Source organism: Lolium rigidum, chromosome 1 (assembly GCF_022539505.1).
Source record: "Lolium rigidum isolate FL_2022 chromosome 1, APGP_CSIRO_Lrig_0.1, whole genome shotgun sequence".
NCBI classification, from domain to species: domain Eukaryota; kingdom Viridiplantae; phylum Streptophyta; class Magnoliopsida; order Poales; family Poaceae; genus Lolium; species Lolium rigidum.
Window position 1 is genome coordinate 198,789,507 of NC_061508.1, and position 72,089 is coordinate 198,861,595.

The 72,089-nt window shown below is 46.3% G+C and overlaps 1 protein-coding gene across 1 annotated transcript; it reads right to left on the reverse strand.

Moving 5' to 3' along the window:
- Positions 1–47,557: 47,557 nt before the first annotated feature.
- On the reverse strand, positions 47,558–53,725 carry LOC124654215 (alpha/beta hydrolase domain-containing protein 17C-like). The gene is made up of 5 exons (XM_047193236.1): positions 53,418–53,725; positions 52,638–52,674; positions 51,610–51,846; positions 51,469–51,516; positions 47,558–48,001 (listed from the first exon to the last, which is right to left on the reverse strand). The coding sequence occupies exons 1-5, from the start codon at positions 53,723–53,725 to the stop codon at positions 47,558–47,560; spliced, it is 1,074 nt and encodes a 357-aa protein (XP_047049192.1).
- Between the last annotated feature and the right edge of the window lie 18,364 nt (positions 53,726–72,089).

The window sequence follows — 72,089 nt, forward strand, 5'->3', positions numbered from 1 at the left end:
AGCGAGCAGCTAACTAAAGCTCCCAGACATATTAAAGATCCGTTTCCCTAGCTGAACGAACCAAACATGATTGATCGGGGAGCAACTGACTACCGATCGAGTTGATCCACCACCACCACCAACCTCGAGTGGTATATATCTTGAGGCAGTATGCATGGCCCGTTTGGTTAAGTACCGGCCGGTCAGTCAGATCAAGCAGACTAGAGCCAGCTCCATCGTTGCAATCCACCCGAACGTTTCACTCTTTCAGAGATCCATGTATATATAGCCGTAGCTAGCTACTGGTGACGGAACGCAAAATCGCAGAACTAGCAGCTACTAACAATCAATCCGCGATCGATCGATTGACCGGTACATACGTCTACCTCGTTAGTTCGTTACCCAGATCCCTCTAGCTTAGTGGCACCTTTCCTTCATGGCCACCAATGTCGTCGATCATTACCCAGATCGAGATGTATGCCGCGACGTGTATATGGTCGATGGAGATTCATAAGCTACTCTATGATAGCTAGCGAGGTTCATCCTAGTACGTATGTATGGTCCCTCCATCGCGCGCCCATATGCCATAGCATTGCACGTACGCTTCGAATAGAAAGATACTATACGCGTACAAGTGCCATGCATATATATATACTGCGCGCGTGGATCGACCGGACACGGCGCATGCATGCGTTCCGGACCAAATATTGTAATGTTGCAGCTAGGCTAGCTTGGGAGTGCGGAAATGATTAGTTGGTCCACCAAAGATATTCGCTTGCTTGTCCGAGAACGTAGCTCGCTATCGCTAGCTAGCATTCGGCACAACAGATACTACAACGACTCCTATATAGTCCTACTATCAATATGCATGCATGGCCGTGAGTCGGTCGGTGTCAGTTGATTTGGGATAGAGAAACCAGTCGATTTTTAGGAAACGAGGCGCACTAGGTACGTACTGATGGCACTACAAGTGGCACACTTTAGATGCATGATTGCAGTTTAAAAACGTCCACTTTTTGACCATCGTCGACAGTCTGATGTAGAAATTTAAGCTGTACCTTATTCAGCACTGTCACTGTGAGTCCTTCGTTGACGAGTCATCCCGATGGCCGACGGCCAAAACTTAAACGGTTTTGATAAAATTTGGACTAATTTCATCAAAATTTATTTGAAAGATCTCTGGCGGTACTTTAACCGCTATTTCCAAGAATTCTTATACGGAGTAATACATGTGCCCACCGAAAAAAATTAGGAACGAGAAAGAAAACCCTTGGTTGTTGGAGCTAGCGTTGCTGTGGCAGCAGATCCTGTTCGGGCCGGCCAATACCCAATGCACGCTGCTCGCAGAGTTTAAACGGGTGTCGGTGCGTGCACATGCTCTGACCGCGTGGGCCGGCCGATGCAGCGAGCGAGGCACCAGCTACACGCCTACACCGAACATAAGAGCATCTCCCCTCGTTTTCCCTCCCCACGCCCGAAATCCGGGGAAATTTACCTCCGGATTGGATGTAAATTTGGTGTGGGGAGGAGTAATTTCCCAGCCGCGTGCTCAGGCGAAGATGACGATCTAAATTTGAAAAACGGAAACTTGACAAACTACGGCTTAAAACGGGCGAATTTAGACTAAATTTAATGATATTTACTATATAGAGGGCGAAGTTCATACATAGAGGCCGAATTCGACTATATTTCGAATTCGGCTAGGGGAATACAACTGTAAATTTTAAAACACGGCGCTCTACATGCCCAAATGGCGGTAGAACACCGTGTAGTTGCCGCCGTCGTCGCCATCGTCGTCGGAGCCGTCGTCGTCGAACTGCGGTGGCGCGGCCCGGCTGCTGCCACGGCCGGCGTCTCCCGCCGGCCGGCCGGTGCGAGGCGGGGATGGCGATGGCTTGTACCATTCGTCGTTGGAGGCTTCGAGGTCGACGACGGGGACGGCGACGCCGGATGGAGGTGTCGCAGGCCGGCGGTAGCGAGCGACGTCGTCGGCGGCGGTTGGAGCGGCGGTGCGAGCAGCGAGTTGACGCGCGGCGGCCAGGTCCATCAGCCGCCGCTGCTGCTCCGCCTCCTCGCGCTCCCAGTCGCGCCTCGAGCACTCCAGGGCGGCGTCCTCGGGAGGGCCTTGTCGGCGGGCACCAGGTCCTTGAGCGACCTGGCGATCGCCTCCGCCACGGCGGCATCCTCCGCGCGCTTCGCCTCCTCCTGGGCGAGCCTGTTTGCGGCGACGTTGGTGGCGGCCGCGGCGTCCTCCTTCTTCGCCGACTTCCTCTTCCGCCCACGCTGCCGGGAGGAGGGTTGGTCGCGGATGACGAGGGTGCCGCTGCTGCGCCCTCTGGTCGGTGGTGGAGACGACGGCTCCTTCTTGACGCGCGCCGGCGTCGACGGAGACGTCGCCTCCTTTTTCACCGGCGCCAAGGATGGCCTCGGCGCCGATCCGGAAGACGACGAGCTGGCAGCCATGCGCCGTGGCTGCCAGATGTTTCCCCGGCGGCGGCTGGCAGATGCCCTCGATGGAGGGGGCATCGTCAGCAACGGGAAGTTTCCGCCCTCGATGTGCTCGAGGACGTTCGCCAACGTCCTATCCGGCGCGCTCCACCAACGTCGGCGGCCCGCGGCGTTGTTGCGCGGAGGCGGAGGCGGCGGGCCGTCGTAGGAGGCGAGCTCCTGCTCCCACCGCCGCAGGAAGTAGGAGTTCCACGCCGTGTAGTTGTCGGGGTGGTGGCGTGGCTCGGCGCGCTCCTTGTCCGACATCGTCAGTCGAGCCTCCTCGATGGCAACGACGAGGGCGTGGCCCCGGGGTGGCGGCGGGATTGGTACGCCGCCAGCACTTAGCCGCCACCCGCCGCCTGGAGGCCTCGTGTCCGGCGGGCAGGGGTACCCCGCCTGGTGGAGGAGGTGCCCCTCCCACGCGTGGAACGACCAGCGGGGGAAGCCGTTGTTGGCTGCGCCGTCGTCGTCGTAGAACGCCATCGGGAGAGCGGAGGGAGAGTGGAGGGAGAGGGGAGTAGGGATACGCGTCGCGGCGAGCGGAGCGGCCTATATAGGCACGGCTGGCGCCGGGGATTAATGGCGCGTGGAATGCGACGCGTCCGCGGCGAGCTGACCGGCGGCAGCCTTTACTGCGCGCGGAAGACGATGCGTGCGCGGAAGACGGTGCGCGTGTCGCTGACCGGTCGGGGGCCACCTCCGCAGCGAAGACGAAACGAAAGCACGGGAGAGATTTCTCGCCGTTTCGCGCGCTTTCGCTTCGTCCGGAGTCCCCGAGCGCTCCCCGGTAGGCCGGGGTTGGCGTGGGCTCGCCGGATGGATAAACTCCCAAATCCGGTGAAAAACGAGGAACCGGGAGCGCGGCTGGACCATTTTTCATCGTCCGGATAAAAAAATGGCCTGCCGAAGATAGTACCCGGGGTTTATTGAAGGCCCACTACTCGAAGAATAAGGAGATTCGGAAGCCCAAGATGTTATTAAGGAAAGTTAGAGTTGTAATAGGAAGTCTTATTTGTAATCTTACGGGATGAGTTTGAAACCTTCCCGGACTTTGTAACTTGTACGAGCACGAATCCCTCGGCTCCGCCTCCTATATAAGGGGGAGTCGAGGGACGCGAAGATCATCGAATCATTGTCTACAAACCCTAGTTTTCATAATCGTCGAGTACTTTTCGGCTGAAACCTTCGAGATCTACTTGCCCTCTACTTCCAACTAAACCCTAGCCTACAATCCATAGGCATTGACAAGTTAATACCTTGTCAATTGGCGCCGTCTGTGGGAATTAGAGGCGACAAGGAGCTGATCTCAATGGCACGTTCAAGATCGTCGACTTCATCAGTAGCAAGCAACATCATGGACAGAGGTAAACAGATCGAAACTGGTCTTGTTGATTTTGTTCCTCACCCGCCCTCCCGTTTGGATGCATATGCGTATCTGGAGGAGCCAATGAAGATGACGTTTGGAAAATTCGATTTCTGCATCGAGAAAGAAGGAGTGTATCGTCTCGAAGTTCCGATCTCGTCGGGATTTTCGTCGGATGGTTCTGATCTCTCAAACTCAGTATCATCCGTCGAGTCAGCGATAAGGAGATTTCGTCGCCACGCTTCATCGACAACAGGGCAAGTGAAAAACTCGCCAGAAACTTCAGCGACATGTCCTTCGAATCATCGGCGGACTCTTATATAAGCGATGATTCAAGCGACAACGACAGACTTCGACTTCATCGACAAATCCACCTCTATTGGGAAGGTCTTCACCAAACTCTATGATGGTGTCACCGAACCAAGCAAAGTGAAAACTCCAAAATATCATCAAGTTTTTGCCATTGGAGATGCAAGCCGCGATCAAGAGGAAACATCGGAGGCTTTCGACGATTTGGGCAATCCCTATGTCGATCCCTCAGATCTAAGGAGAGGTATGGGCACTAAATATGTCGGGCCCACACCACGCGTCGAGTTCAACTTCCACAAACAGCACTGGGATAGAGCTGCAAAAGCTTTAGATGGTTCGGAGCCAATGACGACAAGCTCGCTACGGTCCAAGAGCCGCAAGCTTATCAATATAGACTCGCCGGAGCTGGAAGAGAACTGGAAAAACGAGACGAAGCTTTAAACGGAAGAAAGGAGGCAGCTTCCGCGTCAAGCGGACGGAGGGCGAGCTAAGTCGACAATCGGGAACCTCGGGAGATAGCCATAGAGAAGCTCGGAACGAGCAAGGTCCAGATTGCAACACATACACGAAGGAGAAAGAGAGTACCTGGTTCAAAATCTCGACATGTCTTTTATGTCGATAGACACAAGAGGGAATATTATCCCTAAGACACCGGAAGCTGGGTATATGGCGACACAAGCCTTTATCCTTGCATCCGGGCCACCTCCGGGAGATCCAAGGGAGGCTTTGTACAACATGGCGGTGGCGGGAGGCTGAAGCCATGGGAACGGCGTTTGTATCAACACCGCCAGAAGGAGCTGCAAGGCAAAATAGTCCACGACCTACGGCAGCAGCAGCAGCAAATGTCGAAGGAACAAGTGGAGCAAGAGATACGGCAGCACAAGCAAGGGTAGATAGAGCACGGCAAGGCAGAAGGGAACATCGGCATTCCCCAGAATTAAACGACGAGGATATGTGCGGTTTGCCGTGCTTCACAAGGAGAGTACGAAAAACTCGAGTCCCTTCGGGATTTAAGTTGCACGATCATTTCAAAAAATTCGACGGCCTGCAAGATCCAGAGGATTGGCTAGTTGATTACCTCGAGACGGTGAAGCTAACTGGAGGGACTAGGGCAACAGCCATGCAAAGTATTCAGGTGCACTTAAGTGGAGCTGCACGATCTTGGATCAAAAAGCTTCCGCTAGGGTCTATCGACAGCTGGGATAGCTTTGAGAACATATTCGTCAAGAATTTCCGATCCACCTGCAAGAAGCCCGCGTCTCTAGAGGAGTTACGGACGTGTCGACAGAAGCCAGACGAGCCAATGATAAAATATATCCAAAGGTGGAACATCATAAAAAACTCGGCAGAAAATATATCTGATGAGAGGGCAATAGATGCATTTGTCGCAGGGATCAGGCGTGGAGATTTTGTCGAAGATTTGGGAAGAACCAATCCAAAGACAGTATTCGCATTAATGGAAATAGCAAATAGATGGGCGGATGGAGAAGATGCTGTCCACAACAAACGGCATAGGTCGCCGGAGGAGGACCGCGGTCGAAATTATCAATCAAGGCGACGATTTCCTCGGCGGTACTCGAATTATGATGCTCCGAGGTCAAATTTCGGCTGGTTTCCGAGCCGGTGCAGGAGGAAATAATCGAGATGACTACCGGAGAAGTAATGAGCAACGAAGTGACAACGAGAGGCAATTTCGACAAAATAGGCAAAACAGCGGGCCAAGGTTCCGAGAGGCCTTTTGTGTCTCCCGAAGAAATGATGAACGGGCCGTGTCGGATGCACTTTTTCCTCGACGACAACGGAAAAAGACAGTCGGGACATTTGCAGAAGGATTGTCGAAATTTCCAGGCAATGCTGAGATATGCAGGGCATGCTAATGCTCAGGCAGCGCAAAGAAACCCTCGAGAACCCAGAAGTGAGGTCCACCTACCACCTCCTCCCGCGATAACAGATGACAATCGACATCAGCTAAGAATAGCGGCGGCGCCTGCACCACCGCCTTATGTTGACCCCAATTCTAATGGAGCGGTCTCGATGATTCAGAAGGGAAGGCCGTCCAATAGAACTCAAAAAGTAATCTCGCGACATGTGTTCATGGCAGAGAAAATGCCTCCACCAACAGTTGAGTACCTCAATTGGTCAGGGCAAGACATCGGATTCACCATAGCAGATCATCCGCAGCAAGTTCCTCGACCAGGGCAGTCAGCACTCATACTACCAGCGGTCATCGCAGGATTTGACGTGTCTCGCGTGTTTATAGATGGCGGCAGCAGCTTGAACCTCATGTACGCAGATACATTAAGGAAGATGAACATCTCCCTAGCAAACCTGAAACCAACAGACACGAGATTCCACGGCATTACACCAGAGAAGCTAAGCTATCCGTTGGGGAAGATAAATCTCGACGTTCAGTTTGGGACCCGAGAAAATTACAGAATCAAGAAATTGGAGTTTGAAGTCGTAGATTTCCCGTCACAATACCACACTCTGTTGGGACGACCAGCATATGCTAGATTTATGGCAGTACCACACTACACGTACCTATTGTGGAGGATGCCCGGACCTAAGGGACCAATTACAATCAAAGGAAGCTTCGCCCTAGCCGATAAATGTGACAAGGATTTTCATCGATTATCAGAAACTTTCGGGATGCAAGCTGAGTATTTGGCATCAAGGCTCATGACGGACTACGACGTACTGCCAGATGTTGCAAGGCCAAATAAAGAATCAACTTTCAACACTGAGAAAAATTCTAAGGAGGTGCAGATTCACCCGACGGATCCAAAAAAGACGACATCCATTGCAAAGGACATGGACCTCGCATAGGAAAGCGCGCTCGTCAAGTTCCTCCGTGAGAACTGGAAAATCTTCGCATGGTGTCCAGCTGACATGCCAGGAGTACCCAGGGAACTTGCCGAGCACCACCTTAACTTGGATCCACTAGCGAGACCAATCAAACAACCTTTGCGACGTTTTTCGAAACCAAACCGCAAAGCTATGCTATCAGAAATTAGTCGACTCAGAGAAGCTGGTTTCATCAAAGAGATATCCACCGAGGCCACTTGGGTAGCTAACCCAGTGATGGTGCCAAAGAAAAACACTAAAGTCCTTCGCATGTGTGTCGACTTTACGTGTCTCAATAAACATTGTCCAAAGGATCACTTTCCCCTCCCAAGGATCGATCGGATTATCGACTCCACGACGGGATGTGAACGTCTTTCCTTTACGGACGCATACTCGGTTATAACCAGATCAGATTAAAGGAAGACGACGAAGCCAAAACAGCGTTCATCACACCGTACGGCGTATTTTGTTATAAAACAATGCCCTTCGGGTTGAAAAACGCGGGAGCAACGTATCAGAGGATGATGCAGAAGTGTTTGGCAACACAGATTGGAAAAAATGTACAAGTATACATTGATGACGTAGTCATAATGTCGAGAAAGGGGACGACGTTGATCGAAGATCTCAAGGAAACTTTTGATAACCTCGACAAATTCTGCATCAAGCTAAACCCGACGAAATGCTCTTTTGGCGTCCCAGCAGGAGAACTTCTTGGGTTCTTAGTTTCAGCAAGAGGGATTGAAGCAAACCCCGACAAAATACAAGCCATCGTAACGATGAGGATGCCAACCAAGTTAAAAGAAATACGAGCAATTAGCCGGGCGAGTCGCGGCTTTAAGTAGATTCGTCGCCGGTCGGGAGAAAAAGCACTACCGTTCTACGCTTTGATAAAGCAAGGGGAGAAATTCCAGTGGAACGAAGAAGCAGATAGAGCTTTCGAGGATCTGAAACGCAAAATCTCGACACCACCAGTCTTGGTGGCGCCGAAGGAAAAGGAACCTCTCCTGTTATCATTTTTTCGCCGCGTTTTCTTGGCCAGGCAATCAGCAACAATCTTCGTCAGGTCTAACTTTGGATGACAAATATTTATCATAATCATGGCGAACCTTGCTCCAGCAGAGAGTTGAGCTCGCACAAAATTATGAATGCGGGGAGCATCTCTGAATACCTCCGAGTAATTCGGGAAGAGTTTTGGGAACCTCATTTCGAGGAAATAAAGTCCTATAAACAAGGGTTAATGTTGTCGTGCAAAAGCGAGAAATTCGCGCACTTGGCAAGCACGATCTTGGAACCTAACAATTTGTTGGGTTCGTTCAGGAGTGGCCCAGAACAAACAGCCATGGTTAAGGGAAAGATTGACAAGAAAATTCGTTCTCTCGTTCACTCTTTGATCTTCGGCAGCAGCGTCAAGAACCGAGCCTATTAAGCGACAAGGCAAGAAATTTGAAGGAAGGTACAGCAAAATAAAGAGGAGGCATTATGAGGTCGGAAAAACGTACCTAACATATCTGTGCTAGCTTCCAGCATTAGCTCGAGCATACTATTTTCTCGGGTCGTGGCTTCCTTTGCTTCCAATACAGCAGCATCCTTGGCACCCGTAGCCTCTTTGGCTTGTTGGAGAGCAAGTTTTTCTTGCTCGGATGCTTTCCGAGATTGTTTCATCATTGCCAGAGTTTGTTTCTTCATGGATTGAAGTTGTTGTCGAAGTTCTTGCAAATCTTCCGACAAATGTTTGCTTGAAGAACCTTCGAGGGGATTATCATCGACTAGTACTTTCTTCGAGAAGGAAGATGCGGAGTGAAGCAACGGCGAGAACAAGGGTTGGTCGAATAATTATCAAATATTAACTGGAAAAGAAAGTTCCAGGATCAATGATAAGCACGAAGAGGAATTTCATTAATTTCTAGGAAATTTACACGGACATTACAAAAGAAGTTCTCGAGAGGGACTAACAGGATAATTGTTGCCAAGGCTAAAATGGCGACAACGGCAAAAGGAATAGAGAAAACAAAGGAAAGAAAAAGCGAAGGCATTCAACTAGACCTCCGGCCTTGATGAGCTAGGAGTTGAAGATGGCTTGATCCCGAGATAGGCCAGGATTTTCTTCGTGTTGGGCTTGGCTGCCTTGATCAATGACCTCCATCTTGATGGTTCTATCTGCTCGGTGTCGCCTACCTTCAACCAGTCAATAGTTTGTTGACTGTCAGCAACCAGGGCAATAGTGCTCTCGACAGCAACCTTCATGTTTTCCTGGCGCATCTTCAGTCCAAGATCCTCCGGCGGATTGAAGTCCTTGGCAAGAGCGAGGAAAGTCTTAGGCTCCTCTTTCTTCGGGAAGAAGTAGGGGAACAACTTCGACATTCCTGCGTCAGCATTCACCACGCCTTCGCGAATTTCTTGGCCGTGAAACTTCAGATAAGACAACGCGTCAAGCAGAGGATCATTGGTGGGATTCTCAAGATCAAAATATTTGCTCGTTTGACCTGCCAAAGAAATAACATATTAGTAGACAACAAGTAAAAATAAAGGAAAGCAAGTCTTACAAAAATAGAAGGGATCAACAAAATTACCGAGGAAGCGACGATTTTGTGTGTTCACGCGCTTGAGGATTCCCTTTTCACGAGCAGCTTGTGCGGCCTTGTGCTCATTTAGAGCAGCTTCAGCATCTTCAAGTTTCTTTTGCGGTTCTTCGACACTAGCAGCTTTTGCTTTGGCTTCATCGGCCTCCACTTTTGCTTGGCTAGCGTCAAGTTCGGCTTTACGGCGAGCCTTTTCACTTTGCTCCAATTTATGAGCAAGAGTGTCGGCAAGCTCTGTTGGCCTCTGCAAGTTTCTCTGCCAAAATAGAAAAGAACAATCAAAATTGCGACAAAAATAGAAGCAAGAAGATCGGAAGCAATGACGACACAAAGTTGTTACCTTCGGTCTTGCTTGGCATATTCACGGTACCCAATGAATTGGGACCCAATGCGAACAAGCTCTTTGATCATGGGCTGTCAAAGAAGAATAGAGAAAGAAAACTTCGGTAACGAGAAAAAAATGAAGGCACAAAAAGAAGTAAACGAGAGGAAATATAGATATTGGCGAGGCAAGTCAAAAACTTACATCATCTAAGAGCGCTCGAGAAAAGCTACCCAATTGAGGGGCGAGGCTCGACGATCGTCTCAACCCTCGTCCTTTTTGGTGAAGGAGCAAGGGGGCTTGAAGGAGGAGTGGTGGTGACGACGTTTTGTTGAGGAGGCGAAGATTCTTCTCCTTCAACTACCGTCTCCGACACAAGCAAAGTATGTGACGCGCTCGTCCGAGGAGCCACGTCACGAGTTGGTACTTCTTCCTCGTCATCACTGCGATTGAGGATCGATAGCATAAAAAGCAAGATAAGACAAAAAACTTCGACTACAAATATAAGGGGAAATCAAGGTGACTTACGAGGCGACGAGGGATGCGAGATATGGATCATAAGTTGCCTTCTGATGTGAAGGATCAACTTCTTCGGCTTTGGAAGTGCCGGAATCTTCGGCGTTACTCCTCTTCCTTTTCCCTTTTGGAGAAACAGCGGGAGGAGGAGATTGGGCCGACCCAGTGCCTTCGGAAGATCCCGCAGATTTTCGAGAATCCACGGGTTCATTCACAAAAGACGGAGCTTCTTGATTGTCATCGGTGATAATAGCCCTTTCTTCGACTTCTCCACCTTCAGGAAGAGGAGGAAGCGAGACAAGTTTTGGATGATCCTGTGCAAAATAAAGCAGGGAGAGATATCAGGAAAGAAGCAACAAAAAAGATAGCAAAGCAACAACAAGACAAATAGACAAAGATTACCTTGGGAAGTGGATTGGCGGCGCTGAACGGCGTCACACGGTAAGAAGAAGGGACAGCATCTCTTTTGCTAAGAGATGAAATTTTTCGGACTAGTTTTTCTAAATCCTTGACCTCCAAATTCACCGACAGCCGATCTACGTCTTCGTCGCCAGCATATTTCCAGAGAGGATATTTGCGAGCTTGAAGTGGCTGTACTCTAGTACTAAGAAAGTATGCAGTGATTTGGATACCCGATAATTCTTGGCCACGAGTATTTTGCAACTCGCGGATACGAGTCATCAAGGTTTACGTCGACGCCCTTTCTTCTTCGGTGGCCTCCGCGTCCCGAGAACGGCGGCGAAAGATTTTTTCGGCGCCGTCAAAAGGAGGAATGTTGTCCTCCGCAAATCCATGGTTTTCCTCCTGAATGTACAACCACTTCTTGCGCCATCCTTGAACTGAGTCAGGAAGCTTGACGTCGAAGTAGTCAACAGTGGGACGAACAGAAATTACAACGCCGCCTATATTATAGGCGACATTGGGCGAGCCATTACGGCGGCAGAAGAAAATGCGCTTCCATAGCGCCCAGTTAGGCTGGACGCCAAGGAAGGCCTCGCAAAGTGTGATAAAGATGGAGATATGAAGGATGGAGTTTGGCGTGAGGTGGTGGAGTTGCAAACCGTAGACAAAAAGCAATCCACGAAGAAAAGGATGAATGGGGGCGGACAGACCGCGGATGAGGTGATCGACAAAACATACCCGGTACCCCATTGGAGGGGTTGGGTAGCTCTCTTCATTGGGGAAGCATAGCGCCTTGGATTTCTTGCTGATCCCCAACTTCTTCAACATGTTGATGTCTTGCGAGGAAATTTTTGACCTTTCCCACTCCGCCGCTCCAAGATCCGCAGCGGCCATGGAGGATTCCGGTGTGCTGTGCCTCGTCAAACGGCGCGGCGGCATCAACAATGGCGCGAGGATTTGCGATGCGGGGGTGAGGAGCTCAAGAGGTTGTGAATCGCAGGAGGAAATTTGCAGATGAGAGAAGGAGGACGGCGTGAGCGGAAGTGTCCGAGGAGGAAGACGATGATCTTATATAGGGGTGCGGTGAAACGACGGACCGTTGGATAAGGAAAATGTATGACAGATGATAGCCATGTGGCAACAAGGGTAAAAAAGTAATTTAATGATGGAGAAGTTACGGTGCGTGCGCCAGAAAAAGCGGAGGACGTGTGTCCCCCACTTGCACGACGTGTCAAGATAGTGGATCAATTGGGCCCGCATGGCAGCGAGAAAAGACTTGTCGCAAATTTTTGACTAGCAATCGTGGCTATCGTCAGCAATAACGTCACCTTGACAGAAGAAAAATTCGGCTTAACAGCTGCATTAAAAGGCGACATGCAAAAGTATTCGAGAGCTTTTGATCAAATACAAGTTTTTGAACAAATGCTCGGGGGCTACTTTGGAAAAATGAAGAGTTCAATAAAGACAAGATAGAAATGGTGTGAGCCTATGATCAAATACAAATATTTGTTCATAGCCTCGGGGGCTACTCCCATCGGGAGCGCTGTTCGCGCACCCGAGACATTATAAAACTTCGGGAGAGAAAGAAAATATAGCGGCATATAGCGTGGAGCCTACAACCAAGCACAAGTCCTTGGTTGTAGCCTCGGGGGCTACTCCCATCGGGAACGCTGTTCGCGTGCCCGATGAAATTATAAAAAAGAAAGAAAGTCAGAATGAAAAGAAGAAACATAGAACAACAAGAGAGTATATTTCGAGTTATAAATAACTCTGCATATACTCCCATCGGGAGAGCAATATAAGTCATCCGTGACTCGATAAAATGTGCCATTCCATCAGCCGAATAAGCACTCGACAATATATTCTCAGAACGCCGAAGTTGCGATCAATTTCCGAATGCCGCAAAACTTTGCGAAGGTAAGACCCCAGATCAATTCTGTGAGGCGTGGCGCCGTCTCTGACGTCGGTTTGCTACTTTTATCCGTATCAACAGATACGAAGAAAAATCCTAACGGACGCGTTAGGTACCCGATAAATATGACTGGGACTTGACAGAATGGTAAGACCTTAAGCGGCACTCGTCGAAGTTTACACCGGTATCCCGAAATCATGTCCAGGGACGTGATTTTGAAGTAGGTTTTTGCGGATTGCCACTAGAGCAGTTAACTAGTACCTGATCCGTCAGATGAACTAGCCCCAACTACCATTATCCCTGTATAATATAGAAATTTATATAAAGAAATATAGAAAAGTTTAAGTTGTCGAGTAAAAATAAACGAGTGGAGATTTTCCACGACTCTACGATTCAAGCAAAATCTCGGGGGCTACTGACATAGGCATCCCTAATGGGCCTGCCGAAGATAGTACCCGGGGTTTATTGAAGGCCCACTACTTCAAGAATAAGGAGATTCGGAAGCCCAAGATGTTATTAAGGAAAGTTAGAGTTGTAGACAGGGAGTGGTGTTTTGGGACATGGGAGCATATGCTCCCTATATTTTGAAATGCATCTTATACATATTATAAATTTCAAAAAAATTGAAACAAAAAATTTGCACGTACATCTTCACGTGCTACGCGCTCACAAAGTCGTTTCATAAAAAATGAACTTATCATGTGACGTATGTAAAAAAGATAAAATTCAGTGCTGAAAACAATGCTTTTCACGGGATAAGTTTTCTCTTTTTTACATAGGCTACAACAAATATTATATTTCCGTGAAACTTGACGCACACACATATATTATGGATATGTACATGTAGAATTTTTTGTCAAAAATTTCCAAACTTCGAAATATGTTCTGTTGGTAGAGGGAGCATACGCACCCGGGAGCCGAATTGAATTTCTGAATAGGAAGTCTTATTTGTAATCTTACGGGATGAGTTTGAAACCTTCCCGGACTTTGTAACTTGTACAGCACGAATCCCTCGGCTCCGCCTCCTATATAAGGGGGAGTCGAGGGACGCAGAGATCATCGAATCATTGTCTACAAACCCTAGTTTTCATAATCGTCGAATACTTTTCGGCTGAAACCTTCGAGATCTACTTGCCCTCTACTTCCAACTAAACCCTAGCCTACAATCCATAGGCATTGACAAGTTAATACCTTGTCAACGAGTGCAACGCATGCGTCGCCCGCTCCCCGGCAGGAAGATCCGCCTCTCGCTAGCTGCAGCTTCGCCACAAACCAATTGGCGCGTTGCCCATGGATGGATGTCGAGTTGGAAAAGCAAAGCATGGAAAAAAGCTTTGCAAAGCATGAAAAGAAAAGCAAAGCTTGTCGAGGTGCCGATGCGGCGTCATTTGCATATATCATCAATTCATCATCATCAGTAATCAACGCCAGGCATCTTTCCACTTCACCTTTTTTTCCTCAACAGGGAATGAGAGAGACAAAACACAAGGAAAAAAGAAAAGCTAGCTATAGTTAGCAATGGAGAATCGCGTGTGGGCCGGAGATCCCGTGGCCTACACCAAATGCTAATACTGAGAAGCTACCGGTGTATGCGAGGCATATACTTTTTTTTACAATCAGTACCACATATATTCATAGCAACAAATAGTACATGGTAGAGATATATGAACTGACTCCAACAATTACAAAATAAAGTCTAAAAGATAGTAACAAATCTTCGAGGTCTTCAATTTCTTTCTTCTTCCAGAACATAATCTTATACTCTTCTGAAACCAGCCAAAGATAAATAACGAACCATAGACTTGTAGATACCGACGAAAGTTCTCCCATAATTTTTTGAGCCGCAATGCCAAGGCTGCTTGCACGCACGCAACCATTAAAGCAGTCATACAACATCGGCAAGAGTACCAACACTAGTATGTCAGGGAATAACAACCGACTAGCTTTGTCGTCGTCGATGGAGAGCCGAGAGTACGAATCACCATTATCGAGGACGAAGCAGCCGGGATAAAAAATGCGAGGATAATCCTCCTCGCGGCAACAACAACAAAAGATCCAAAATCGATCTGGCGAAGCAAGATCTGAAGGCCCATACATAGAAATTGTGATTGTTCAACACCACCATTGACACCGTGATGAAGATCAGGGAATCGGCATTCTTGAACTAATTCTAGAGCTTTGAATCTTTGAAAAAATGGCGCCGAACGAAAGGCCGATGATCACTTATTGCAGACGATGCCATCTCCATTGAGGGGAAATCAACAAGAAGGCGGCTAATAAAATCCTAACATAATCTAATAAAAACAATACTTTTATTCGAAACTCCACGCATAGATCGGGTTCCCCACTGCTTCCGACGCCAACGCAGCCAACCGAAGAAGGGAGAACCAATCTATGAAGAAAGATGAACTGAAGGCGGCTAGGGTTGAGACGGCGGCTGAGAGGAGACGGGAGCGGAGAAAAGCCCAACTTATGTGAGGCATATGCTACTCCTCCGCGAGCTTACGTTTTTCAACGTATCTTTGACCGGTTGAACCCGACGGGCCAACCAACCAGGCGGACCGCGCCGCATGTTTTTGACAAACAACAAATAGCCCAGCCAGAGGCAGTTGGTGAGGCGATCAGCTCCACTCCACCACGTCGCGACTGCCTCTACTCCGGCCTCGTGTCGGCCAGAGACCACCCAAAAGCGACTCCTCGCTGCTCAAGATATTGCAGCCTCGAAATGTACAGTTCGATCGATGGACCGCGTGTCCATTTAGCCGTGTGTCATACGGTATATATACGGGGTTACTACTATACTATGAAGCAAATTACAGCGACGTGCCGGAAGTTTCTTGTGCTCACACGGTCACACCTGACAGTCTCTTTCTTGAGGGGAGATGCTCACTGCTTCGTGTTCATACGTGCATGGCGCTGTGGTATAAACATACCACCACACGTATTTTTGGAACGAACGGAGAAGCTTTTTTTTTTGTGAGAAAGAGCTCTGATATATTAAACAGAAACCAAATTCAGTACAAGTTGGTTCATAATCAAGATTGGAGCTACCCCAAACCACTCACTACAACCTTTATTTTTGCAGCCTAATTTACCTAAAAATTTGTGCCACATCATTTGCGGAACATCGCCCGTACTCGGCGAAACCAACAAGCATAACCTTTATTTCCTCGGCCAAAGATACATTAGACGACATGTATCTTGATCAGCCCTGCACAGCTTCACCGCCACTCAATTAATGTTTGTTTCCAACACCAGTTTCTCAACCTGACAGTATTGCGCCAAAACCAAACATTAGCAATATGGAGGGAAGGGGGGCTTGGAATGGTTCACTCCACAGATAAACCATGTGTCCAATGTTTGGATTGGACGACCGACCGACGAATGGAGCGGGCCTGATCCGGAGGAGAAGGTGGCGGAGCAGAGGGCCATCCTCGCGTCCTTCAAGACGCTGAAGAAGGCCGGGGATGACGCCAACGAGACGCTACAACAACGGCTCCTGTAGGATGTGGCGCCCCACCGCGCTTTGGCGACCGTGCAGCGGAGGGAGCGGCCTTAATTTTTCTAAGTTATTCCTTAATTTTTCAGCATTGTGACTATGGGTCCTTGGTTGATGAGTCATCCCGATGGCCGACAGCCAAATTTACAATCAGTTGGAGTCATTTTCTTTTTCTTTGTCAGCTGTTATTTTTGAGATCTCGTCGAAAAATGGTTTTATCGATTGGTACCCACTAGTATAAGAAAATACCCAGTCCGTATTTAATTGTCTCAAAACCTAAATGATTTTGATGAGATTTGAATTAATTTTAAATATATTTGAAAGATCTCTGGGGGCACTTTGACCGGTATTTCCAATACTTTCGATAATAGTGGTGCCGGCTGAAAAAAAATTAGGAACGAGAAAGAAAACCCTTGGTTGGAGCGTTGCTCTGCCACGGACACAGCAACAGATCCTGGTCGTGCCGGCCAATCCACGCTGCTCGCAGAATTTAAACGGGTGTCGGTGCGCGCACATGCTCTGACCGCGTGGGCCAGCCGGTGCAGCGAGCGTCTGAGCGATGCACCAGCTTGATACGCCCACGTAGCTACGTGCGTCCAACGCGTCCGTCGCGCTCACCGCAAAAAGATCCGCCTCCCGCTTAGCTGCAGCTTCGCCACAAACCAAGAGCGGCCGCGTTGCCCATGGTTGGATGTCGAGTTGGAAAGAAAAGCATCGGAGAAGCTTGCCAACTCGATACACCTCGCACCGCAATCTACTTTTTTTTTTCTCTCGTAAGGGTCGTTTCATTATTTAAAATTTTAAGCCTTACATTTAATCTCCGCAAATATATAAAAAATTGCTAGTTCTCAGCTAGTTGAGAACTAAGTTTGTGCTTAGTTAAATCTTGCACTGTCTGATTGCACCGTGATTCATGCGTATAAGTTGCAATGAGTTGTTGCAACTGAGATTTAATGGCATCATGTGACTGGAAACGAAGTTAGTTCTCAGTCGACTGAGATAGTAACACCCATATAAAAAGGCACACCGAAAGTTATCCTCCACAAACTGCATCGGCTGCTAAGGCTATGGAGACCAATCCAAAGACAATGTTATCATTCATGTTGGATAAAATAAATATCTTCACCGTGAATACACCTTCGTAAACAGGTTGTGATTCTCCACCATAATAAGAAAACTCGTGCACCGGTAGATAATGCGCATGACAGAAAAAAATCAGTAATACCTTGCCATTTCTACATACCCATAGTGACTAGATAATGGCAAGCGCCCCCACCGTAATGATTATTTTAAACCTATTATACACACAATATAGCTAGTTGCCAAATATATTAGCACCGCTTTGTGGCGGATATAAGATATAAGGTAGAATCTATTTAGATGACTAACTATAAAGATCTAGAAAATTTACATTGGAAAAGTAGGTGTTAAATAATCTCATCGTGATGACATAATGCGCACTTCGGGCCATGCAACATAAAGCGCAGCATGGACCCCACCTGACCTCGTTCTGAAAACGCATGTTGATGGACCATTGGAAAAGTAGGTGTTTCTCGTTTTTTCAGATCATGCTCCATAAAGTGAATCCTACCATCGACGTATTGAAGGATAGATAATCCAGTATCCACAAGTTGTGAAACCACCCCTTCAATTTGTCCCTCATTTTCTGCATCCTCTATTAGTATAGCTATCATATCAGCCACTATATAAAATAGTATGAGTGATAATAGATCGTCTTGTCTTAACCCTTTTTTTTATGTATCTGCCAATATCATCATTGACAAACAACATGGCCAGCTACCGAATTAAGCCCAATAGTTACAGTTTTCGTGAATATTCTTAAGCTAACATTAAAAAGAATGATAGGTTTATATTGTTGAACCATCTTTGCTTCATTAACAGTTAGCAACAAAATTGTCTCACAAAAATTTAGGCGAAATAAGTCTAGTTATACAGGAAGAAGAACGTTGTGTTGAATATAAATACACTGCCTACTCTCTTTCCATCAGTTTGGACTTTTGGTTCAATTGGCTGGTGCAACAATCTTTCATGGTATTAGAGCCAAGAGCTCTCAAGTTCAAGACCCTGCTCACGCAGTTTTAAAAACAAAAATAAAAAGATTCCGCGGTCTGCACCGGACCCATGCTAAGGACTAAAATAACCTAGACGTGAGGGGAGTGTTGAATATAAATACATTCCCTAGTCTCTTTCCATCAGTTCAGACTTTTTGTTCAATTGGCTAGTGCAGCAATCTTTCACGTTGAACAAGTCTACCACTTCCGACTTGTTGACCTTCCATAAGTTCTGATTGAACTCAGCTCGAACATCTTCTCGTTCTAGGTCTTATTGTGCTCCATTTATCAAACCGCCTTTTTTACATCTTCATGTGTTTTCCTCATCACCAAACTTGCATAGATCATCATCATTAACTAACGCCGGGCACTGCAATCCGCAATAATTTGCCCCTCTTGATGTTCTTCGGACAGTTGCTTCTGTCCATCAACCGAGAGCATGATCCCTTGACCTACGGTGTCTAGCTTTTCATCATTGAAGTAGCACGACCCCGTACTCTACCGAGGCTTGACCCTTTTTTTTTCCTGGAAACATATATCATTCCGAGTTTTCCATAAGGCCCATAGGAAAGCAACTGTAATATTACCGGCTATGTGATCATTAGTAAGCCAGATGTTATGCAGCGAACCAAAGTCCACCATATGTATGTCAGGAAATACCCCATGGATCATCTTCCAACTTATTTAGCAACCACACAATCGAGAAATAGATGCAAACTTGTTTCAGCTTCAGACCAAAACAAACAGGAAGGGTCAAGTACATGCCGTCGTTTGGATCTACGGTTAAGAGTCTATTCTGACATAAGAGCCACAAAAAGACATGAACACGGCCCAGGATTTGGATCTTCCAAATGGCATCAGACTAGTCACAATGGGAGTATCATATAGTAGTATCATGCATATGATACTAGTGTACGATACTATCTTCACAATGCATAGTATCATGTAGTATTATCATATGTTACATGTATTTAATGATTTGTAGAATCTCAATACAAAAGTGTGTACAAAATTTATTTGGTATTAATTTTTCTAGTTCTACGTGTTATGATACGGTATCTACCTATGATACCACTATCATCTCTTTCACATTAATTGATGTGACACATCACCTTTTTTGCATGCATGTAGTGCATGATACTAGCTATGATACTTTCATTGTGAGTAGTCTCAAGATGAGACACTCTAACACCACCATCATTCACAAAGTGATAAAAGGATCTAACTGAATAGATCCCAGAGTTCTGAAGAACCCTAGTGTGGGGAGTCTTCCTCCGGCGACAAACAGATGGAACATAACAAGCTACAAAGCTCGTTCCATCTCCCCATCATGTTAGGGTCAGTCCATCTTTTTTCATCAACAGAAAAGCAAAACGAAAAGAATAGCTAGCTAGCAAGGGAAAGGGAGAATCGCATGTAGGCTGGTGCGTTAATCCAGGCAAACAGAGAGGACACGAGAGCGGTGTATATGTGTATATGTACTCCCTCTGTTCTGAAATAGCGTACTTCTAGAATTTATTCTGAAATACTCTATATTTTAGCTTTCGGTCAACAACAATACTGAAAATGAAGTGATTTTGCTCTCTTTATTGAATGTTGTAATTTTTAATGTGGCCTGAATTGGTTGTTTACATATTTAAGTAGTACTAATAATACAATAATAGTTTATCTCATTTTTCCTAGAATATTCGAAAGAAGAAGAATAATACCGGTGTACTCCTCTGCGAGCTTACGTTTTTCAAACGCATCTTTGACTCGTGCTCCTTCGAACCGACGGGCCAACCAACCAGGCGGACCGTGCCGCATTGTTTTGACAAAAAATAGCCCAGCCAGAGCCAGTTGGTGAGGCGCACGTCGCTCGCGACTGCCTCTCCTCCGGCCTCCTGTCGGCCAGAGCCCACCCAAAAGCAGGCCAAAATCGACTCCTCACAGCTCAAATATTGCACCCTCGAAATGTACAGTTCGATCGATCGACCGCGTGTCCATTTGGCCGTGTCATTCTGTCGGCCGGCTAGCCCGATACAGGATATGGGGTTACTTCGAAACAAATTACAGCGACGTGCCGGAAGTTTCTTATGCCGTCTCTTTCTTGAGGCGAGATGCTCACCGCTTCGTGTTCATACGTGCATGGCGCTGTGGCTTTTTTTCTTTGACTGTTCATGGCGTGTGGTATAATTGCTAATTTGGCCTGTAATACATATAACTCTTTCAAAACGCTAGCATTAGGCGGCGCCCCCCCCCCCCCCTGCTGTGATACTACTGTTGTGTTGTTTTCGTTATCTCATGGTAATGAAAATCGATCTCCCTGCGGGGTGGATCGCTTGGAAAAAAAAAATGGCGTGTGGTATAAACGTACCACCACAAGAATTCTCGAACGGAGAGAGTAGCTGCTTTTTTTCGAGAAGGAGCTGCCATATATTAAACAGAAACCAAATGCACTACAGAGTTGGTTCTCAATACAGATTAGAGCTACCGGTAATGGCTCTAACCTTAATCAGTAGATCAGGCACATCCTCGATCGTGTGATAATGGCTCGAGCTGCGGGTGTATGTACCAAAGGGTCCCAATCTTGGTTTTCCATGTGTATATGTACTAAACAAACCTAAAAGAATGAAAAGGTACATTGGTGCACCCTCGCGCGGAGAAATCTAGGGGGTAGACCCGCCGGGGCACACGTTCCGCTGTTTTGGGGGAAGGAGGGGGAGAACGACCGACGGAGCACCGGAACCCCACCAAATCTTGCATGTGGACCTATGATATGTGTGAAAGTGTGGTGCAAGGTGTAATGGTGCAAAAGTAGCTCCCCTAAACCCTAAACCCTAGCCCTAACCCTACACCTAACCCTAACCAGTAGATCAGGCACACCCTCGATCGTGTGATAATGGCTCGAGCTGCGGGTGTATGTGCCAAAGGGTCCCAATCTTGGTTTTTCATGTGTATATGTACTAAACAAACCTAAAAGAATGAAAAGGTACATTGGTGCACCCTCGCGCGGAGAAATCTAGGGGGTAGACCCGTCGTCCCGCTGTTCTTGGGGGAAGAGGGGGACGACCGCCGGAGCACCGGAACCCTGATATATGTGGGGGGATGAACATGGAGAGTAATTTTGTATTGCACATTGTCTTAAGTAACACTAATAAATAGTCATCAAAAAGTAAAACTAATTAAAAAATAAATATTAGTGTTAGATGAAATAAAATTGAAAGAAAAAAAATAAAATGAATGGTGGCGCACAGTAAAGAAAGATTCGGACGGCAAAGGAGCCTTTGCCGGGCATATTGGCTGGCCGCACGGCAAAGGGAGCGCCACAGCAACGTCCAGACCCTTTGCCGTGCAGCGTTTCGTTGTCGTGCGGCCTGCAGGGTCTTTGCCGTGATGTGTTTCTTTGTCGTGCGTTCTGCTCAGACTTTGCCGTGCGCCACTGGTGAGTATGCCGTGCTGTTTTTCATTGCCGTGCGCTGCTCTAAATCTTTTGCCGTGCTATTTGTGTTTGCCGTACGTAATGTTTGTTGCGCACGGCAAAGATTTCTTTGCCGTGCAGAGGCTCACGGCAATGATTGCCTGCACGGCAACGATAATTTTTCCCCTAGTGTCCCCAAACCACTCATTACAAACTTTATTTTCGCAGCCTTGGAGTATCTTGCAATGAACGCCAACTCATCAACAACATCCTTAGCCCGTGTTGCTATTGCCTTGGGATCTTCCATGATCTTCGACTCCCCTGCATCATTCGGTAATAGCCACAGCTTGTAAACCATCATTAACAGCTAGGTTACCCGATCGACATGCGCCTTCCCAATCCAATCCAGAAGCCAGCATTTCAATTCTGCATGGCTGCGAAGGTTTTCGGGCGGGACAGGTGTTTCAAAACCTGTTTGATCAGCAAGGCAAGACCATGCCGAGACCGAGTAGAGGCAAGTCCAGAAGGGGTGCACCAAGTCTTGAGTTCTGCCGCAGGCTAGACCGATCACTCCATCTTTTATCTCACTTTGAGGAAGGGAGTGGCTGCTGGTAGTAGGCTAGTGCCATGTTTACATATTCCGAACTGATGAACACCGTTATGTCTGAATTTGCTAATACTTAACTGCTGTCTTAACTTGTGTAGTGAGACGTACTTTTCAATCTATATATAGGTCACCATCATTTAGGTATTCCCTGACAGATAAATCTCCACATCCTGTCTGTTTGGAGAATTTGCCATTGTAAATGACCAGCTTTGTACTCTTGATTAACACTCCAGGGTACATGTATATGCATATAGTCTATCGCAAGTTGATGGAGACATCACATCCACGATGTTCAGGACATACTACTAGTTAACTGGGATAAAATATATATTGGAACGAAATGCTTGATGAGCAACCCAAACAGAAAAAAAAACTAGTATACCATATGGTGATAGTCGCCGCTGCGCATAAGGTATATCTGAAGTAGATAGAGACATCACACTCACAAATTTCAGGCTACATTACGCATATAGTAATTCATATATATGGTTATGGTCGCCACTGACTTTTTGTAAACTTCTTTGTTGTTCTCATCTGCATTCTCTGCCCCTCCGACGCATGTTTCATATGCATCCTGGTTAATTGGAGAAAGTCATTGTAATATGAACACACTGAGCTCCAATAAGCATTACAACATCCCATAGATAATCTCTCTACTGATCAGGACACCCACGACACAAAACATCCAAGAAGTTACATAGTTTATCTGAAGTTGATAGAGAGATCACATCCAACAAGTTCAGGACATAAAGCGGAATCACTAATTAAATATACCATATGGCTAAACTCGCCACTGCCTTTTGTAATTTCTCTGCTGTTCGTATCTACACCTGCATCTTCTCTCTCTGACACACAGTACTCCCTATGCATCATGGTTAATTGGAGAGATAGCCATTGTAAGTAAACACACAGAGCTCAAATATACATTGCACCCTCATATAAGTATCCCTAAACAATCTCTCAACTGAGTAACGATCATTACACCCACGACACAGAACATTCCAAGGCTCAGCTCAATCATGTGGTAAGTCAGACAAATACTCCATATGATCCAATTATTAGCAGTTTAGCACAAGAAACAACTGAGGGAATAATTAGGTTACACTATACTACCAACTCATACCGATGGAACATGCCGAGATACGTACAGAGCGCTGCGCGTACCAACATACCACACGCAACCTTCCAGAATATCATTTCGGTGCCTTGCTTCTACTCCATGGATCACTGCCAGTCTACCACACACATGACGCTCCTTGTGATTGTGTTGCATGTTCATATCTATCCCAAGTGAGGCCCACACGTGTAAGGGGACTCCCCAGCTACCCACCCCACCACCGGTGTGCACCCCAATATGCAAATGCAGTGAACCAGAGAGATTCCAAGTGGAAGATCATGATAATGCAATTGATTATTCATTCAAATAAAGAAAGCATATATAAATATACTAATAAGAGGGATTGAATCAAACGGTCAGCAATGCATTATTTGCTCACATACATATAGAGTAATCAGTAGTCCAGTTAATCACTGCGACATGTTAAGCCACTATAAGATCTCTGTAAAATGCCCGCGAGATCTAAGGAGAGCCCAAAGAACTGAAAATGTGGAACACTGCCATAATTTAATTCACAGCATAATAAGAAGATTGCACAATTCTTTGATTCTCCTCTGCTATTGATACTCCTACTTTGAAAGATAGACTAAACAAACCACTAATGATGTGACTAATTTAGTTGAACGATATGATCAATCGATGATTAAGAGCCCCATTAACTACACCCACAACCCGGACCGCGCAACGGAACAAGATCTGCCAGGTCGCAGAAATGGACAGCAACAGAATCAATCAACTCAATATAAACACCACAATGACCTAAAAAAATCACACAAAATCCTATGATATTAATTTGGAGGAGTTAGAGAAGCAAAACAGAGCATGCAATCAAACTAGGGTTTCCCCGTCACATTGGGTCCCACGCGTCACACTAGCTGCCATGCATGGACCAGTGTACCATGACACTTGAGCTACTGCTCAAAATACTACTACAGTATCAGTAATACACTGTACTATACCGATATACAGCTGAACAGTGGAGAGTCAGCGAGTGAGCTAGCATCCTGGCCATCCGTTGCAGCATGGCACAATTGTGAACTGCCAATCAATTCGATTCTGTCTTAGTCTCACCAGGATCCTCATGCGTCCTGTTCTGCCATTACACTTGGCAGTTGGCACATACTAGGACTGAAGAACTAACTGAAGCACACAGACTGTGTCAGCAGAGTGTATGTGCTGTTTTTTAAGAAGAAAAAAAATGCAGTGGCCTGCATAATTAGGTACGCTAGATCCTTATGGTGAAAGGTACAATGCAATAGCTAGTCCTGGAAGCTCATGCCCCGGCAGGCCCAGCTCACCATTGGCTGGTGTACCTTTGCATGGATACATGCATGAGATGCCTACAAGATATCAGCATTACAAACACTGTAATGGCATATTTGTGTGTGGATGGATGCTCACTGTTGAACCACCAACCTTGGATACTCGACATTTCCAATTTTAACCAACTTTTGGTAATCGGTCCCAAATCAGACAGCTTGTCGACCGCCCGGCAAAACCGGGTTTCGCCTCATTTTCGCTAACGCCGAGCAAGTAGTGAAGATCTTCCATAACAGTTGTCCTTGCTAGATAAGCCAGAGCTGTCCTGCTCCAACGATCACTCCACTTCAAGTGTCTATTATAGCTCTATGATAGATAACAAGAGAGGATCACATGTAGGGTTTTCGAACCGTCTATGATTCGATAGGATGGGAGGCCGGGAGTTGTTCTGCTGGAATGATCACCGGCTGGTTGCTGCTCCTGCGGTATTGGTTCAGTCACGCGTTCTCAAAGGGAAATCTGCTTATTCAATTCGGCTCACATGTCTCGCTTGCGAGGAATTATTCAGCAGCTTGGTTGGGTTTGGCACGCATCAGCTAGCTGGGTGCTGCACAGTTTCTGAATCTGCACGCATCAATGAGAGGTGTATGATTTGTTTCCGTCAGGGCTGGTGGTGGTCCTCCTGAAACATCGCTAGTGCAACTTCGGAAACGCCAGTGCACAGTGAGTGCCATGGCTTAACCTGATCTTGTCTTGTCTCAGACGCTTCACGGGCCGATCAATCCAATCCGGGTTTACAGAAGGTGAGCTGAGCAGTGACCAGTGAGCAGGCTCATCCTCGTGCATTCTGTAAACCTGTTCGATGGAAACAAACGGGGTCTTGAACAGCCAGGCCTGCACATTTCAGGTGTAGCTGCAGACGGACCAAGCTAGAATTGCCACGTCTTGACCTGTTCTTGTCTTGTCTAAGAGCATCTCTAGAGCCTGTATTCCTTCGAACCGAAAACACAGAAATTTGTCTCTTGTACTGTTCAGTTTAGATGGTTTTAGTGACGGTGCAGATTAGAAACCGAACTCACGAACTGAAAACCGGAAATCAAACGTCGCCGAAAAATGTGCTGCGAATGATCTTGCGAAATTGAACCCATTCTTGCTCTTGCTCTGATCGAGCTACATTCGTCAATAATTTACATATAACTAGCCAAAATACGGGGCAGATCGACCTACATTCGTTAATTTAATACCTAAATTACTAGATTAGGCCCCGGATTATCACCGGGCAGTTCTTGCGGCGGCGGAGGGTTTTTCCATGCCGGCAACTCCTACGCGACGATGAGCGCGGCCACCTCGAACGCCTCCGCCGAGCTCCCGCAGATGAGTGGCGGCCCGTCTGCGTCGTCGTCGTTGTCGTCGATGCGCGGGGGAAGCGCCGGCAGCGGCGGGTTGCACGAGCCGGCGGGGGGCGCCTCCTCGGCTTCTCCTGTCGCGCGCCTCCACGCCGCTGCCCGGCACGCGAAAGCACGCGGCCACTTCTGTGCCGCCCGTTTCCAAGCGGCGTCGGAGCGCACCCGCCTCGCGCGGCCCGCCTCCGACCGTACACCCGGCGGACGTGGAGCTGTCTTCCCGCCGCCGATTCGGCCCCCTCCCCTACCTACGCATCTTGCGCGGCTGTTATCACCAGAATTTGACCGGATCAGAGGTAGGCCGCGATTGGAGATGGGCTTGAAGAATATACATGGAAGAAATACATGAATCGGCCTTATATGCAAAGTTTGGGCTAGTTTGCCCGCGTATCTGTAATATAGTAGGATACGTGTCGGTTAGATAGAATTTGGCTCGTGCCCGGTTGGGATTATTCCCACGTTAGAAAGTCTATGGACTATAAATATGTATCTAGGGTTTATGAAATAAACAACAATCACGTTCACCACAAACCAATCTAGGCGCATCGCCAACTCCCTTGTCTCGAGGGTTTTCTTCCGGGTAAGCATCATGCTGCCTAGATCGCATCTTGCGATCTAGGCAGTACACGTTTATTCGTTGTTCATGTGTTGCTCGTGCTGAAGCCTTGTTGATGGCGAGCAACGTAGTTATCATAGATGTGTTAGGGTTAACATTGCTTCATCGTATCATATGCTTTCGCCCGTGCAACCCTTAGACGTCTAGCCGCCTTTACACCTATCCTAGGTGTAAGGGCGGCACCCCGCTTGATCATTATTTAGTAGATCCGATCCGTTATGATTGCTCCTTGTTCTTCGAGGATTAGTTTAATATCTGCATAGTTAGGCCTTACAAACGGGTTGAAGGATCCAGTGGCGCGTAGGGTGTAGTTCGCTAGCCCTAGACAGGATGTTCCGGGATCAACTTTATGTTGGTTTTTAGGCCTTGTCTAGGGTTGGTTTACGATCACCGTGCGTGGCCGCCGTGCTCAATCACGAGTAGGATGTTCCGATTATGTGGTGAAAACCCTAAATCGTAGTAGGTCGTTTTAGCTTTATTTTGATCAAGCGGGACCACCATCCGACCGTACACCTCGTACGGATCATGGGTGGATCGGCTCCTTGAGCCGATTCACGGGACAACTCGAGAGCCGATCGAGGCTCGTATTTAATGTTTACGTGTATGCCATGCGAGGAAACTAAGCGAGGCACATCCATCACCTTCCCCGATCGGGTATAGATCGGGTGGCACGCTCTTGCACCGAGCATCGGACGTGCGTGCCGAGTCTTTGCGGGCCGTCGCTCGGAGGGACCAGGGCCAGCCCGCAGTCCCGGGAGCCTCCCGGCTCTATCGTGTTGCCCGTCGCCGCTCGCCGGTGGGTTTTTGACCGCAACACATTCCGGCACGCCCGGTGGGACCGTCTTCGACATCAACCGCATCGCCATCTACATCCGAGATGGCGGAAGGCACTCCAGTCACGTACGAGGATCTGACCGAGGAGCTCAAGAAGAAGTATGACAAGGTCAAAGCAGTCCTCGAAGCCGTCCTCATCGGCTCTTTTCACAGAACCCGCTCACATGGCATCAGGTGGAAAGGGTTCTCACCTGAAGGCGCGCTCGATGGAGTGGACCTGTCCGCCCCGTCAGAAGAACGCACCATGTCCCTACGTCAGGAGATTAACTTCATGGTAGCTCATTCGCTGCACCGCCATTCTGAGAGCCTGGTGAACACTTTGGAGCGTGTCGCTCTTCGGGTGATCCAGGAAATCATGAGGCATCAGTACTCTCCGTCAGGACCAGCTCTAGGGACTCACCAAGGAGAGATGCCACTCCAGTCCCGTCCACCGCTGCCATTCGCGTTGGCAGCCCCAGAAGTGCCGAGTTCACCGGCATACCTCGTCTACAAGATCGGTAGTGACCCTAGTGACTACCAGTTCTTGCATGATGCGCCTAAGGAGATCCCTCACGGATACACATGCACATACGTGCCAGACTGCGATGAATCGGGCACTCACAAACCAGACTGCAACAGCAGGGACTTCTGGAACAGCAGGAGGAACTTCGGGAACAGATCTTGAGAAGCAGACGTGGCTAGCTAAGTACGCGGATCAGATCAGTACAATCCTGAGAGACCAGTTCGGCATGGTGCCGAAAAGGAGGACAATCGGCTATTCCAAGCCGTACCCCAACGAGTACGAGTTGATCCCGCTACCACCCAAATATCGGCTCCTCGATTTCTCCAAGTTTAATGGATCGGATGGTTCCGAGCTCCATCGAGCATGTGAGCCGATATTTGGCACAGCCGGGCACGATCTCGGTATCGAGATGAGCTGCGTGTGAGGTTCTTCGCACGGTCCCTCACGGGATCGGCTTTCGGGTGGTACACATCGCTGCCACCAGATTCAATCCGGACTTGGAAGCGGTTGGAAGAGCGAGTTCCACATGCGGTATCACTCGGAGGCTTCCGAGGCTGGCATTGCCGATCTAGCACAAGTACGACGAAGCGTGGAGAAACGGTGTCGAATATGTCCAGCGCTTCGGGACCGTTAGGAACCGATGCTATTCGGCTCATGTGACCGAAAAAGAAGCGGTCGAGTTGGCGGTGGTGGGTCTCGCATCACCGATCAAGGACGTGGCCTCCCAAGCGAGACTACCCTTCACCGGCGCACATGGTGCGAAGGCGTCGGCATATGAGCGGCGCCACCCGGATGTATACCGGGATAAACTCAAGCGTGCGGTGGTCTCGGTTGAGGCGAGATGAAGATGAAGGTTCACGCGGGAGATCAAGAGGTAGCAGTGGCTGAATGGACTCGGGGGGCAAGCCCCGTGTCCTGTAAGTGGGTTAAGCCACAAGGTCCTCCAAGAGGGTTTGACTTCGACGTGACCAAAGCTGAGCAAATTTTCGACCTCTTACTTATGGAGAAGCAGCTAAAGGTACCTGAAGACCACAAGATCCCCACGGCGCAGGAGCTGAACGGAAAGCCATACTGCAAGTGGCATAACACGTTCACCCATGCCACCAACGACTGCAGGGTGTGGCGGCGAGCAGGTCCAAATGGCGATAGAACAAGGGCGCCTAATTTTCAGCCGATACGCCATGAAAGTCGACACACACCCCTTCCCCGCCGTTAACATGGTGGAGTGCACTTACCCTGGAGGGTGCCAGCCCAGGATTCTCGTTCAACATCAACATGGTAGGACACTGGGCACCACTCCGGTAAGGACGGAGACGAGGGCGGTGTAGGATAACGTTGCATAGAAAACAAAAATTTTCCTACCGCGAACACGCAATCCAAGCCAAGATGCAATCTAGAAGACGGTAGCAACGAGGGGGTATCGAGTCTCACCCTTGAAGAGATTCCAAAGCCTACAAGATGAGGCTCTTGTTGCTGCGGTAGACGTTCACTTGCCGCTTGCAAAAGCGCGTAGAAGATCTTGATCACGATCGGTTCCGGCGCCACGACCGGGCAGCACCTCCGTACTCGGTCACACGTTCGGTTGTTGATGAAGACGACGTCCACCTCCCGTTCCGGCGGGCAGCGGAAGTAGTAGCTCCTCTTGAATCCGACAGCACGACGGCGTGGTGTCGGTGGCGGTAGAGAACTCCGGCGGAGCTTCGCTAAAGCACGCGGGAGCTATGGAGGAGAGGGGGCGGCTAGGGTTTGGGAGGGGGTGGCCGGCCACTCAAGGGGGGCGGCCAGGTTGTGGCTTTGGTGTGGCCGGCCCCCTCCCCTATGCCCCTCATTATATAGGTGGATCCCCAAGAGTTGGTCTCCAAGTCTTCGAATAAGACCCGAACCAAAAACCTTCCATAGGGAGGGGAAACCTAGCCTAGCTAGGACTCCCACCAAGGTGGGAGTTCCACCTCCCATATGGGAGTGGCCGGCCCCTAAGGGGAGTCCACTTGGGACTCCTCCCCCACTAGGGTTGGCCGGCCATGGAGGTGGAGTCCCATGTGGACTCCACCTTCCTTGGTGGTTTCTTCCGAATTTTCTAGAACCTTCTAGAACCTTCCATAGAACCTTCCGCGACATTTTATTCACATAAAATGACATCCTATATATGAATCTTATTCTCCGGACCATTCCGGAACTCCTCGTGATGTCCGGGATCTCATCCGGGACTCCGAACAAATATTCCAACTCCATTCCATATTCAAGTACTACCATTTCAACATCCAACTTTAAGTGTGTCACCCTACGGTTCGTGAACTATGCGGACATGGTTGAGTACTCACTCCGACCAATAACCAATAGCGGGATCCGGAGATCCATAATGGCTCCCACATATTCAACGATGACTTAGTGATCGAATGAACCATTCACATACGATACCAATTCCTTTTGTCACGCGATATTTTACTTGTCCGAGGTTTGATCTTCGGTATCACCCCATACCTTGTTCAACCTCGTCTCCTGACAAGTACTCTTTACTCGTACCGTGGTATGTGGTCTCTTATGAACTCATTCATATGCTTGCAAGACATTAGACGACATTCCACCGAGAGGGCCCGGAGTATATCTATCCGTCATCGGGATGGACAAATCCCACTCGTTGATCCATATGCCTCAACTCATACTTTCCGGATACTTAATCCCACCTTTATAGCCACCCATTTACGCGAGTGGTGTTTGATGTAATCAAAGTACCTTTCCGGTATAAGTGATTTATATGATCTCATGGTCATAAGGACTAGGTAACTATGTATCGAAAGCTTATAGCAAATAACTTAATGACGAGATCTTATGCTACGCTTAATTGGGTGTGTCCATTACATCATTCATATAATGATATAACCTTGTTATTAATAACATCCAATGTTCATGATTATGAAACTAATCATCCATTAATCAACAAGCTAGTTTAAGAGGCATACTAGGGACTTCTTGTTGTCTACATATCACACATGTACTAATGTTTCGGTTAATACAATTATAGCATGACATATAAACATTTATCATAAACATAGAGATATAAATAATAACCACTTTATTATTGCCTCTAGGGCATATCTCCTTCTGTCTCCCACTTGCACTAGAGTCAATAATCTAGATTACATTGTAATATACCTAACACCCATTGCATTCTGGTGTTGGTCATGCTTTGCCCTAGGGAGAGCTTTAGTCAACGGATCTGCTACATTCAGATCGGTGTGTACTTTGCAAATCTTTACTTCTCCATCTTCGATGTACTCGCGAATCGAGTGGTAACGCAGCTTGATATGCTTCGGCCTCTTGTGTGACCTTGGCTCTTGTGCATTGGCGATGGCACCCATGTTATCACGATAAATGATTAATGGGTCCAATGCACTAGGAACCACACCGAGCTCTACAATGAACCTCTTCATCCATACCGCTTCGATGAAGCCTCCGAAGCTGCTATGTACTCGATTCCGTTGAAGACTTCGCCACCGTGCACCGCTTCGAGCTTGCCCAGCCTACTCGCGAGCACCATTCAATATAAACACGTACCCGGACCGTGACTTAGAGTCATCGGGATCGGTGTTCCAACTTGCATCGGTGTAACCATTTACAACGAGCTCTTGGTCACCTCCATAACAAAGAAACATATCCTTAGTTCTTTTCAAGTACTTCGGGATATTCTTGACCGCTGTCCGGTGTTCCATTCCTGGATCACTTTGATATCTCGCTAGTCAAACTAACAGCATGTGCTATATCCGGTCTAGTACATAGCATGGCATACATGATAGATCCTACTGCCGAGGCATAGGGGATATTACTCATCCTTTCTCTTTCTTCAGCCGTAGCCGGTCCTTGAGTCTTACTCAAGACCTTGCCTGGTAACATAGGTAAGAACCCTTTCTTACTTTCTGATAGGGCAAAGGTGGCCGATCTTTCGATGAGACGTGGATAGATCGATTTGTTGGTGGAGTTCGTGCTTGACGATCCGACTACACGTGCAAAGCTCGTGCGCCAATGCAATCGCTAGGACAATCTCCGGGAGTTACCGATCTTGCGGATGCACGATCAGCCCGACTCGACGAGGGTCTTAATTCCTACCGAAATCGAGAACAAGTAAGAACTAATGATGCAATCAGAATATTGCGGATATAGATGAAAGCTTTATTGACAAAGGTGGGATTCCGAATAGTCGGTCTTGTTCAGGCGTTGGCCTCAAAAGAAGTACACGAGAGTTGCAGCAATGGCTAACTTTTAGTCTAATCAAAATCCGAGTCTAAACGTGACGGCTATGGGGGTATTTAAAGGAGGAAAAGGTGGAGTTTCGGCCAACCATACGTATGGTGGTCGAACCAAACCCTAGAAGGCCTTTACCCCTTCAATACGGACTCTAAAAAGTGGCTGACTTAATTCCTTGGAAAATGACATGGGCCTGGCCCAAAACTAAAGGTGACGCAGCACCATAACATGCTATGGACGAAATTATGAAGTGGGAAACTCTATATTTCGTCCATGTCTTCATCTCTTCTTATGGTGGCTTCAAAGTTCTGAAATCTCCACTTGCGGCGTCATCTTCAATCCTCAAGTGCTTGCTGCCATCTCCTCCATGTGTGATCATGCTCCAATGCTTGTCCTCCTCATCCATGCTTGGTCCATCATTCCTAAGAGTAACAAACATATCTGATTTAGGCAGCATCATATTCTCGTGTATGTGAGGAATAGTTCCAAGAAACGAAAGTACCTGATAGTTCAGTTGTTTGGCACGAGCTCGAGTAATTGGTCCTTGTATTTGTGTCGCTGTAGGTACAGCGGTTGTATCAAGAGATGGGATGTCCTCATCATGCCCCCCTTCTTGAATTGAAGTCGTCCTCGACGAAAACTCCTCTTCTTCACCAAAGTAAGGCTTCAAATCTGCAATGTTAAATGTAGGACTAACCGAACCCAATTCTGCAGGAAGCTCAAGTTTATATGCATTATCATTTATTTTCTCTAACACCTTAAAAGGACCAAGCAGCGCGTGGCATTAGTTTCGACTTGCGCAATTCAGGAAAACGATCTTTGCGCAAATGCAACCAAACAAGATCACCAACATCAAACACAACATGTTTTCTTCCTCTATCCCCAGCAATTTTATACTTAGTATTCATGCGTGCTATGTTGTCTTTAGTAGTCTCATGCAATTTTAGTATCAATTCAGCACGGTTTGTAGCATCCAAATTATTTTGCACAGAAGATGGTAAAGGCAACAAATCAATAGGTGCACGTGGTACAAAACCATAAACAATCTCAAATGGGCACATCTTAGTGGTAGAATGCAGCGAGCGATTGTAAGCAAATTCAACATGAGGTAAACATTCTTCCCACAATTTTAAGTTCTTCTTCAAAACAGCCCGCAGCATAGTAGACAAAGTTCTATTTACTACTTCAGTTTGTCCATCAGTTTGGGGATGACATGTAGTACTAAACAGCAATTTAGTCCCCAACTTAGCCCATAAACATCTCCAAAAGTGGCTAAGAAACTTAGTATCACGATCGTAAACAATAGTATTTGGCACACCATGTAAACGCACAATTTCTCGAAAGAACAAATCAGCAACATGTGTAGGATCATCAGTTTTGTGACATGGAATAAAATGTGCCATCTTAGAAAACCTATCCACAACAACAAAGATACTATCCCTCCCCTTATGTGTACGAGGCAAACCCAAAACGAAATCCATAGAAATATCCTCCCAAGGTACACTAGGAACAGGAAGAGGCATATATAAACCATGTGGATTAAGTCGAGACTTAGCTTTTTGACATGTAGTGCAGCGTGCCACAAATCGCTCAACATCTCGACGCATACGTGGCCAAAAGAAGTGTGCAGCAAGTACATCCTCCGTCTTCTTCACACCAAAGTGTCCCATCAATCCTCCTCCATGCGCCTCCTGCAACAACAAAAGACGAACGGAACCATCTGGGATGCATAGCTTGTTAGCACGGAACACAAATCCATCATTGAGGACGAATTTGTTCCATGTTCTACCATCTTTACAATTCATCAACACATCTTTAAAATCAGCATCATTCAAGTATTGTTCCTTTATTGTTTCTAATCCAAAAATCTTGAAGTCAAGTTGAGATAGCATAGTATAACGGCGCGACAAAGCATCAGCAATAACATTATCTTTACCCTTTTTGTGTTTGATAACATAAGGAAAAGACTCAATAAACTCAACCCACTTTGCATGGCGGCGATTCAACTTAGCTTGACTACGAATATGCTTCAAAGATTCATGATCGAATGTATAACAAATTCTTTAGGCCATAAATAATATTGCCAAGTTTCTAATGTCCGAACCAGCGCATATAATTCTTTATCATAAGTAGAATAGTTCGGACTAGGCCCACTCAATTTTTCACTAAAATATGCAACAGGTTTGCCCTCTTGTAATAACACACCTCCCAAACCAATTCCACTAGCATCACATTCAAGCTCAAAAGTCTTATTGAAATCAGGAAGTTGGAGTAATGGAGCATGTGTTAACTTATCTTTCTGAATCATGAAGGCGTCTTGTTGTGCATCGCCCCACACAAAGGGCACATCCTTCTTTGTAAGCTCATTCAGCGGCGCAGCAATGGATCCAAAATCTTTCACATAGCGCCTATAGAAGCCAGGCGAGGCCAAGAAAACTCCTCACTTGTGTGACCGTCTTTGGCTGCGGCCAACTCTCAATTGCCTCAATCTTGGCTGGATCAACTTCAATTCCCTGCGCAGTAACAACATAGCCAAGAAACGCAACTCGATTGGTGCAAAAGGTGCACTTCTCAAGATTACCATACAAACGTGCATCACGTAACGCATTGAAAACAGCACGTAAATGATCCAAATGTTCCTCCAAAGATTTGCTATAAATCGGAATATCATCAAAGTATACCACCACAAAACGTCCAATAAAAGCACGTAAAACTTCGTTCATCGGCCTCATGAAAGTACTAGGTGCATTAGTCAAACCAAAAGGCATTACTAACCACTCATATAAACCGAACTTAGTTTTAAACGCTGTTTTCCATTCATCTCCTAATTTCATACGAATCGGTGGTAACCACTACGCAAATCAACTTTAGAGAACATAACGGAACCACTCAATTCATCAAGCATATCATCTAAACGAGGTATTGGATGACGGTATCGAATGGTAATATTATTAATAGTTCTACAATCGTACACATGCGTGAAGAACCATCCTTCTTAGGTACCAGGATAATAGGAACAGCACATGGGCTAAGAGACTCACGAATGTAACCTTTATCTTGGAGAACTCTGAATTTGTCGCTGAATCTCTTTCGTCTCTTCAGGATTGGTACGGTATGGTGCACGGTTGGGCAGCGACGCTCCGGGAATCAAGTCAATCTGGTGTTCTATGCCACGGATAGGTGGTAGTCCAGGGGGAACATCTTGTGGGAACACATCAATGAATTCCTGCAAAAGGTTAGCAACCGCAGGTGGAAAAGAAGGAGGCATATCCTCAAATGAAAACAGAACTTCTTTGCAAATGATAGCATAGCATTGAGTAGTGTTCACATCAAGTTCAGCAATATCAGATTTGCTAGCAAGCAAACAAGGATTTTTCAAACGAATTTCAGTAGCATGGTTCGAATCAGATTTAGTATTAGTCTTAGGTGGAACAAAATCTGAAGCAACAATCTGATTCTCACTCTTAAGTTTCTCCTCGTTTTTTACTCTACTAGCTCTAGCAAGATCATCTTTTAGTATTTGTTCAGGAGTCATAGGTTTGAGACCAATTTTCTTTCCATCATGCATAAGAGAATACTGATTAGTTTTACCATTATGAACAGATTCTCTATCAAATTGCCAAGGTCTACCAAGTAACAAAGAACAAGCTTGCATAGGTACAACATCACAATCCACAAAATCAGAATACGTACCAATAGTAAAATGCACACGTGTAGTTCTTGTTACCTTGAGCTTCCGAGAGCTCTCAAACCATTGAATGTAGTATGGATGTGTGCGCTGTCTTGTAGGGAGAGAAAGCTTCTCCACCATATCAACGCTAGCCTGATTATTGCAGCTCCCTCCATCAATGATGATCCTGATAGCTCGCTCTTTTACAACGCCTCTTGTTTGGAACAGATTGTGGCGTTGATCATGCTCAGCTTTGCTCAATTGCACGCTCAACACACGCTGTGCAACTAAGCTCCTGTATCGATCAGCGAGTGTCGGCTTCCATTACCTCCATCTCTCTCTCGGAATCGAGTTGGCACCATCACGTGCAGCAATAAGGGCCAATGTATCTTCATCAAAGTCACTTGCGGAATCATATTCGCCATCTTCACGCACCAACATCACACGCTTGGTTCTGCATTCTCCTCTATGTGACCAAATCCCAAGCATTTGCGACATTGAATGTCGCGCGTCTTCCCCGTGGAGGCCATGGAAGATGAACTCCGAGGAGGACCAGCCGATGGTGTTGGTGTAGAGGCAGGGAGGTGCTCGTGATGCGTGCGCGGTGTACTTGGAGGTAGTAGGTGCTGGTGCAGTACCACGAGATTGTGGCGCTGATTGTCGCGGAGACCATGACGATGTACGACCCGCGAAACATTAGCTCTTCTCCATGGTGGTTGGCGATCCCGCACTTCACGTTCAGCTTTGCAAGCAAGATGAAACAAGCGAGTAATAGTGTTGTACTCCTTATAATCTAAAATATGCTGAATCTCTTTATTCAAACCACCAAAGAAACGTGCAAGCATAGCCTCATTATCCTCTACAATACCACAGCGAATCATGCCAGTTTGTAATTCTTGATAATAGTCTTCTACGAATTTTTTCCTTGTTCTAAACGAGACAATTTTTTCAGCAAATCACGTTGATAATGTGGAGGAACAAAACGAGTACGCATAGCAAGTTTTAACCCAATCCAAGTAGCAGGAATATTTGCTCGCATGTGTTCTACAATATTCAGACCACCAAATAGATGCAAAATCGGTGAACTCACAAGTAGCAAGCACTAACACGCAAGTGATCAGGGTATTTTAAACATGCAAAGCGTTGTTCTACTTCCAATTCCCATGTAAGATATGCATCGGGATTATATCTACCCTCAAATGGCGGAATATTCAGCTTCAGTTTAGCAACATGATCATCATCATTACGTACCGGGCGTGGAGGTGGTCGAGCGTGGCGGTTCGAGCTGCCGTGGACGACCGAGTGCGAGTTGTTGGACTTCCTCGTCCTCCAGCACGTTCTCATCTACCTGCTCGTCCGTGTCCCCTTCATAATCTTCGTAGCCTTCATCGAAGGCGCGTCATGTGCGGCTGCCGCAGCAGAGAGCGGTACCTGCAGGAACGTCCGCACGAGGAACGCGGCGCGCGCGGCGTTGCACGTTGGCGCGAGGCGGCGGCAACCGAGTCAAAAGCTCCTGGAACTTGGCGTCGAGCTTGGAGTTGAAAGCTGCCTCGAGGCCATCCAGTTTGTCCAGCGCGTCGGTGAGTTTGGCATCCACGTCATCAATGCGCGCATCGGTGTCGCGAGCATGCCCGCCCAAAAGGTGGGTGAAGTGAGCATGCAACTGCTCCGGCGTCATCTTGGCCGGGTCAACAGCGGTCGGATCAACCGGTCCCGACATGGTTAGTACACAAAAGCACAAATGTATATGCCTACAAACTACGGAATATGGTGGTTCACGCGCAATTCGTCAAGCAAAATACAAAGCTCTTACAAGTTCTTACCAAACAGGAGGAAGGTGATGTAACAACCAGACAAGGATCGGCGTCTCCAAAGATTGCCAAAGCGATTACCGAGTGTCGACACGAGTGCACGTGGAGGCAATATGTAGAGCTGTAGGAAGGCTAATATGGTAGCAAAACAGCAATTGTCAAAACAGCAATGCAATATTGAAAGTATGCTCAACAACGGTATCGTGTCTGGTCCTAGGCTAGACCGTACTAGAGACGCGAGCCTAGAACACGAGCGAGGTCACGGCGCGGCACACAAGCAACTAGCAGCGATGAGGTGGCGATGAGGTGGCGACGCGAGGTGTGAAAAATCACTATGATGGCAAGTGTCTCAAACTGATCCCCAAGGTCTAAAAACAATATAGCCTCAGAAAATTTTCTGTCGAAATTTCGGAGGTGCTCCGGAAAGCGCGCAGGCGGCAAAAAAATGTCGCTATAACGGCCAGTGGCGAAAAGTGATCGCCAAAGTGAAAAACCAATGTAGCCAGAAAATTTTTTCGGAAGCGTTTCCAGACTTTTTTTTTTTTTTTTTTTTGCTCTCCTTCCAATTCTTTACTGGCGGCCGAAACTTATCTCACGGAAATTTTTCTGCAGCGCAAGATGATATTAGAAGGTAACAGCTGAGTAGGAAAAACAATAAAACCTAATTCTACACGGGCTCTGTCGCGGCAGAGAAACAACACGAATCCTTGTCGCGGTAGGACACAGGGTATATGGTGGATACGGATGTATGTGGCAGGGTGTATATGGACGTGGCGGAAGTATATGGCAGTGGCGGAAGTATATGGTAGGGTGTATATGGCAGTGGCGGAAGTATATGGTGGTGGTGGTGGCGGCGATCTGCGTATGGTGCGAGTGGCGGCGGCGGCGTGACTAATATGACCAGAACTCGAAACTCTAAAGGAACTAGACGCTAAGACCAGCAACTCGACACGAAGATGCGTACACAAATTCAACTATGCAAAACTTAAAAGACAATGCAAGACGTGGCAGGGGTTTATGGGAACTATGATCTAAAAACCCTAACAGTATTTTTGGCTTTTTCGTGGTTTATGGGTATGATGGCGGATGCAATCTACACTACGAAAACAATGAAATCTCACCGAGCAACCCGAAATCCGATACCACTTGATAGGGCAAAGGTGGCCGATCTTTCGATGAGACGTGGATAGATCGATTTGTTGGTGGAGTTCGTGCTTGACGATCCGACTACACGTGCAAAGCTCGTGCGCCAATGCAATCGCTAGGACAATCTCCGGGAGTTACTGATCTTGCGGATGCACGATCAGCCTGACCAGCGAGGGTCTTAATTCCTACCTGAAATCGAGAACAAGTAAGAACTAATGATGCAATCAAAATATTGCGGATATAGATGAAAGCTTTATTGAAAAAGGTGGGATTCCGAATAGTCGGTCTTGTTCTGGGCGTTGGCCTCAAAAGAAGTACACGAGAGTTGCAAGCAATGGCTAACTTTTAGTCTAATCAAAATCCGAGTCTAAACGTGACGGCTATGGGGGTATTTAAAGGAGGAAAAGGTGGAGTTTCGGCCAACCATACGTATGGTGGTCGAACCAAACCCTAGAAGGCCTTTCCCCTTCAATACGGACTCTAAAAAGTGGCTCGACTTAATTCTCGTGAAAATGACATGGGCCTGGCCCAAAACTAAAGGTGACGCAGCACCATAACATGCTATGGACGAAATTATGAAGTGGGAAACTCTATATTTCATCCATGTCTTCATCTCTTCTTATGGTGGCTTCAAAGTTCCGAAATCTCCACTTGCGGCGTCATCTTCAATCCTCAAGTGCTTGCTGCCATCTCCTCCATGTGTGATCATGCTCCAATGCTTGTCCTCCTCATCCATGCTTGGTCCATCATTCCTAAGAGTAACAAACATATCTGATTTAGGCAGCATCATATTCTCGTGTATGTGAGGAATAGTTCCAAGAAACGAAAGTACCTGATAGTTCAGTTGTTTGGCACGAGCTTGAGTAATTGGTCCTTGTATTTGTGTCGTTGTAGGTACCCGAAAGTTGCGCAGAACGGACCCGAATCGGTGGGCCGGCCCGTATAAGTAGTTCGGGGGCCCGAGAAACTGGAGCGTCGACCTGTATAAATACAGGCCACGGAGGGGAGATGGGTTCCAAAACCCTACTCCCCCGCCGCCGCTCCGCCGCGTCGCCTCTCCACCTTCGGCGAGGAATTACTTCGCCGACGTCGGCTTCTCCGCTCCGTCGCCACCACCCGTCCCACCGCAGTGGGGCATTTAAGACGCGTCGGTAGGCGAGGGGGGCGAATCGGCGGCAGAAAGTCGCCACCACGTCCGCCGGGTGTCCGGTCGGAGGCGGACCGCGCTAGGCGGTCGTGCTCCGACAGAGCTTGGAAGCGAACGGCCTGCAAGTGGCCGCGCCAGTTCGTGCGCCAGCCTGCACGCTCGGAGACGGGCCAGGGGGGAGCCGAGGCGCCGCTAGCCGACGCGTGCAGCCCGCCGCTGCCGGCTCTTCCGCCGCGTGACAACGGCAACGACGATGACGAGGAAGACGGGCCGCCGCTCACCTGCGGGACCTCGTCGGAAGCGGCGTCGTTCGAGGTGGCCGCTATCGTCCTCGCCTAGGCACCGCCGGCGAGCGAAAAAACCCTCCTCCGTCGCTAGCAAAGCCCCGATGACAATCCCGGGGCCAATTTCTTAGTTTTTAGGGTCAAATTAGCGCGGCGGATTAGGGTTAGTTAAGTATTTTGGTTGATATTGTAAATTATGTTCCAATGTAGCTCGATCGGAGCAAGATTTCTTTTCATTTCGCAAGGATCATCGGAGCAAGATTTCCCGCGACTTTTGATTTCCGTTTTTCGGTTCGTCTTTTCAGTTTCTATTCTGCGTCGCGACTCAAAACGTCGAAACAAACAAATTCGGGAGACTGAACAATGCTCTTAGAGTTGCTCTAGCCGCATCACCAGCGGCCCGAGGCATCGTGGTTGTCCGCTTTAATCTGCATGGACAGAGAATGAGTAAACCCAAACTCAGCGACCCGGTGCAAACGGACCGAAGCGACCCAATCAATTTGAAGCCCAAATTTAGATTGTAAATGTGCGGCCGCGAGCATCGGCATAGAGTGCCCAAATTTCTTTCTCTTCCGTCCCGGGCCTGTCTCTCATCCAGAACTTAGTTAAGAATGTCATCAGTATTTGCGTCTGTTTGTGTCGGGCGAGATGCCCTGAACCTGATCTTGTCTTATCTCAGACGCTTCACGGGTTTACAGAAGTGAGCTGTGAGCAGGCTCATCCTCCTGCATTCTGTAAGGAATTCTGTAAACCTGTTCGATGGAAACAAACTGGGTCTTGAACAGTCAGGCCTGCACATTTCAGGTGTAGCTACAGATTGACGAAGCTAGAATTGCCGCGTCTTTACCTGATCTTGTCCTGTCTAAGAAACTTCATGGGCAGCCCTAGCCAATCCGGGTTCAGAAAACGTGATCAGATTCATCATCGTGCATTCTATTACCTCGAGACTGTTCTTGAATAGTCAGACCTGCAAATTTCAGGTGTAGATGCAGACCAACCAACCAAAACGAACACAACAGTTGAAACATTGGTGGGTTCAAATGGGTTCAGAACATTTGGACTGTTCTAAGCTCGACAACGAAGAGCTTATGCCATCATTAGACGAATCCGACCAGTAAACTACATAGGAGAACGGGGAAGAACTGGATGCTGACTGAAAATCTAAGTTTACTCCTATAGCATTCAAATGGTAAGGTATCTCTATAGGACCGTTCATTTCCCTATACACGCCCAACATGGAGATTAGTTTGAAGGCCCCCCTCCCCCGCAGCAGCAACACTTGAAGCAGCTCCTGCAGCTGAAGGAGAGGCAGGCTGGGCACTTGATTTTTGGCAATGTGAAGCAGTTCCTCAGCGCATGGCAGCAGCTATTGCAGATTTGCAGCTGGGGCAGCCGGGCAGGTCGGTAGCCTGTTAGCAGGTTCATCCTCGTGCATTCTGTAACCAGTTCGATGGAAACAGACTGGGTCTTGAACAGTCGGGACTGCACATTTCAGGTGTAGCTGCAGGCGGACCATGCCACTAGTAGAAAAACCCCCCTTTAGTACCGGTTTTGGAACCGGTACTAATTATCCGGCACTAAAGGCCTCACTTTGGGCACCGGTTCCTTACGAACCTGAGACTTGTGCAAGCGCCGCGGGGCTGGTGATCTTTTTTTTTATTTTTTTCACAAAAATGCTATTTCGTTTAATTTTTTTATCCATTTTTTTTCACTCCCTTTTTTTCACAATTTCTAATATTTCCGTTAGTCTCTAACTACACTTAATCTCTAGTCAATTACTTACCCTTGGTCAAACTTCCCGGTCGGTCACCCATCCTCACACTACTCCAACACTAGCACGCTTAACTTCCGGGTTCCTTTCCGTCCCACTTCCAAGTGCTTCGCGCGCATGTTGTTGATACTACTATCATATCAATCCTATTAACATGTTGGTCAATGTCACACTTCTTTATTATTTGTATTGCAAATAATTTTTTTAATAAACAAAAGTAATGATGTAATAATAATGTTGAATAAATAAATAAAATTAACTTTTTAATTTGTATTATTTTTATTTATTTTTAAAAAAATTAATATTTTTTTTGCCAAACCTTAAACCTGAAAATTTGAAAATCTTATAATTTGCTAAAATTAATAGTAATATTCTGGGATTCAAAAAATCTTATAATTATTAATTTTAATTTTTAAAAAATAAAGAAAATATAAAATTCTAAATTTTTGGGAAAAACCTAAAATCTTCCTGCTTTCATATTTTCATTTGGAATTTTGAGAATCTGAAATCGGATGTAACTTTTTCCACGGATTTTTTTGATATATTATACGTTTTTTTTCGACGTCGTATGCAAAAGTTATTACCGTTTTACCATTTTTCAAAACTTTTTTGCAAAAAAAGTGAAAATTCAATTTTTTTAATTTTCCCTAATAGTAGGTTGCATAACATACAAGAATCTGAAAACATTTTATTTTTTGAATTTTCTATCATTTTCTTTTCTATTTTACAGTGTCAAAAAAGGCGATCCACTGTGGGGGGGGTTGGAGCTGCGTGGGGAGCGTAGAAAACCTTAATACCGGTTCGTGACACGAACCGGTACTAAAGTGCTTTAGTACCGGTTCGTGTCACGAACCGGTATTAAAGGTCCTTACGAACCGGTACTAAAGGTCTACTAGTGCAACCGGTACTAATGCCCCCTTTAGTACCGGTTCGTAAGGGAACCGGTATTTATTGCTTAGATGGATGCCCATTTTTCTACTAGTGCAAGCTAGAATTGCCCCATCTTGACCTGATCTTGTCTTGTCTAATGGCATCGCCAGTGGCTCGACGCATCGCGGTCGTCTGTTTTGATCCACGTTGTAAACCCAAACTCGGCGGCCCGACCTAAACGGACCGAAGTGACCTGACCAATTTGAAGCCGAAATTTAGGTTGTAAATGTGTCACCGCGGACATCGGCGCAGAGTGATAGAGCTACTCGCTCAGCTCCCTCTCTGCTACTTCCACGTAGTTGGACAAGAACTCAAACACAGGGATTTGGTCTCGTGCTGCTTCATATAGATAGGAGTTTTCTTCTCTCTGTATTCTTAGAGCATCTCCAGTCGTGTTCATCAAACCGTTTCCCAAACATCGTTGGATCAAGCGTTTGGGGGATATGTTTCATTCATGCCGTGTTTAGGGGATGTTGCTTCACAGCCGCGTCCTCCAAACCCCGCTCCCAAACATTAAAATACTCTTTTTTTATTTTTATTTTTGCATTTTTATTTCAATAAAGAGAAGAAACATTCCACAGACTAATACATAATTGAGAACCGTGGTTTACATGAAGACATAGTTTAGAACATGGTTTTCCACAAACTAATACATAGTTTGAACCATGCTTGACACAAATATAAAATATTGTAAAATAACTAAACCTAACTAGGCCGGGCATCGAAGGTTTCGTGTGTTCGCTGCCAAGAAAGAACACTCGAGGGCACACCCAGTCACTTAAACTGGAAAATTCAGCTGTTAACGGTGCCCTTGTTGGTTCTTCCGAGGAAGAATAACCAGAAACCTCCGTGCATATTTTCGCTGCGAAGAAATAACACTCATCAGTCATCGTCCTCCTCGGCGCTGTCGCCGTGGTAGTGCCGGCGGCAACGTGTCTTGTCGAACAACTTGACGCTCATGTCCCTGTCGCCAAATTAGGAGAACACGAGCACGAAGCCGGCTTCGAGGCGGTGGTAGCACGTGAACTTCTCCCAGACGATGTGGAGGTACATCTTGCCACGTGCGTCGTAGCACATCCACGATCCAACGGCAGCAGCCGCAGGCATCCTCCCGCAGATGCAACGAGCACGGGCGCCCGTCGTCGGCGACGAAGTCGCCGAAGGTGCCTCTGGATGCCGTGTGGATCACCCTTGAGGACGACGAACTCGAACAACACGGGCCCCTCCTCTTCCTGCATGTCCGACGATGAGGACGATGACGGCGTCGCAGGCGATGGCGAGCGTGCAGCTCTGCTGCGGCCACGGCCATGACCACGGCCGCGACCTCGTCCTCCGCCTCTACCAGCCATGGCGTCGACTCTTGAGATGGTGGCGGCTAGGGTTGGGGAGAGAGGCGCTAGGGTTTGTGTGTGAGAGAGACGATGAGAGGCGGCCCTTTTTATAGGTCGGAGGGAGGCGGAGGAGCAGTGGCGCTCATTAACACCGGCACGCAGAGCTAGGCGCGACGAGACACTTCGCTGCGCCTCTGCGGAAACTGCACCGTCGTTGCGCGCCAATAACTTCCGTAGCGAGGTAGGCGACGGTTAGGCTAAAATTCAATGTGCCATTGATGCATCGGCCCCGCTACTCCCCGCCTCGCTTTTCGGTGTGTCCGGCGTCCCCAAAGCGTCCCCTTTTGAGCGGGGACGGGCTCGGGACGCCGAACACCATATCAAGCCGTGCCGGACAAAAAAGCGGCTTTGGGGGACGCGGTTGGGAACGGTTTTTTATCCGGCATGCCCAAATCCCTTTTGGGGGACGGTTTTGGAGACCCGACTCGAGATGCTCTTATTTCTTGAACTAAACATGCTGATACAGTGTTATAAGTAGGCTCATACTCCCCGCTAACCCAAGCACTAACATCACACCGGCCACTAACTTCACTGGTCATGCATGCGCTCACGCACCACACCATCTGGCCACGAATGCATACGTGCAGTGTAGATAACAGCAGGACATGCATAGCAGCTTCTCGCCACCGATGGCATCTCGCCAGCTCTCCGCTTCACACGGCCCAGCAGCATCTCACCTGCATCCCTCTGAACTAAACTGCACGACTAACTAGATGATTTACACTAACTACATGCAGATACAACGGAGAATCGAGATTAAAAAGCTAACACAGAATGCCCAAATGTCCACCTCTTCCGCCCCGGGCATGCCTGTCATCCAAAAGTACGAATTTCATCAATATTTGGCCAAACTTACCCATATTTACAAAGTCAGTTAATCCTAATTAAACGACGACCGTCGGCGTATCTACTAGCCATTGTGCGCCCTGTCATGGCCGGGCTACTCGCAGTCACACACTCACACGGCCTAATGGCCACCGGCCTGGCCTGATCGACCGGCACCATCGCGGTTGCCCGTCACGATTCCCGAGCCTCGCGTTCGTCCTACGCGAGGCGGCACTCCCTCTCGGTGCAGCGACGCTTGGTGCGAGAGACTGACATGATCTCATGCTTGTCGCGGTCGTGTTGGCCATTCTCCCATCTCTGTGGCCCTCCGCAAGGTGGCATCCCAGGAGGCTCTCTCCGCCAAAAGCGCCGACTGCGTCTCAATGTCGAAGCAAGCATGGTCCCTCTCCACCGCTTTCACCGCCTACGCAGTCGCTCCGCTCCATCTCGCGGTTCCCCCGGTCCACCCGCGGTTGGCTCTGTCACCTCGTCGCCACCAGTGGTTGGCGCGCTGGCACATGCAGGGTATGGGTACGGGTAGAGTCATCCCATATCCGTACCCGTCACCTTTAATCTTATCCATCACCCGTATCCATACCGTTAATGAGCACAATTTTTTTCCATACTCGTCACCCGATAGGGTAAATGGGTACCCGCGAGTAAAAATATCCGCACTTACACCACATCAAATTGACAAAAAAATATGACATGAGGTGAAACGATCCTAAATAGGGAACTAATCCTTACTAACCTACCAGCAATTGTGAGACCAAAAAGCGTGAGGTTCAACCTAGCTATGTGAAGGCGTGATTAGGGGTGAAAATTAAGTACTTTATAATATTATACAGCGGTCTACTTGTCAAATTTAGATGGGTACATGGGTACGTGGATATGGGTTCTACTATCCCATACCCGTACCCGCTCTATCCGATGGGTATGATATTTTTCTATTTACGAACCCATTGTCCCATACCCATACTCCTATTGGGTTTTTACCCGGCGGGTACGCAGGTCATGGGTACCCACTGCCATCCCTACGTGCCCGCTAGGGACCTCCAAGGTGGCAATAAGCCTAACCGCCCTCATCTCCGCGGAAGCTTGCCGCTCAGCGGCTCATGTCGCATTGGGCGGTGCGGAACGACTCGAGCAGAACCCACTGCTCATCGCTCATGTAGGGCGCGTCGTCGTCGAGATCGTCGAGGTTGTTGTCCTACCAAGTTTCGGCCATGTGCAGATACACCGCGATCCCTACCACCAGCGCCGAACGAGCCCCAACCAGCGTCGCATGTGCCTCGACCAGTTTGTCCTCGGCCATCGTGCGGCAATTCGACGCCACGGCAATCATTCGAGTCGACGTCGCAGATTCCACCTCGACCGCCTCCCTCTCCGCCCGCCTGGGCTCCGCTTCCGTGCACGCATGCTCCTCGGCCAAGGCCTCGAGAGCCGCGGCCTCTGGCTCCTCCCTATCCCCTCATGTATGGCCCAAACCTCTCCCCGTGGACCTCATCAGCAGCGTACATGGTGGTTTCCTACGCCTCGAACGCTTCCCGGATGGTGATCACAGCCGTGTCGGTGTAGTTGGGGTAGCGTTCACGCGCCAATCCTCGCCCAGGTAGTGTTGTGGTAGGTCATGAATGATGTGGTCTTGTTAGGGTTTGCCCTCCCCCCTGCGGCGGTACCCTCTTATAGCCACAGCGGGCAGCGCATTGGAAACCCAAAGCCGGCATGCAGGAAACGTTTGGGGCGGGAAGGCTCTCCCCACCCCAAACAAAAAAGGTGAGGGCACAGCCAATTTTGTGTCCACAGCCCAACACAAATGGACACATTTGGTACAAACGGACACATTTGGTGTTCGAAATGGGCCAGGCCGCTGGAGACGCCATAAGAAACTTCACAGGCAGCCCTACCCAATCCGGGTTCAGAAAACGTGCGCAGGTTCATCAGCATGCATTCTATCACCTCCAGGCTGGTCTTGAACAGTCAGACCTTCACATTTCGGGTGTAGATCCAGACGAACCAGCCAGAGTGGAGTTGAAATTTTTTGCAGAAGACGGATACTTCTATGATGGGAAACATACCACAACAGTTGAAATATTGGTGGGTACAAATCAGTTCAGAACATTACGACTGCTCTATGCTCGACAGCGCACAGCTTATGCCATCATTATACGAATCTGACGAGCAACTACATAGGAGAACGGGGAAGAACTGGATGCTACTAACTGAAAATCTAAGTTTACTCCTACAGCATTCAAATGGTTAGATATCTCCAGGACCGTTCCTTTCCCTATACACACCCACATAGAGATCGGTTTTAACTCGCCCCTCCGCCACAGCAGCAGCACTTGAAGCAGCCCCTGCAGCTGAAGGAGAGGCGGGCTGGGCACTTGCATTTTGGCAATGTGAAGCAGTTCCTCAGCCCATGGCAGCAGCTGCAGCTGAAGTTGCAGCTGGGGCAGGTCGGTTTGCGGACTCGGATACGGCAGCAGCAGTTAGTGGTGAAGGTGGTGGTTGTTGCGGTGTTCACGTGGTGCGCAGCCTTTGTTGGCTGCAGGGACTGTCGAATCTTCTTGAGCATTGTTTTTGTTGTGACACTTTCCATTTCACGGATGAACTTGGAGAGGTGGCGGATGAAGTCAGGGTACAGCTCCAGATTGCAGTGACCGCCCCCTTTGATCCATAGTGGATCATACGGCTCCCTGGCCAGTTTCCACAGCTCATTACCATGTGACCAGTTCACAACATCATCATCAGTCCCCTGCGAACATCGATAGGTATAATTAGATGCCCTTTCTACAAAACATAAAGTTGGTGTATAGGAAAAAATCAGGCTTCAATAACTAAAGAAAGAAAGTATACACATAAAAGCAAGTCCGTTACATAAATGGCTAGTGGTAAAATAGGACATCAATATAGAGAAGTGTTGTGAACTGAGGTGTGCCCGGGTGGTTAGGACGCGCTGAAACGTCCGCGCCCACCCACGTTCGAGCCTCCGCATTTGCAAATATGGGTCGCGCACCCATTTCCTCTAATAAAAACAGCGCTGAGGGTTTCTTCCCCTTACGGCAAATCATATAGAGAAGTGTTATCTACACCATGCATGTATCAACTATGGAAGGCATTCACGCTTGCTCATTGGCCCTGACTGAATAAAGAAATATAGTGTTGGCATTGTCCAGTTGACAACCCAACTATACGGGTCATTCCAATTCTATAACTTGGGAGAAATGTATGGAAATGCAGACAGGAGTAAGAATAGAATGCATTGCAGGTAATGTGATACGGAAATCCAATTGAAAGCCCAGCTATAATACATCCTATTTTTCGCGAAAAAGCACGGAAGTGCATGCATTTTGTATTGACAAGAAAACACCAAGGCAGGAACAAACAACCGACAAAAAAAACTAAACCAAGCACCAAGACAAACCAAAAGAAAGCGAAGAAACAAAACTATAGAAAAAAATAGGTCAATGGATCGTTGATCAAATCTATTTCTCATTCCTTATATTACGGCAAGCAAAGAAACACCAGAAGCTTTGTAAGTTGGTGGAGAATTTTCACGGTGAGCTGGATCTTGAAGTATCATAAAGTGGCGATCTTCGACAACAGGCAGCAAACCATTGCCAGCCTACTCAACACAACCAGGGTCGAGGCCAGTTTGTGGGAGAGTGGGAGCTGTTAGCCTAAATGCTCGGCTAACGGGAGTTTCTAGCTCTTAGACGCGTAGGGTTGTAATCTCGAAGGTGTCGGTCCAGTTTCGGACTTGTATATAAGTTTTCTTCTATTGAGGCATCGAGACGGAAGCTTTTGCGTTTTCTTGAATAAAATTTAGTGATGCATTTGTAATTTTGTATTAGGGAAACATTTGTTACAGCTTATAACCTACAAAGCTACACCAAATTTGTGGAGGATAATGCAGTCATACACTAAACTTAGGGGCGGTTATTTAATCTAGATCACTACAATTTAGTTGCCCTGACAAATGCAATGAATGCTTGCGTTACGAAGCAGCAAGACGTTTATACGATGTTGGGTATTTCTCAAAGGTTTGAAACTCAAAATGAGAGAAAAGCATCTGTTATTATTTACTGAAACAAGAGGCAAAGACCAATAGTAGCGAGCTAAGTCATGCTCACTAATCTCGAAACTAAGAATCTCCAGGTACAGCTACAGGCACTAAGACCGCAAGGTTCAAAATATTTACGATAAGTGGTCCCAGCAGGAAACAGGATGCCAAACCATCTGAATAAGAGATATGGAGTCATGGACAACACATGTTAACACCACCCAATTTTTCAGGAGCTATGAATTACTCAACTGGTACCAATCAAATTGTGACTGACAGGCTGGTACCAATCGAATTCTGACTGACAGGCTAAGTAGTAAAAGACTGAAAACAGGTAGTTACCGCCTTACCGGTGGGAACTATGACACTCTAGTTTTGAATGTGTAAATTACTGTATTGGATTGTAATTCAGTTGTACAAAAAGCTTGATCTTCTTGTCCTAGTTTTTTACAGCAGAGCCTGCCTCATGTGGCTACGCTATACATTTTCTGAGCTTAACCAGAGGGCAGAACAATGAAAGCCAAGCCATACAAAGTCTGGCACTGCCTATTATAATTTTTTACAATAGGCTGAATCAAACCAAATCAGTTCCTAAATTAGAACAATGTGTGCTAATCCATGAATTTTGCAAATAGATAAACATGTCATATAACATGAATAGGTTGCTTAATGTATAAACAAGCATGGAAAATATAGAAAAGGAGGTCCAAATGAGTTTGAACAGTCGAAACAAAGTAGAGAGGAGTAGAACAAAAGTGGCATTTATGGCTAACCACTAACAAATAATGCCAAATTTTACGCACGATGTTTTTGGTTAAGTATATTACTAATATAACAAGATCAATTAACCATAGAATCATTATTGTTTCTTATGGAAATATTATGGTAGTCCCTCCGATCCAAATTACTTGTCGAGGATTCAATGAACCTAGACATATTTTAGGCAACAATTGCCTAAATTTGCGACAAGTAATTTGGATCAGAGGGAATACTATCATTTATAACTTTGTATTACCATATCCATATATAGAAAAATGTTAATTTTTTTTTGTATCAGAGTCAAAATCTAAAACAACATAATAAGTAAAAAAGGAAATCTACCTGCGCAAAAGTTCTAGGTTGGTTGGATAATTACACATTAACCCAAGGCACTTTAGACCAAGTAACAATAGAATCATTATTATTCCTTATGGAAATATTATGGTACTATCATCTATAATTTGTAGTACCATATCCAAATGAAAAAATGGCAATTTGCATTAAAGATCGTGTTAAAATCAAAATAATGTAAATAATAATACATAAAAAGGAAATCTAGCCGCGTGAAAATTCTGAGATGGTTGGATAGCTACACATTAACCCAAGGCACTAATATAACTAGATCAAGTAACAGTAGAATCATTTTTGTTCCTTATCAAATTTTTATGGTACTATCATCTATAAGTTTGTATTACCATATCCGTATGAAATTGAAAATAATGGATTTTTTGCATTGGAGATCGAGTCAAAATCTAAAACAAAATAAATAATAATACATAAAAAGGGAAATCTAGCGGCACAAAAATTGTGGGATTGTTGGATAATTACACATTAATCCAAGGTCCAAAGAATATGTGTGGTCGAGTCAAAATCTAAAACAAAATAAATAATAATACATAAAAAAGGAAATCTAGCGGCACAAAAATTGTGGGACTGTTGGATAATTACACATTAATCCAAGGCCCAAAGAGTAAGTGTGGAACTAGCCATCTTGGTTTTCCACTTAAAAAACAGAAGTATGTTTATTTCTTAAGGATGACTTATTAATCTACATTATCTTATTCCTTACTGTATAGTTCTGTATTAACATTTTAATATGCAATGGTACCTTCATGTTCGATCCTACCTAATGAAAGGTTGTGACTTGTGAAAGAGTTTGCTTATTGCATTAATACATGGTCGACATATTACTTGGAGAAGTAGTTGCATTATTTCTCCCAGACTTGCAACAAGGAGCAGCAAGGACAACAACGAGACAAATATGCATAAGCAGCTAGCCAGCTACAATGTTCCAACTATTAATGTAGAAAACTCGAAGGTGCTAGAACCTGTAACAAACTGTCCAAGAACACAAGTATGTAGAAGACAAGTTTGAATTATTTTGGTAGTAAGAGACTTACATGAATAACAAGCACTGGGCATTTCACCTTCTTTATTTTTTTGACATTCTGCAAAAGCAAGTTAGCTGGACATTAGTTAAAGCCACTCTTAAGGCACAAAAGGTACAGACTGAAATGGAATACTCAATTCGAGATGCTTACTTTGTAAATGTCAAAGCAGAAAGTAAAGTTCACATGGCAAACAACACGGAGGCCTGACAATATAGCACTGTGGAGAACCACACCACGTAATCTTGGCAAACGAGAGGCTAAGTGCAGTGTTGGCCCACTCCCAACAGATTGTCCATACAAGATAATGTTTTCCTGGCTTATTCCATACTCAGTTTCTAAGCACTGGTAAACTGCTTCAATATCTGCATATGTATTCTCTTCACTTGGCTGTGCTTCAAATAAAAAACACACAAAGTCCTTTAACAAAGTGCATTTCTTCAGGTAGAAATATGGGCATGCATATGCTCAGTGCAAATGCCAGTCAGGTTGCAGTAATTCAAAGTGAAGTGTCATATGATTTAGATCAAATAAGCACATATTAGACAAGAAAGCATTGATATCCAAAAAATTTGAAGCATAAAAATTTCAAATAACACCGTACATAAATTTTTTGAAGCATAAATTCTCACTATATTTGAATGCAGGGACCTGATAACAGAAACAATCAACTTTACATGATCTCCATCTTAAGGGTGAAGCAGCAGTACATGAACTTGGAGAAAATGCATAGATATTTGATAGAGATTTCTATCTATTACCGTTCAGGACAAATGTATAAAGGCATGCCCACATATTATTTAGCCAGAAATTTACAATGGGATGCGTTGCTGAAGACAAAATTTGTGGACAATATAAAAGGTCTGGCCATGATGTGCCAGGAATGCACCAGCCAGAGGCATGGGCCAAACTTGCTCAGTTATAGATAAATGCAGCATGTTCTTGGAAACTGAAACTAAACCACATTTCTCGAGGTATCTAGAGTACATATATAAGTTTATATTATCAGTGCAAACACTACTGTTAGGCAGATATCACCATTCCATGCCTGCGTTAGTCAATGAAGGAAACTAAAATCTACCCAAATTAAGCAACTATTCAGTATACGCCAAACTATCAACGTGCAGCGGAGTCGAACATGTAATTAAGCAGTGTTCACTAACGGTAAATAAGTTACTTACCTTGCCAGTAGATGCTCCGTACCCCGAGTAGTCATATCTGCAATTATCAAATTACAAAGTTAATCACATCAGCATTTCTGCACAGCAATTCTTGTGCACCTCCAGAACACATTCAAATATATATAGAAGGAAAAAGAAAAAAAAAAGCCATGCTGGAAAAAATAACTGGTGTGGTTGTAACTGAGGATACAAGATACTCCGAATGAGAGTCATGACTATATACGTACTAATTTACACAATTGGTACTAAAAAAGGCTATTTTTTTTCCTTGGTATCTTAATATAGCTTGCGGATCTCCGCGTGTTCCTGGAAAATAGCTGCCGCGTTAACTAAATCTAGTCGGCATTTGGCACAAAAAACGGAAGGGCTGAAAAAAGTGTCAAGTCAACAATTCTCCATATTCTATAAAGCTATGAATTCCTAGCTACCCAAAATTCTAGGAGCAACAAATATAAAAAACAAGGTTCCCCCTCCACATCCCCGCCACTTCAGTCAACGAAACGTCATTTTCGTCGCCAATTCCATCAAACCAAATACTACATTATTCAACATAGCACACAAGCACTGCTCTTGCTTGATATCAAAAAGGCACAGTTCGTGGTGCACCGCAAAATTCAGAAACTGAAAAGAAAAACAATCTGTGGTATATCAGCAGGAAATGCATGGCGCCGTTGCACAAAAAAAAAAGTAAAAATTGTCAGCAGTTAAAGGTATCATTGCAAGTGACTGAAAGAACAGATCAAATAAAATGCAAGGAAAACAGAACAATGCAGCACTAACCCCATTAGATTGACCTTGAGATTGACCTTGAGCTGCACGAAGAGATCGTAGAGCTGTCCGAGATCGGCGGCGTTGCCGTGCGAGTAGAGCACGGTGAGGCGCGCGCAGGGGTTCCTGAGGTAGAAAGCCACGACCTTGTTCCCCCTCCTGGTGTCGACGAGCAGCACGTCCATGGCGTTGTCCCTGGGGACGCCCGAGGCGACGAGGCGGCCCGTGGCCTCGTCCTTGCGGACGGCGTACGTGGGCGGGTCCGGCGGGAAGAAGGCGAACCTCGCCGCGAGACTGGACACCGAGCACCCCGAGAGCATTGGTGGCAGCGCTCAGTCATCGACGGGCGGCGATGCTGCTGCTGCTCATCAGAGGGATGCTCTCCCCCCTCCTCCTCCTCTGCCACCCACGCACGCACGCAGGATCAAACGGATCGAAAAGAAAATTGGAGGTTGCAGGGGACCGCAAAAAGGGAGGGATTTGCGCAAGAAAGGCGGCGCCTCTTGGCCTTACTTTTGTTTTTCTTGGATCAAATCGAATGAAACTTTGGGGGTGGAAAGGGTTAAAGAAAGGAATTGTGGGGTGGAAACCGCGGCTGGTTGCTCAAACTCTATGGATCTTCCCTCCCCTAATTGATCAAGAATCGAGAAGGGAGTCGCTCACTCCCCCATGGTGATTGGCTGACACCCCCCGAAGTCGTACCAACCAAAACTGTAGGCTTGGTTTGTTGGAGGTTTTGCGAGGGTTTATTGCAAAGGGGGGTAATGGCGAGCATGAACCAGAAGAGAAGAGAAGAGAAGCGGAGGAGGAGGAGGAGGAAGAAGAGCGAGGAGGGCTGGAGGGTGTGGACAGCGCACCAGCACCACTAGCACTAGCAGAGGTCCGGCTGAGCCACGCTGCTCACTGCCATTTATTAGTCATGCTGCACAGAGACAGAGAGAGGAAGAGGACAGAGGGGGAGGGTGAGAGAAAGAAAGAGAGAGAGAGATGCTGCTCCGGTGTGTGCGTGCGTCGGAGAGAGAGTGGAGTGTGTGCGCGAGCGTGTGTGTGTGTGCGCGTATGGAGGTATGTGCAGCGCGCGTGTAGCGAGCGCAGGAGCAGGACTAGTAGGAAGATGATGAAATGAAACTGGAACAGGAACAGGACAGCAGAAAGCGCAGGGGATCCCCACACCTTTGCGAAAGATGTTCTTCCTTTCTTCACATGTTCTCGCAGGGATTTTCTCACGCCGCACGCACGCACGGATGGGGATGCCCGTCCGGGATCACGACGGGAAGGACACAAATTTCATGTTTTTTTGTCAGTTGGATTTTGAACATTCTAAACAAAACACTACTACTAGTGCAGATTTCATTTAGGGAGTATTTTTTTTCACTGAATAGAGATACTACTAATTAGTGTGGCAGATGGACGTGAGAAAGTCTTAATGGCAGGTGACGTTACTTTAAGGTGAGCTGCAGCCTGTACATGCAGTGGATTAATTGCGAGATGAGTGGTGCACACCCGTGCAAAATTGGACGTTTCTCCATTTCTTGCTGCTGCCTGGGGTTCCCACGATGTTTCTTCGTCTCTCTGCTTCACCGTGCATACACTCTTAGTCTAGGACCACACGGCCTGGAAGAACCGCTCGTGGACATTGCTACCCGTGGGACGACGGATGGACGGCTAGGATGGATGGGCTGACAATAAAAACGAGGGAAATATTTGGACGGTTGTGAGATGACGACAAGGCACCATTCAATGTACTCACCGCATCTTCAATAGGGCGACGTATATCGGACGTCTAAAATGTCCACACCTCCGTTTGCGTCGGTCTAAATGATCGAAAACGACCGCGCGTCCATTTGCATCGGGGGTGCCTCACCGGCACGACGCATTTTTTTGGATTTTGCCCTTTTTAACATAAAAACATAATCTACATAGTGAAGAAAGGAAAATATAAAATATAAAAACTAACGTCTGCGCCTGCGCCTACTCCTCGTCGTCGTTGTATGGGGGACGCCGGCAGTGCATCCTCCATTTGGGGACGTTGTTCCCACATTGGTTCCTCCCAAACGGCGGCCCCCCAATTTATTTATTTTTACAATATTTTGAAACAACATATCAATCACATTTTATTCATACAATCACACAAATAGAATTAAATTATTCATACAATCAATCAAACAAATAGTACTTAAATTATTCATACAACCCAACAAACAAATAGTACTTAAAGTATTCATACATGCAAACAAATAGAAATAAAATCATGCATTGTTGGCGGATCCTCTCCTCACCCACAAATGCGCGACTAGATCCGCCTTCAGTCCGTGCATGGACACCGCATCTTAAATTTCATTGTGCATATGAAGAAAAGCAAGCAAATTCGTGGGGTACATGCTCTACCTCGGCTAGTGGCCCTTGATAATCAAATGGATGATCATCTTGTGCGTCGCACTCGCTCTCGATGATCATGTTGTGGGTGATCACACAGGCGTTCAACACCTCCCACATTTGAGCCTCAGGCTAAGTGAGAGCAGGGTAACTGACAATGGCGAAACGCTGCTGAAGCACCCCAAAAGCACGCTCAACATCCTTGCGTGCTGCTTCCTGGCATGTTGCAAAATAGGCTTCCATCTCGTTTGATGGAGAGGTAGCGAGCTCTGTTCCGGGCGAAACAGCGGTCGCCGGTCGAGGGGGTGGTGGCTGTGTCGATGGACGGCGGTTCCTAGACAGTCGGCGGTGTTTATTGCAAGCAGGGGGCGCGATGGCGAGGGCGACGGTGGCGATCTAGAGGGGTGGGAGTCGGCTCGGGTGTGTGTAGGAGGGGGCGCGGCGGCGACGACGACGGTGGCGATCTAGAGGAGTGGGAGTCGGCTCGGGTGTGTGTAGGAGGTGGGAAATCGGTGTGTCCGGGCTGCCAGACGGAGCCCACGCTCGTTCTGACGCACGTGCCGCGAGGTGCCGGCGCGCCTGATTCGCGCCCTTGGCGAAGGGGCCGGTACGAGGTTGCCGGAGATTCTATTGGGCTCGACAATTGGCCGGCGCCGTTTGGGGCGCACCGGTGCGAGTCCATTTTCGCTGTCGGACCCCAAAATGCTATCAGGGCCGCTATGGGGGGCGCCGGTGGAGATGCTCTTACTCCATGAGACCCGGCAGCATGATACCGGTGGCGTACCGGGGCAGCGGCGGCCGCACCAGTCGGTCCACCTCCGAGACGAGGACGCCGAGCCTCTCGATCTCATTGTCGGTCATCGTCCCCGGGAAGTTGAACTTTCGGCCCTCCGCTATGGCCGCATGCCATTCGTGGAAAATGCAGGCGACGAGGACGTCGATGTCGTCCTTGGCCTCCTCGTTGTGGTAGGCCAGCGCGTCGCAGTCCTCGTCGGCGTCGTCGTCCTGTGGAGGCGCTGGCGGCTATCGTGTTCGACGATGATGCGGCGGTGGCCGCTCGAACGGGAAGTCCATGTCGCCGAGGAAGCCCGTCTGCCGCCTGCTGGCGTGCAGTTGACGTGGGAGTTAGAAATCTTTGTGGTGTAACTTTTCTTCAGGTCCCCGGCAACGGCGCCAGAAAACTGTCTTGATGGCGTGTAAGACACACGTCCGTTGGGAACCCCAAGAGGAAGGTGTGATGTGTACAGCGACAAGTTTTCCCTCACAAGAAACCAAGGTTATCGAACCGGTAGGAGTCAAGGAACACGTGAAGATTGTTGGTGGCGGAGTGTAGTGCGGCGCAACACCAGGGATTCCGGCGCCAACGTGGAACCTGCACAACACAATCAAAGTACTTTGCCCCAACGTAACAGTGAGGTTGTCAATCTCACCGGCTTGCTGTAAACAAACGATTAGGTGTATAGTGTGGAAGATGATGTTTGTTTGCGAAGAACAATAAAGAACAAGTATTGCAGTAGATTGTATTTCAGATGTAAAAGAATGGACCGGGGTCCACAGTTCACTAGTGGTGTCTCTCCCATAAGATAAATAACATGTTGGGTGAACAAATTACAGTTGCAATTGACAAATAAAGAAGGCATAACAATGCACATACATATATCATGATGAGTACTATGAGATTTAATCAGGGCATTACGACAAAGTACATAGACCGCTATCCAGACATGCATCTATGCCTAAAAAGTCCACCTTCAAGTTATCATCCGAACCCCTTCCAGTATTAAGTTGCAAACAACAGACAATTGCATTAAGTATGGTGCGTAATGTAATCAACACAAATATCCTTAGACAAAGCATTGATGTTTTATCCCTAGTGGCAACAAGCACATCCACAACCTTAGAACTTTCGTCACTCGTCCCGCATTCAATGGAGGCATGAACCCACTATCGAGCATAAATACTCCCTCTTGGAGTTACAAGTATCAACTTGGCCGAGCCTCTACTAGCAACGGAGAGCATGCAAGAACATAAACAACACATATGATAGATTGATAATCAACTTGACATAGTATTCCATATTCATCGGATCCCAACAAACACAACATGTAGCATTACAAATAGATGATCTTGATCATGATAGGCAGCTCACAAGATCTAACATGATAGCACAATGAGGAGAAGACAACCATCTAGCTACTGCTATGGACCCATAGTCAAGGGGTGAACTACTCACACATCGATCCGGAGGCGATCATGGCGATGAAGAGTCCTCCGGAAGATTATTCCCCTCTCCGGCAGGGTGCCGGAGGCGATCTCCTGAATCCCCCGAGATGGGATTGGCGGCAGCGGCGTCTCTGGAAGGTTTTCCGTATCGTGGCTCTCGTGCATCGGGGTTTTCGCGACGAAGGCTTTAAGTAGGCGGAAGGGCGGAGTCGGAGGGCTGACGGGGGCCCCACACCATAGGGCGGCGCGGGGCCCACCCAGGTCGCGCGGCCCTGTGGTGTCGGCGCCCCGTCGCCCCACTTCGTTTCCCTTTCGGTCTCCTGGAAGCTTCGTGGAAAAATAAGACCCTCGGCGTTGATTTCGTCCAATTCCGAGAATATTTTCTTTGTAGGATTTCTGAAACCAAAAACAGCAGAAAACGACAGAATCGGCTCTTCGGCATCTCGTCAATAGGTTAGTGCCGGAAAATGCATAATAATGACATAAAGTGTGTATAAAACATGTGAGTATCATCATAAAAGTAGCATGGAACATAAGAAATTATAGATACGTTTGAGACGTATCACCGCCTCGGATCGTCCTCGGTCTGGCGCCAGCTGTGCCAGCTATTGGAGTCAATGGCGAAGGCGGGATCGGCGCGGAGGTCCGGTGGCAGGTACCGCTGCCTGCGCCGGATCTCGGCGCTCCTACCTGGCTCGCGCAGAGGCACGGGCGGGACAGGCACCCGGAGGTGGGTGAGCCGCCACCCGCCACCAGGCAGGTGCACGTCCCGCCAGCCGTCGCACGGCGTCCAGTTCTAGTGCATGAGTCGCACCACCTCGACGGGCAGTGGCACCCTGTTCGGTTGCGCCTCCTTCTTGGTGCCGCTGTCGAACGCCTCGAAGTCGTTCTTCTTCTTCCCCATGGTGATGCAGCAGCGCGCAGTGGTGCGGGTGAGAGCGGAGGTGTCGGTGGTGTGGGTGATGGCAGGGACGATGTCGGTTTAAAGAACGGGCGCGCGCGGGACACGATGTCATTGATGGTGGCGCAGAAGCCCAGCCGCCGCCCGCCAGTGCGCATGCATAAGAAGCAGCCGCGACATTAATGGCAAAGGCTACGGGGCAGACACAGACGCGGAAACGATGACCGCCGAAGCGGTGGCCGCGAAAGTGATGCGCTCGATACAATTGAAAGTGCATGGAGCCCCCATGTGTGGTTTTGGTAATTAATGACAATCCCTATGGACTAATGTTTGCATTGAGTTATATTTGTAGGTGTTGTCCATAGGCAATGCTTGAACCATATGTTGGCTTCAAGGTTGCAATAAGAAGAAATTGATGAAGGATATCAAGTGTCAAGTATGTCTTGAAGATGAAGATGAAGTGAGCTCTCAAGGTTAACTTCAAGACATCAACGAAATGAAGTGCAAGTTCAAGATGAGCCATCTCGAAGAGATCCTTTGCTTGAGTCTTGTCATCCTTATGGTGATCATGGATATGTGAAGATGCGCCGAAGAAGAAGCTCTCCCATGGTGAATTATGGGGGAGCAATCCACAAGACTTCGTCAAGCAAGCACAATCAAGAAAGACGTTCCATCTTGTTGAGGTCAAGATCGTCGTCATCGAGTTCAAGTGGAATGCGCAAGTATAAGGTTTGCTCTTGATAGGGTTTCTTTCTCACCGGTCTCATAGTGTAGTTGGAGACCGGTTTATAGTTTAGTTGCCGTACTATCAAGAGGGCTCTCGAGTGAGTAACTCGATCGTATCATTCGGAGAGAGCTTAAACCTTTGCATCCTTGCATCATCTTTCTTGGTTGATTATTTGTACCTTATCCATGTGATGTTTTAGAGCTTGTGCTTATTCTCATGACAAGCTCTAGTTCATCGAAAACGGATTTCGCATAGATCACTTGTTGCGTTTTCGAGTTTGGTTCATCATCTTTCTTGGTTTTATTTGGATCTTATCCATGTGATGTTTTAGAGCTTGTGCTTATTCTCATGACAAGCTCTAGTTCATTGAGAATGGTTTTTGCATGGGCAACTTGTTGGATTTTCAAGTTTGGAAGTTTTACCGGTATGTCTTTTTTAGATAGGTCAAACCTTTCATCATTTGTTTCTATCCTCCCTTGTTGGACTATGATGGTTTCCTGCATGATCTTGTAGAGCTTGTTCCTAGCTTCAAAACAAGCCCAAGATCATCAAAATCGGAGTCCGGATGCAAAAGTTATGCCCGTTTTAGTTTTGGTGATTCTGCAGTTTTCTGGGGGGCGGATAATCCGGCCCGAAGGCCAAAACATGGACAATATCCGGCCAAATATCCGGCCCGAGCCAGGGGCGATTTCGGGGGGCGGATAATCCGGCCCGGGGCGGATTTTCCGGCCCGGGAGGCCCCAAACGGTCATATTTCGTTGGGAGGGGTATATAAGACCCCCTTCTTCCTCCTTGGGCTGGTTGGTTCACTTTCTCTCTCCCCTCCATTGTTGTACTTCAAAGCTTGCCCTAGTTCTTGATTCCTCCCATGATTCTTGCATATTCTTGATGGAAAAGAGAGAGGAGATCTAGATCTACATCTTCACCAATCAAATCCCTCTCTTTGTGAGGGGAACCCACTAGATCTTGATCTTGGAGGATTTTGTGTTCTCCTCTTTGTTCTTCCTCTCTTATTCCCCCAATAGCTTTTGTAGCTTTGTTAGAATTTGAGAGAGAAGGATTTGAGCATCTTTGTGGTGTTTTTGCCATTGCATTTGGTGCATCGGTTTGAGTTCTCCACGGTGATTCGTGGTGGTGAAAGCAAGAAGGTTATTACTCTTGGGTTCTTGGAACCCTAGACGGATTCTAGACCTTTGTGGTGATTTGTTGGGAGCCTCCAATTAAGTTGTGGATGTGTGCCCCAATCTTTGTGTAAGGCCCGGTTTCCGCCTCGAAGGAAATCCCTTAGTGGAACCGTGACCTAGGCCTTTGTGGCGAGGGTCACCGGAGATTTAGGTGAGGCGCCTTCGTGGCGTTCGGTGTGTGGTGTGAGTACCGCATCTTGGGGTGAGGCCTTTGTGGCGTTGGTGTGCATCGAGCAACCACACCTCAAGGTGAGCCTCTTGTGGCGTTCGGGAGCACTAAGCAACCGCACCTCTCCACCGGAGATTAGCACTCGCAAGAGTGTGAACTCCGGGATAAATCATCGTCTCCCGCGTGCCTCGGTTATCTCTATACCCGAGCTCTTTACTTACGCACTTTACCTTGTGATAGCCATCGTGCTTGAAGTTATATATATCTTGCTATCACATACTTGCTTGTATTGCTTAGCATAAGTTGTTGGTGCACATAGGTGAACTCTTTCTTAGAATAAGTTGTTGGTGCACATAGGTGAACCATAGTATATAGGCTTTGGGCTTGACAAAGTAAACGCTAGTTTTATTCCGCATTTGTTAAGCCCATCTCGTAAAAGTTTTAAATCGCCTATTCACCCCCCCTCTAGGCGACATCCGTGTCCTTTCAATTGGTATCGAGCAAGGTCTCTCATTCTTAGGCTTCACCGCCTTGAGAGTAAAGATGTCGGTTAGGGGATTAGATCACAATAACTTGTTTATATTTGATGGCACAAATTATGATCTATGGAAAATTTATGTGCTTAATATTTTGCGGGGTATTTCCCCGAACATGGAGCGATTTCTTGACATGGGTTTTTCTTCTCCTAAGGATCCCCAAAACTTATCTTATGAGGAGAAGAAAAACTCTTGTCTCGATGCTCTTGCTTCTCATGTGTTTTCCATTGTTGTGAGCAATGTAGTTACTTCTTCAATCATGCCTTTTGGGAGCGCTCATGAATTATGGACAAAGCTTCAAGATAAATATGATGTGTCCAATATTATTGAGGATGATTGTATTGCTTCCACTTCCGGCCGTGATGAGTTCTCATCTTCATCCACTTCACCAAAGTGTGGTAAGACACAAGGTAATGATATGGTGAGTGGTGATGAAAATTGCAATGTTGATATTGAGCTTACTATTGATGATTCTTCATCTCTATCTCATTGCAATGCTTCATCTTCGGACTTAAACACATCTAGCACTAGAAATGATTTACATGCTTGTGTTGATAGTCCTTGCATATCATGTGTAAGTTGCTTGAATAAATCTCATGATGATATGCTTGATTTGTCTTGTGGCCATGATAAAAATGCTTCTATTTCCTCTAGTTGTTGTGTGGCTAACAATGTAGAGGAAACCAAAGATTCTATTGGTCCAGACAAGATCTTGAAAGGAGCCTCAAGTAACTCCTCATCTTTATCTCACGGTCCTCATATATGCCTTATGGCCAAGGGTTCCACGGTACCTCCTACCATGGAACCTAATATTTCTCGTGGTGATAAGGATGAGGATGAATATGAAGAAGAGGATTGGGTTGTCTCTCTACGCGATAAAGGTGAGAGTGTATTCAAGGTTCTTTACAAAGATAAAATTGCTAGCTCTCACTTCTTTGAAATCTTGACTACCGCTATTGAGAGCCAAAAACTTATTTGGATGCATGAGAACACCATTGATAAAAAGGGTGCTCTTGAACGAGAGTATGCCAATGATGTAGCATCCCTAAAGAATGATCTTGAAGAAGAACAAGAGACCGTAGCCTCTCTTGAAGAGCAACTTGAAACCCTTGAAGTGTCTCAAAATGAAATAGTTTCTAAACTCACTAAGGAAAGAGACCATGCTAAAGCTCAAGTAAAAATGCTTAAAAAGGAAAATTCCAAAGTTGGTGTTGGTCATGATAAACTTGTTAAGGATCTAGATGATCTAGACAAGGCCCACAAGGCCTTGGAGAGCGAACACTCTATCCTCACCAAGTCACATGAGCAACTCCAAGCTTCTTATTTAAAAGAGCATGATATGTTACCCACTCTTCTTAATATGTCTTGTGATGATGCTTGTGCTACTAACTCTACTTCTTGTGAAGCATCTATCTTGAAGGAGAATGTTGAGCTAAGGGCTCAACTTGAATTGCTAACTTGCAATTATGGGAAATTGGAAGAAAATCATGGAAAGCTTTCTCGCTCCCATGAGGATCTTCTAGCCTCTCATGATAGGCTAAAGTTAGCTCATGAGGCTATCATATCTAAGGCAACACCTTGTGAGCCTCATGTGGATACTAGCACTACTACTCAAAATGCTATATTGCCATGTGCTAGTCCTAGTAATTCATCCACTCATAATATTGCTAAATCTTGTGATGAATTATCTTCCTTGCCTTGTTGCTCTAACAATGAAGATTCTACTTCCTCTAGTACTTGTGTTGTTACTAACCATGTAGAGGAAATCAAAGAGCTCAAGGCACAAGTCACTTCTTTGAAGAATGACTTGGTAAAGGGTCATGAAGGGAAATGCAAACTTGACACGATGTTGAGTATGCAACAATCCCCCAATGACAAGAGTGGACTTGGATTCAAATCCAACAACAAGAACAAGTCCAAGAACAACAACAACAAGAAGAAGGGCCAAGTACAAGTCAAAGACCCGGCCAAGATTGTTTGCTTCAAGTGCAATATTGAAGGGCACCATGTTAGATCTTGCCCTTTGAAGAAGAAGCAAAAAGGGAAGCGGCCTCAAGCTCAAACTCATATTCAACCTCAAGTTGAAGAAGTACCACTTCCCAAGAAGAAACAAGCCAATGCTCCCATTGTGGAGAAACCTAGTGAGAAGAAGGAGAAGAAAAGAACTTGCTACATATGCCGTGAGAAGGGCCACATCTCCTCCTTGTGCACTATTGGTACCTCATCCAACTCTATCACCATTGATGATGTTTATTCTCTTCGTAAGGATGAGGGTGGCAATGTGTTTGCCAAATATGTTGGTGCTCAAAGTGGTGTCAAGAAAAGAACCATTTGGGTTGCCAAGCCTATTGTGACTAACATCTTAGGACCCAACTTAGTTGGGGACCAACAATCCAAAATTTGATCAATAGGTGCTTGTTGGAGGGCATTGGAGACTTGGCTACATCATGAAGAATTAAGGGATCTTCATCATTTATATTATCTCAAGCCAAGTCTTTTGGTTATCTTGCTTCTATCATGTATTCAATGTTCCTCCTTGCGGTAACATGTTCTCAACTCACTTATATTGAAAGTTACTCGCCCCTTTGCATGTGTTAGTTTTGTTCCTAACATGTGGTTGTATATGTTGTGCATCCTACTTGTTTTTCTTGAGAAATCAAGTCTATGAATGTTAGGTTGCACACCATGTATTTGTGCTTGTGTTGGAGCCTCTTTGCATCTTGTTGTATCTTATATGGCTCTTATGAGAGATTAATGGACTATAACATTTTGGGGGAGTGATATGCCTTTAGGAATTTCACAATCCTAACAATGTGTGTACACGAGGAATATCACTTAGAATTGATATTGCAAGATTATCTAGTCTCTATGTGGTATGTCATCTTCATGAGAAATTCAAATTCTAATGTCCATTAATATCTCTAGTTGGATCTTATTTGCCTCTTGTGAAAATAAATTCCTTATCACATTATGGGGGAGTAATAAGCTTTGTGCATATTACAAACCTAGGAAATGTGAACATTTGAGGTTGGGTCACATAGAATTGATATTGTAAATTATCTCTCATATGTGACATGTTTTCTCAAACAAGTTCCAATTTGCTTAAGTGGCTTCATTGCTAATATCTTTGTGGATCTTATTTGTGAAAGTTTTTCTTGGCATGGTTTGTCACAACGTGTCCCTCAATACACTTTTGGGAAACCATGTGCTTCAAGTCATTCTATTAATTGCTTTGCATGTTGGCATGAATGCTATTAATTGCTTTGCATGTTGGTATGACTAATTGAAGCTATCAAGAAACTCTCTTTGCATGATGGTTAACTCTTATCTTTTTTCATATGCTTGATTTAGTGTAAATATGATCTTACGTATACTTACAAACTACCACCGGGAAATATTTCCTAATACCTCTTGTCCTAGGACAATTGGAAATCTTTTATGAGGTAGAGATTCATTGATCATATTTACATTGTCTCTTGTGTTTAAATTGTCTTATTAATTGCCATGAATTTGTTGTGCTTTAACTCCCTTGTGTCTTCCTTGCATCTTATGGATCTAATTTGTCTATTCAAACTTTCTTAGCATTTTTAGTAGATATAGGTAGCGTGATGACCCTAGTTTTGTGCATTTTGTATTCATATGCAAAATCCTAGATAATGCACTAATCTTGGGGGAGCTCTCCTATATTTGTTAGAATGCTTAACATCTCTTGATCATTATCAAGAATTTGGTTTTGGGAGACATAAATTTTCTTTTTGGTACTTTGTGCCATCATAAAAAAGGTGTTGAGGGTTTGGTTTATTGGTTGGAACCTTGCTCTCTTGGGAGTTGGTTATCTCATTCCTTTGTGTTTAGGTTTAATTAGCTTCTTATAATGAGATAATTCTTTGGAGTCAATCTTGTGTTGATTTGATTCTTTGATATAATTTGGACAACCATTGTCTCTTGATTTATTTGGTGTCTTGTCCAAATTATATCTTTATTTGGTTCTTGAAAGTATTGTGCATGCATCTTTAATATATGTCTATCTTATGGCATGTGTTACTTTCTTTGATCCAATATATAGGGTAAACTCCATCAAATCCTAATTTGGCTAAGATGTGCATGAAATTCAATTTCATATCTATATGCACATAGTATTGTGGAGTTTGTCCTATATGTTGTAGTGTGTCTAACTACTTAGGACCCAATTAGTTTGGGGACCATTTTGTACTTACCTTTGTGTTAGGTACAATGGATATGCATTGGATGCTTGTCTAACTCTTGGGAAGAAGTGGTGACTCAATGGTAACTTTAGGCAAGCTAGGATGGACAATGAACACATATCTACTACATCCACACCAATGCTATCTCGGTAACAAGTATCTTCTCATGCATATTTTTCTAGCATCCAACCATGTGGTTGCATCTTGGCATGAATCTCTTGATTTGCAAATATTATGCTTCTTTCAAAGATTTTAATGAAACCTCTTTATTACAAATGTGAGTAAATTGAGATGATCACATATGTTGGGAAGTATATAAAATCATGCTCATGATTCATCCATCCCGACTATGCCTATCTAGCAATTTTATTGCATATCAATTCCTCAAGGCTCTCACGTGTGTAATATAGATGAAAGTGCAAATTTAGTTATTTCTTTTGGTATCCTCGTTTGTGATACTTGTTGCCTTTCTAAATGCATCCCAACTATTTTCTATCCCTTGTTGATATTTGTGATGTATTTTAGATGTTTGTGGTTGAAGTTCATGAATGTACAATAAGACAAAATTGAGCCTTTGGCCATGCTATTAAGCAAAAATTCTTATTGGTATATTGCATGACTTCATTTTGGGATATCATACTATATTTCTTGAGTATCCATTTTGTGTGTGCATGTTTCTTTGTGGATAAATATCTTTGTGATATTGCTCATTTAGAGAAACTTATACACATAAGAGATGATACATCTCCATTTGATATCTTATTTATTTGTTGCATGTTGATTGGTCATGCTAAGCAATATAATTCATTGAAGACTATGATGATGCTTTTTGCTCATCCTTGTAATAGTCTTATAATATGCTTTATCATGCCTTTCACATATCCTCTTGGTTGAGCCTTTTATTATGGTGCCTCCTACTTGTTGCTCAACCATTTGTTTGTTGCAAGTGTTAAGCTTAATTTTCTATCTATGATCTATTGCAAATGTTTGTGTTTTAATTGGTAATGAGGGAGTAAGGATTCCATGTTATGCATATTGTATTCAAATGCAACATTTTAATTTATGCATGTACCTTGGGGAGCTTCCTCATTCTATTTAAGGCACTATTTTGTGGTGATCATTAGAGTTTGATTCACTTGGTATCTTTTGTTTTGAATGATATTATGGGAGTGATGATTCCATGTTTGTGCACTTTATTCTCCAATGCAATTTGTCTAGTTTTGTGCACAAACCTTGGGGAGCTTCCTCATATTATTTAGAGCAATCTTCTTGATCTTATCATAATATCTATCTTTCTTTTGGTATCTTCTTTGTGGTTCATTTGGTTGCTTGCTTCATTTGTTGAAGCTTCTTGACTTTGTTATCTTTTTGCAATCTTTGATCCTATCTATGGTGTGATTCCTTCCGAATATTCGTTATTGGATATGTGCATTTGATTCCACTCAAATTATGAGAAATGCACACGCTATGGAGGAACTCTCACTATATTGGCCTTCTAAATTTTTCACCCATTTCGGCAATTGGTGCCAATGGGGGAGAAGTTTGGAGGGTTTAAGGGAATTTGGTTATGTCTTTGCTTTGTGCTTAAGCATGTGCCTTTATTGCATTGCATCTTGTTGCTTTGCATAGTTGAATATTTAGAGGAAACTCCACTAGGCTTTGAATGCCAATATATGCAATGAAAGTCAAGATCATTCACACATGCATATATTATGGGGGAGTTTGCTCTATATATTCAACTTGTTTGTTACTTAAATTCCTTATATAAACCCTCTCAAAGAGATTGTCATCAATTACCAAAATGGGGGAGATTGAAAGTGCATGGAGCCCCCATGTGTGGTTTTGGTAATTAATGACAATCCCTATGGACTAATGTTTGCATTGAGTTATATTTGTAGGTGTTGTCCATAGGCAATGCTTGAACCATATGTTGGCTTCAAGGTTGCAATAAGAAGAAATTGATGAAGGATATCAAGTGTCAAGTATGTCTTGAAGATGAAGATGAAGTGAGCTCTCAAGGTTAACTTCAAGACATCAACGAAATGAAGTGCAAGTTCAAGATGAGCCATCTCGAAGAGATCCTTTGCTTGAGTCTTGTCATCCTTATGGTGATCATGGATATGTGAAGATGCGCCGAAGAAGAAGCTCTCCCATGGTGAATTATGGGGGAGCAATCCACAAGACTTCGTCAAGCAAGCACAATCAAGAAAGGCGTTCCATCTTGTTGAGGTCAAGATCGTCGTCATCGAGTTCAAGTGGAATGCGCAAGTATAAGGTTTGCTCTTGATAGGGTTTCTTTCTCACCGGTCTCATAGTGTAGTTGGAGACCGGTTTATAGTTTAGTTGCCGTACTATCAAGAGGGCTCTCGAGTGAGTAACTCGATCGTATCGTTCGGAGAGAGCTCAAACCTTTGCATCCTTGCATCATCTTTCTTGGTTGATTATTTGTACCTTATCCATGTGATGTTTTAGAGCTTGTGCTTATTCTCATGACAAGCTCTAGTTCATCGAAAACGGATTTCGCATAGATCACTTGTTGCGTTTTCGAGTTTGGTTCATCATCTTTCTTGGTTTTATTTGGATCTTATCCATGTGATGTTTTAGAGCTTGTGCTTATTCTCATGACAAGCTCTAGTTCATTGAGAATGGTTTTTGCATGGGCAACTTGTTGCATTTTCAAGTTTGGAAGTTTTACCGGTATGTCTTTTTTAGATAGGTCAAACCTTTCATCATTTGTTTCTATCCTCCCTTGTTGGACTATGATGGTTTCCTGCATGATCTTGTAGAGCTTGTTCCTAGCTTCAAAACAAGCCCAAGATCATCAAAATCGGAGTCCGGATGCAAAAGTTATGCCCGTTTTAGTTTTGGTGATTCTGCAGTTTTCTGGGGGGCGGATAATCCGGCCCGAAGGCCAAAACATGGACAATATCCGGCCAAATATCCGGCCCGAGCCAGGGGCGATTTCGGGGGGCGGATAATCCGGCCCGGGGGCGGATTTTCCGGCCTGGGAGGCCCCAAACGGTCATATTTCGTTGGGAGGGGGTATATAAGACCCCCTTCTTCCTCCTTGGGCTGGTTGGTTCACTTTCTCTCTCTCCCCTCCATTGTTGTACTTCAAAGCTTGCCCTAGTTCTTGATTCCTCCCATGATTCTTGCATATTCTTGAGGGAAAAGAGAGAGGAGATCTAGATCTACATCTTCACCAATCAAATCCCTCTCTTTGTGAGGGGAACCCACTAGATCTTGATCTTGGAGGATTTTGTGTTCTCCTCTTTGTTCTTCCTCTCTTATTCCCCCAATAGCTTTTGTAGCTTTGTTGGAATTTGAGAGAGAAGGATTTGAGCATCTTTGTGGTGTTCTTGCCATTGCATTTGGTGCATCGGTTTGAGTTCTCCACGGTGATTCGTGGTGGTGAAAGCAAGAAGGTTATTACTCTTGGGTTCTTGGAACCCTAGACGGATTCTAGACCTTTGTGGTGATTTGTTGGGAGCCTCCAATTAAGTTGTGGATGTGTGCCCCAACCTTTGTGTAAGGCCCGGTTTCCGCCTCGAAGGAAATCCCTTAGTGGAACCGTGACCTAGGCCTTTGTGGCGAGGGTCACCGGAGATTTAGGTGAGGCGCCTTCGTGGCGTTCGGTGTGTGGTGTGAGTACCGCATCTTGGGGTGAGGCCTTTGTGGCGTTGGTGTGCATCGAGCAACCACACCTCAAGGTGAGCCTCTTGTGGCGTTCGGGAGCACTAAGCAACCGCACCTCTCCACCGGAGATTAGCACTCGCAAGAGTGTGAACTCCGGGATAAATCATCGTCTCCCGCGTGCCTCGGTTATCTCTATACCCGAGCTCTTTACTTACGCACTTTACCTTGTGATAGCCATCGTGCTTGAAGTTATATATATCTTGCTATCACATACTTGCTTGTATTGCTTAGCATAAGTTGTTGGTGCACATAGGTGAACTCTTTCTTAGAATAAGTTGTTGGTGCACATAGGTGAACCATAGTATATAGGCTTTGGGCTTGACAAAGTAAACGCTAGTTTTATTCCGCATTTGTTAAGCCCATCTCGTAAAAGTTTTAAATCGCCTATTCACCCCCCCCCCTCTAGGCGACATCCGTGTCCTTTCAACAATCCTATGGCTTGCTGCTAGGCTGGCCCGGTGGAAAAGCGAGCAGCCATTTGACGGTCTGCACAACGTCACCGTGGCACATCCCAGACGCAAATATACGCCGCATTTCCGCCTTCACGGATGGTCCGATCAGTATGCGCCAGCTGCTGGACTTAGGGTGTGTTTGGTAGGTCGGTTCATCACAGATTGTCTCTCTCAACTAAGACATTCTCACCTCATGCAAGTTGGATCCAGAATTTGCTATGTGTTTGGTGGGTCGGGTGCCTTCAACCATGCTATGACAAGAGCCTGTTTGGTGGTCAGTGATGCGTTCAACCAGGCCGAGGTCCTAGTTTTACAGAAAGGCCCTTGAAAAGAAAACGAAAAAAGCAATCAAGCCCCTGTACGTAAAAAAACAAAAGCAATCGGGTCCCTAGCTTGACGTGGCGGCGCTGGCCCGTGTCCATGGCGTCGGGAAGGCGGCGGCGCTGGCCGAAGTCGGGGAGGCGGCGGCGCTGGACGAAGTCGGGCAGGCGGCGGCGCATGACAAAGTTGGGCAGGCGGCGGCGCTGGCCCGTGTCAGTGGCCGTGGTGGCGTTGTCCCGTGTCCATGGCGTCGCGGAGGCGGAGCTCGTCCATGGAGTGGTGGCGCAGGCCGGCGACGGGTAGGCGGCGTCGCAGGCCGGCGACGGGTAGGCGGCGGCACAGGCCGGCGACGGGGAGGTGGCGGCGCGAGGCCGGAGTCGGGGAAGCGGCGGCAGCGGGCCAATTCGGTAGAGAGCGTTTCGAGGGGGAAATGAGGGCTCGGGCGGGTGACCCTGTTGGTTTCGGCCCAGGAGCGAGACGCGTGGGGCGATTTCCGGGCGAGGTCAGCCCTGCCCATGTGTGAAGCTCGATTTCAGCTTCTCTACCGGGCAGGACTGAGGGCTGTTTTTCGTATGAAGTGGGCAGTGCCCAATTGGCCTGAGCCGACCTACCAAACAACAAAAACTGTAAAAAGCTGGGTTGAGATGAGAATCTCTGAGGTCACCCAGTCTACCAAACACACCCTTAGTTCCTGGTCCCACTCATTCACAGCCTCACAGTCGCAGGTACAGTGAATGCACCGACGAGCGACATCTTCCTGCAGTATATCTGGATCTTTTACCATTACATAGATAGTGGATCAGGATGAAGATCAAGAGGGGCAGTACAAAGAGATAAATTAATACTCACAGAAAAATATATAGTAGGCAGGTAAGTACAAAAAGAAAATCACTCGACATCTGTGAGATCACCACCAAGCCCAAATCAATCACGCTCTGTTCGCAAAAAGAAACATATAGGCTTGTTTATATGCTGCTTTTTGGAACAAATATCACATCAGGGAGATTAGGCAACATGAAAGTGTGAGTAGCTAGGCATTAGCTACTCTACTAACTACTCTCCCAATTCCCATGCTACCAAATAAACCCTTGCTTTCGATCTTGACTTTGGTCTCTCCGTGATTTGACGAGAGTGTTTGGAGGGTTTCCTGGCTTTCTCCCACGATTCTAGCTTCTAGGTGCGTGTGCTCCTAAGGTCTACTCTACCTCCCTAGTCTCCTCCATCGATCCTCGTGTCCTTTGTTGTTGGCAATTTCATGTCTTCATCTGCGTGGCTAATTTTTTACGACTACTTTCTCAATTTGTGTATAGTGAGTGCAATCAAAATAGAAATGTAGCTCCATTTCGAAGATGGAGAAGAAGAAGAACACGTACTCCGTATAAGCCAGAAGTAGGAAGCTACCAAATACTAATAATTCATGCACAGTAGAAGGAGTAGCTAAACAACAGACATGAGCAAGACATGCTCTTGATAACTATGATGATTTCCCAATAATTCCTTTGTGCAGGAGATGTGTGGTACTACTACTTGCTACAGAGATACTGTAATGGAGTGAGTAGAGACAGTGTACGCAGCAGTACTGGTATAATTAAACAAAAGCAAGTACCCCTAGGCTACAAAGCTGCGGCGTTTCAACGGGGGATTCTGTGCGTACTCTTCCCTTCAAATCCACAGGGGATTCTGTGCCGGACACACACGGGCACGCCCAAGTACTGCTTCCTTGCAGATTGAAATGAATTAAAACTGGGCCATGCATGTCCATCGCGAGAGTACTTCCTTGCAGATCGAAATGAACAAGCTGCCACGCTATTACTACCTCCGATTTCAATGAATAAGACATTTTTATTTTACGTGTTATTGTTTGACCAAGAATTACTTCAAATATATAAACATT

Coding starts and splice junctions, on each gene's coding strand:
- LOC124654215 (XM_047193236.1), bottom strand. CDS start 53,725: ATGCTCTCGGGGTGCTCGGTGTCCAGTCTCGCGGCGAGGTTCGCCTTC. Junction 52,675..53,417: donor CTCAAGGTCAATCTAATGGG/GTTAGTGCTGCA, acceptor TGATAATTGCAG/ATATGACTACTCGGGGTACG. Junction 51,847..52,637: donor ACGGAGCATCTACTGGCAAG/GTAAGTAACTTA, acceptor TTTGAAGCACAG/CCAAGTGAAGAGAATACATA.